We start from the raw sequence: 70,842 nt of genomic DNA on the forward strand, positions 1-70,842 counted from the left end.
TTTTTCTTGGATCTCTGCCTCTCCGTGTCTGTTTTTTTCCCCCCCTGTCTTTCTCCATCTTTGTCTCTATTTCTGTCTGTTTTTCTGCCTCCCCATCTCTCTCTTAGGATGCTTGCCCTTGGAATGCGGCCACCATGCTGTGAGGCAGCACAGGGACTCTCAGGTAGGTGTTCTGACCTACAGCCCCAGCTAGAGTCTCAGCCAGAATCCACCGCTCTCTGTGAGAGATCAAATAACCCTTTACAAGCCCGAGGATGATTCCAACTCCCAGCCTTTGAATTTCCTCAGCTAATGGTGAGTGGAGCAGAGGTGAGCTGTCCCTCCCAAGCCCTGCCCAAGCCATCGTTTCATGAGCAAAATGTTCTTTTAAAACACTACACCTAGGGCAATTTGTTTTGCGGCCATAATAACTGGAGCACGTGGATATTATCACCATCCTCTCTGGGTAGCTAACTAGCCATAGGGAGGCTGGTGACGTCTCTCGAGGTGACACCGTTAGTACGTGACCGCATCAAGATTTAAATCCTGGCCTGCCTGGCTCCTTCATGCATGCTGATTCCAGGCACCTTGCACCGGGTCTAGGAGAGCCGGCGTGAGCCATTTTGTTGAATCCTCCTCTGCTGTCTTTGAACTTTCAGGGGTCCCCAAAGGCAGGAAGGAGGAGACCTCTGGGGAGCTGGGGCTTCAGGATCACCCATTTTGGAGAGAGCAAGGGGAATGCCTACTGCCTAGGCCCATAGTCCAAACTTCCAGAACACACAGTTCCCAGAAAAGAGGTAACAGACTAGGAGAGAGGCAGGGATCTGATCTGATGCCAATCAGCAGGGCAGTGTTAGGTGAATCACTTCATGTCGTGAGCTTCAGTTTCTCCATCTGTAAAGTGGGCAAGGTATGGGATTTAATGTTAGAGGGATGAGCAGTGGGTACTTCCAGTGCACTGAGCAAAGCTATGGAGGTAGATTGCACAGGAGGATCCAGAGACCTGGCTCTGTAGCCGCACCTGATAGGGGGAGCTGAGCAGTGTGCATGGAGAGGAGGCAGACAGGCCAGGCCAGGGACTCAGATGGTTGGGGGATGGAATTAAAATAGTCTGCTACTGCTAAAGTGAGGGAGTCTGTATCGAAGAGGCAGCTTGGACAGTAGGGAGTTTAATCGGTACCGAGTCTGGCATCTTGGATTCAGCTTAGCCACTATTTCCCTGGGTGACACCGAACACGCCTTTCTTCCTTCTTTCCTACACCTCAGGTTCACCCTGTGTGAAATGAATGTAGATGTGTGTCTATGTTCCTCATAGTCCTAATGCTCTAGAGTCCTGGGTCCTGCCCTCAGGTCAGATGGCCTGCCTCCGCTCTGGGATGTTGCTCATTGAGGCGAGAACTCCAGCACGTGGTCTGCCCCAGGAACGCAGGCACCTTGGCTGTCCTGCCTGGGTTTGGTGCACCTTTCTTGTGAGGACATGTTGTGGGAGGTGGCCCTTTTGGAGAGTGCTGATGAAGTGTCACAAACACCTTACTGGTGGAGAGAATGAGCGGTGTGCTTGACAATGCTGGACGACCAAGGAAGAGCAGGGAGTAACAAAGCAGCTGCTCTCTTCTCTCTGTGGCCTTCAGAGGGGTTTTCTGCTCCAGGACCAGGATCTCTGAAAATCTCCCACTTGCCTGCCCAGCCCCATTCAAGCCAGAGCTGGCTGAGGGTGCTTGAGAACACTTGTTGGAAATGCCCTAACTTCTCCATCATGTTGGAGAAAACATTTCCCACAGCAAAGGCAGAGCAGAAGGTGGAGGATGGAGATAAGTTGGTTTGTCATGAGGCTTTTGGGAAGTAGATTCTATACATTGCAAAAATAATCCATGAGCACTATGAAAATAAGAAGATGCAAATAATAAAAACACCCATAACTGTACTGTTGCTGAACCTCAGGAGTTTGTGCTATTAGAAAATGAGACATAGCTGTTGCAAAGTGGTTTTATTTACTTGCATAAGTAAAGGAGACAGAGGATTCACAACCAAGGCTCTGCCTCCCCATGGCCATTGTTTGTTACACTGTCTGGTCAATTGCACATTGATGTCTCCGCTGCTGTTGGCTCCCTTCATCCAGTTCGGTTCCCGTTGGGAACTCACCCTGTTTGTTGCTGAGCCTGCAAAACACTATGCTGTGTTTTAACATTTAGCAAGAAATAACCTTTAGAACTGCCCAGACCTTGAAACCCTCATCTTATCTAACACTACCATCCAGAGATAACTGCTAATCTGTTTATACTCGCTTTTACAGACCAGCCTCCCCTCCACCCCCTTCACCTCCTCCCCTTCCCCACCTTCTCTCTCATACACACACACGCCACCCTTCCATAGCAATTAACACAGAGCCACCCTGTCATTCCCAAGCTGTAGGGAACTTTTCACCTGCTGTGCACAGTAATAGTCCTGTTCCGCTCATCCCTTTTCCTTATTTCCAACAACACTTGATTAACATCTGTATACTTCTCTTTGCTTTTTTGTCCAATTGTTTCCTTAAGTTACACCACTTAGAAGGGTTCATTGCTGTATCAAAAGGTGTCCATGTCTTGAGGCTTTTGGGACACATTGTCCAGTTTTCTCTTAAAGAGACTATTCCAGACTACATTCCCTTTAGTCAGCAAAGCTTCAGAGCGTCAGGTACCTGGGCCCCAGAGGCATTTTCCTTTCTCATTTTCACCATTCTGATAGGTGAAAAATGGCATTTTGCTTGTTGGACTCACTCTTCCATTAGAGCGTGTTAGCCTTTCCTGTACGGCACATACTCATTATTTCTGCTAGTGTTTATTGAGTACCTGCTATGTCCCTGAGCCTCACTGGTACTGAGGATGCTTCATCAGACACTCTGTTTCCTGCTTGCTGCTTCACTGTGTGTGTTTTCCTGCCGAGTCTTAGAGCATGATGGGAAGTGAGAGTTCTGAGGGACCTTAGAGATGGTCTCATTTTAGGGGGAGGAAACTGAGGCCGATCAGGCTTGGGGGCTTGCCCGCGGTCATACAGGGCAGTGAGTTCCTGGTGGAACTGTAACTCTAAATTCAGGCAGAGATTCTGGTCCCTCTGCTTTTCCTGATTTTCTCACCCAGCTTGGGAGGCCTGGTTGGTGGAGTTCAACCTTGGACTTGAGGCCGGAGACAGTCAGAAGTGAGGAAACTCTGGAGGCACCCCAAGACTAGGACAAAGAACCTCAATACAGGACACAGACCCTGTTCTAAGACATGTTGTCCCCTCTTTCTGGAAAAGCACTGAATCATGGTGACTCATGAATGCATCTGGACAGAAGATGCTACACGACCCCTGCTTCATTATAAGAGCATTATAACAAATTAGCATTGTGCTGCCCCCTGACCCCAGGGGCAATCAAGGAAAATCACGGGAGATCGCATGTGCAGTAGCTTAAAATGATATAACTGCTTGTGTGTGTGCAATAGAAACTGGTCAAAACTGGCCAGGAAATATCTGCCCTGTAAGAATAGAATCCCTCCAACCACTGAGGGTTGATCTGTACTTGGAGTTGGCCTGCTCCTATATTCTGTGGAATGTACTATCACTTAATAAATCTGCTCTCTCTTCCTGCTATAAACTCTCTGTGTGTTTGGTTCAATTCTTGTTCACAATCACCAAGAACCTGGTTACCTGTGCTCACCTGTGACAGACTCACACCACTGCCGTTTCATCTGTGATTCAGGGTCACTTCACTGGGCATTTAATAGGTACTTAGAAAATATGTGTTAAATGAATGTTTGTGCATACCAGAGCACAGAAAATGGTACATTTTGTAAAAATGTGGTCAGCATCCTAGGAAGAAAGGCAGACATCTGTTGGTTACCCCTCTGGGAAGAAATGTCTTTTTTCTTTCTTTTTTTTTAAATAGAAAAAGAACAGTGAGTGGGCTGTTGGAATTGACGGAGAAGAGATGGGGCTGCCTGAGGCTTGGGACAATTTTGTATTTAGAGTTGTCAGGTCACTGGAATTTCCCGTGGGTTCCTTCTCCATCCCACCAGAGATGGACTGATAGAAGTAGGCGAGGAGAAGAGAGCTTTGTTTTCTTTGCATGCCCTGTGTGAATCTGGATCTAGACTGACCTCAGGTGATTCCAGGGGCCATCTCAAGTTGTTTCTCTTATTCCCTTTCCTAAGCCCTCACCTTACTTCACCAAAAAGTCTTTTTGGCTTTCATCTCAAGAACCTCCGACGATTCATGACACAGGGGGTGGCTGGGTCCATGGACAAACTAGGGTTGTGGTGTGCTTTCGCTTCTGATGGCAGTGGGACCTTGGACAAGTCCTTGCCCTGTGGGCCCTGGCACCACCCTATTTAAGCTAACTCCAGTCTCAAGAGCCTCTTGACTAATTTGCCTGCTTTCAATCCATGCCCCCCATCCCCGCAATGCAAACACTTATCACTGATCAGAGCTCTCTTGCAGTTAAAACCCCCAAAGCTTGCTGGCACTCAGAGAAAGGGGGGGGGGGAGAGAGAGAGAGAGCGAGAGAGAGCGCGAGAGCACACACAGTCCCCACCATGGCTACCAGACTGGGTGGCCTGGTTGCCCAACCTCTCTCTGTTTGTCTCATGCTCCAAGCCAGCCATACCGGCCTTCTCTAACTGTGTGGCCTTGGGCAAGCTCCTCCCCTCTCTGAACCTCAGTTTCCTCCTTTGTGAAAAAGACGCGAGACTCCAACTATTCTGGTATCTTTTTGAGGAGAACAACCACTTTTAAATGACTCTCTACTCCTCTAGGCCCTATTTCTCCAAAAGAAGTTACAAATTCAGAAGATCCTGATTCTCAATAAACCTTTTCTTCTACAAAAGGACAGCCTGTTATTATTCCAAGGTCTGTTATTTCTGAAAAATGCCCTTCTCGGTAGTTATGTCTTAACCCAGGTCAACAGTGTCTACCCATGGCGAATGCATTTTTATCGCCAATTCCTTAGCCGTTGTGCTGTGGCATCTATGGTCAACGGGCATGTTTGTGGAATTAGAAGCATCGGTTTTATCTCTGCCATCACCTCCTCTCTGGAAGAATGGCACACCTGTATGAATGGCATGCTTTCTTGCCAAGAGCCCTCCTTATCCTGACTTCCGCAGAAACAGTGTTCCAGGAAGCATGGGTCTGCCCCACTCATTAATGTGCTGAGGGGTGTTCTTGAGTAATCCCTCGATCATTTTCTCAACATATTTTTGTTGATACGTAAGTAATACAGGAAAAATGGCGTGTAAATATATAAAGGACTTTTATGTACGAGGCTAATTCTAGGCACTGAGAGCCGAATGGGGGTGAGGCTGAGCACATTCACATAACAAGCGAGATCTGTGCTCATGTGGCAGAGGTTCAGAAAATGGGCACGTCTCAGTGGGCCAGTGTGGGCAGAGCGGGCTCCTCCCTGAAGAGGTAGAGATCGAGAACTCCCATCACACCAGTTTGGGTTCAGAGGAGTTACTTTCCTTGCCTGACACAGTCACATACACACATACACACTTTCTGTCTAACTGAATTCGAAAGACATGAGAACTCCATTTAGAAAGATTAATGAGATGGAGTTGATTGGATGAGGAACCATTTTCACTCAATGGATGGTCCTGGGGTGAGGATTGTCAGCATGAGAACACAGATTCAGTTGTGTAATTCTTAACTGTTTGCAAAGCACTCCTTGTGTGAATGAAATCTTACTTACTCACATGGCCCCATGAGGTTGTCCCTGGGGAAACTGAGCTGCAGAGGGACTTACAGTCCACACAGTTAGTATGTGGGAAGACCCAGATGCTAGAACTTGCTGCTGCAATGTTCAGAGCACTTTCCAGTATGAAGGTATCTTCCTTCTATCTCTTTACCCTCTATGGAACATGGGGATGAAGCATGGGCAGAGAAGTGGCCCCAGATGACATAGGCTAGAAGTAGAATGTGAGAGTTTTAAGTTGGCATCCTGACACAGCCTGGTATAGCCTCACGAACTTCCCAGGCTACTCCACGTGCCCTGATGTTCCTACATCCAGGCAGCATCACTAAATGTAAGAAGGCTGGGGGCCAAGTTTGCTGGCAGGAAGCTTATTGCTAAAATGTGTTCTCAGCCTTCATGCTTGAGAGTGTCTCTGATGCCCACCTGAACTAGAGGTCCCGGCAGAGTCTGAGAGATCACATTTGGCATGGGGGGCGGTGAAGGGGTGTTGAGGGGTGGCACAGGGCGGGAGTGAACTGGACATGTTCATGGCTCATTTCCATCCTGCCTAAAGAGTGGGGCTGTCCGGGTTTGGATCCATGTCTAAATAAATCTACCAGCACTGGACAACACCCAAGACACTAAAACTTGGGACCTGGTTCCAGGACATGAGAGTGGGTTATAGACAGGTCATCACCTGGGCAGGAAACCTTCCTCAGGTGGCATAGTACTGCTCTCAAGAGAACAAAACTGTCCATGGGGACTTTAGTTCTTCTCTCCCTGCATTCCCCCACTCCATCCTTGTATAGTTAATACATGTCTGTAAAGTGCCTTTTCTGCAGTGCCCTGGGTCTTTTGAAATGCATGTATACACAACAATGGCCCTACCTTCAAGAGGCTTGGTCACTGAGGGAAACTGGGAAATTTATAAAGACAGTGATTACTAAGATGTCCTCTATGATGGCTAATTTTGTGTGTCAACTTTGCTGGGCCACAAAGACCAGATATGTAAGGGTGCTCTTGGATGAGAGTAACATTTAAATCCATGGACTTTGAGTGAAGCGGATTGTCCTTTTCAATGTGGTTGGGATCCATCCAGTCGGTGAAGGACTAAGTCGAAGCAAAGGTTGACCTCCTCTGCGGAAGAAAGAATTCTGCAGCAGGTGGTCTTTAACTACAGCACTGGCTGTCCTCTGGGCCTCTGGACCACCAGCCCGTCCTGCAAATTTCAGATTTGTCAGCTTCCATATCATGTGAGCCAATTCCTTAAAATAAGTCTCTCTATGGATAGATAGATAAGCAGACAAACACTCATGTTTATTATTGGTTCTTTTTCTCTGGAACAGAGAAATCACTATTGGTTCCCTGTGCATTTCCCTTCATTTCACTTAGTGTAGCCTTCATTTTTTCATCTAATTTATAATCAAAATCAACCAATTCTGTGAGCATCCTGATCACCAGTGCTTTGAACTGTGCATCTGATAGGTTGGCTATCTCTTGGTTGCTTAGAATTATTTTCTCTGGGACTTTGATCTGTTCTTTTGTTTGGGCCATTTTTTTTTGTCTTGTCATGCCTGTTAGGTATGAGGGGCAGAGCCTTAGGTGTTCACCAGAGTGGGGCAACCCAGTCTCTGGGTTGTGATGCTGTATGTGGGGGGGGGGGTCAGAGAGGAAACAATGGCTCTTGCTCTGCTCTCTCTTGGATTTCAGTCCCATCTGCCACTTTCCCTAAGCAAACTGAGCCTTTCTGGTGCTGGTTTCCAGGTGTGTGGGCTTGTGTACATTCTAGGACCCTGGGGGTCTCTCCAACAAACTCTCCCGTGAGGCTGGGAGTCTCTCCCTGTGCCTCAACCCCCATGGGTGTTTTCAATCGGTGTTTTGAGGCTTTATTTCCCTGTGCTGGGGTCCTGGGTTGCATGGTGTATCTTTCTCCCCAGTTTCGCCTGGTTTATCTGTGCTTGAATATGGGACTGCTCAGTCAGCCAGCTGCCTTGAGCACCTCATTGGGTCTGCCCGCTGCCACCCCATGCCCGGGATCCACAAGCCACTGATTTTTATTTATTTATTTATTTATTTATTTTTGCTGCGACCCCTCTCCACCTGGCCACCTGACTCCACCCTTGGTACCTGTCTGGATGAATGTGTTTATTTTAACTCCTTGGTTGTTGTACTTCCGTCCAGTTCAATTTTCTCTCAGTTCTAGTTGTTTTTTTCTTTCTCAGTTCTGGTGTTTTTTTGCTGGTCACTATGCGAGGAGGCACAGTGTGTCTGTCTACCTACACCTCCATCTTGGCCGGAAGTCCAAGAACTTAGCTTTTGCACGAACCCAAACGGTCCTTCTAATTGTGTCCAGCATTCGGCACAGGACTGGAAGAGCCCAGCCCTGGAGAAACAGCCCAGGCAAGCTGTTTATTGCAGGCAGCTCTCTTCCTGGAGAGTGAGGGGTAGGTTGGGGTCTGCAGGCCCAGTGTTTTTCTTCTATCATTTACCACTCAGGGTGTTTAGGGAAAATCCCTCCTCGTTTGTCCATGAAGTAGGGCAGATGTTTTACCCCCTAGGATTAAGCTCTGAGGTGACATAGATAACAAAACTCCAGAAAACCAGCTCTGGCTGGTGTGGCTCAGTGGATTGAGCACTGGCCTGCGAGCCAAAGGGTTGTGGGTTTGATTCCCAGTCAGGGTACATGCCTGGGTTGTGGGCCAGGTCTCCAGTGAGGGGTGCATGAGAGGCAACCACACACTGATGTTTCTCTCCCACACTTTCTCCCTCCCTTCTCGTCTGTCTAAAAATAAATAAATAAATAAATAAATAAACAATTTTAAGAAAAATTCCAGAAAATCAGAGGGTGTGATCTCAGAGACTAGCTATCCTGACCAGCCATCATTTAACTACATGAAAATGGAGGCCCAGGGTCACTTAATCCTTACCTGGGTGGTCTGTAACTTTAATATGTAATTCATGTGACAGATATTATTAATTAATATTGTTAAAAGCTAGGCAACAGGCCCCAAGTGGAATCACTTTTGCTAAGCCCCACATTGCCAAACCAAGATTTAATTTAATTAGTTTCACCCTCCCAGAGATGGAATCTTAAACTGTTCAGGAATCACCTTATAAGGACTAATTAGGTCATCTGCCTGATAAACCCCTGGCGTCCCCTATAAGGAAAGTAACCTTGTAATAACCAATCTGCTGTCTGCCTAGTGTAACTTCCTTGGTCTTGCCCCCTTCTGCTTATAAAAGTCATTTTGTAACAGTTCCTCTGAGCTGCTTTCTGTTGGCTACATTGGATGCTGCTTGATTCATGAATCATTAAATAAAGCCAATTCAATCTTTAAAATTTATTAACTCATATGAATTAAGAAAATTCTCATCTGAGGGCATGTTTATTGACTTTAGAGAGAGAAGGAGGCAAGGAGTGGGGGTAGACAGAAAAAGAGAGAGAGAAAGGAAGAAAGGGAGAGAGAAACATGGATCGGTTGCCTTCTGTACCCCCCCCGCCCCCCCCCCCACACACACACACAATGGGGATTGAATCTGCAACCTTTTGGTGTACGCACAATGCCCCAACCAACTGAGCCTACTGGGCAGGGCAGACCTTTTTGTTTGTTTGTTTTAAATAATTTTTTGACACAAATCCTAGGGGCAAGAAAAAGACAACTCTTGTCTCTCACCCTTTCACAGTGCTGCAGGAGTTGGAATTCCCATGCCCACCCCAGAAGGCTCAATCAACTAGAACCCGAGGACCAGTGCTGCTGGAGTCTGCACCCAGGGCGTGGTGGCACAGGGCTGTGATTGTGGCGTCAGGAAACAGGGTCTTTGGCCAACTCAACTCTACTCATGTATTAAAAGAAGTGAAATGTCAGGAGGAAACACACATTTAATAAATTTTAAAGAGCTCTGCTCATTTTCTCATCTTCACTTTTTTTTCCTGCCTTAATTCTTGCCACTGTAAATTACGCCAGAAAACAATTTCAGAATAGAAAAGGAGCTAGGAGCCAGAGAAGCGGTCTTTAACATTTAACCTTCCATTGGCACCATTTAGGATTTTAATTTTGAAGCATGACAAGGAAGCAGAAATGATTTAGGGCCTCACATGAGCAGAATCACTTTAAAAAGAAGATAAAATTCCCCCACTTGAGATCTCTTGGTAAAACTACCTAAAGAACGAAGACTTCTCTCCTCACTGATTAGAACAGAAGGCATTTCTGATCCCTCATGAATGGGAATATGAGCAAAAGTATTCCAAAGCAAGGACTCACTTGAATTCATTGCTAAAGCCAGCATTTCAAACTCCTGAGAGAAGTAGAAGGCACTGAAATTAACCTGGTGTTCGCGAAGTATGTTCCATGCATTTGCAACTTCATCACCATATACTCAGGGGAAAACACTGCTATTCAAGCCTCCCATTGCCAGAGAGTCTGGAGCTTCTAAACCAAGAAAGAAACAAACAAACCGGTTATTTACGAGCTCCTTCTCTCCTGCAGTTTTAAGCTGCTGTGAAATAAGCCTGTCTGTTACCACTCAGAGGCCAAAGTTAGGGTGTCTTAACCCTGCTCTGTGGGGGTCGGCACTGTTGGCTCCTGTGCCCCCCAGCGGATTCCTGCGGTGGTGCAGTCCCTGCCACTCGCTGCAGGAGAGCGGAGCACCTGCAGACAACGCTGCATGCTGACGCTATCCGAGCGCACAACCCCCGCTGTGCTCCTAGTTAGCGATCTGTCCCTGTCCAGAGGCCTGCCAGACTGCGGGAGAGGGTATTCCAGTCGAGGATTCAGAGTCCGAGATCTCAGCATAGTGGCAGACAGTGCCAACAGCAGCTACCCCAACCTGGGCTGGAAGCCCACGCTCCTTTGGAGCCGTCCGCGGTGGTGAAACTCAGGGAGCCAACTTCAGGCCCGTCTGTGGACTCCGTGCAGGTAGCTGGGTCCTGCCCACCTGTGGATGGGGTGGCTGGGACTGATAGGGCCATCGGACTCAAGTGGAAGTGGTGGAGTGCCTCACGCTCCTGGTTCCTGTAGGCGCACGGGGTGCTCGGAGAGACTGTAAAGTGACTGCTCGGGATGGAGATGCAGAGCCCTTGATCATCGGGGCCAGGATGCGCTCCGGATTCCTGAACCTTCGAGGCTGCTGGGCTGGGGAGGCTCCCTTTGGGGAAGTGTCTGAGCCCGGGAGGATTCCCGCGGGTGGGATATTGGGGATGGCGGTTGGGCATCCCGGGGGGCGTACTGAGGCAGGAGTTGGACTGGGAAGCCGCTGCTGTGGAAGTTTGGAGTTGGGTGGGGGGCTGATTAGGCGTCTTAGAAACAGGAGGTTGGAGGATGGTCCTGAGCTGGAGTTTTTCAGGCAAGGGCTGCTGGGGATCTACGGAGGAAATAACTGAAGTAAAGTTTACTAGGAAAGGTAGCTGGTTTGGGGGTGTCGAGGGAGGTGGCAGTGCTGAGGGCCGTGGGAGGGTAATTTGGCGACCCCTGGGGAAGGCGGCAGGTTTAATAGCCCTCCCAGTCCTGGAACAAAGTGGCTGATTAGGACTCTGTCCTCTCCTTCAGTCGAAGCGACTGAATAACTCAAGGAACTGGAGGTCCAGTAGATTCGCGCTCATTTCCAGAGGATCAGAGGAGGTATCGCCAACGGGGATTTCTGGGGTGGCGGCTGAGCAATCCCGGGGCAGCCAGTCGTGCCCCGAGTCTCAGATGATTTGGGGTTCCCGGGAAGGGGACACCAGCACTGCATGTGCGTGGGGAGAAGAACGCGGCTTTTAAAGTCCCGGGGGGTTCGTTTCAGGGTCCCACCCAGCAGATCGGTCTGCAGAACTCCAGGAGCAGAAACCGAGCCGCTCCCCCAGGCACGCCGGGACGCCGCGTCGGGCCCTGCCCTGTCGCGCCACACCTTAAAAGGCACCAAGGCCAGGGTCTCACAGCAGTGGCTACAGTCATGGAGGGCGCACTTGAGGCCAACTGGAGCATTGAGGCGGTCAACGGGAGTGCGGCGCCGCTAGCAGCCCAGGGCAACCGCACCCACGGGGTGCAGCGCAACGAGGCCCTGGCGCGAGTGGAGGTGGCGGTGCTGGGCCTCATCCTCTTCCTGGCGCTGAGCGGCAACGCTTGCGTGCTTCTAGCACTGCGCACTACGCGCCACAAGCACTCGCGCCTCTTCTTCTTCATGAAGCACCTGAGCATCGCGGACCTGGTGGTGGCGGTGTTCCAGGTGCTGCCACAGCTGCTGTGGGACATAACCTTCCGCTTCTACGGGCCGGACCTGCTGTGCCGCCTGGTAAAGTACTTGCAGGTGGTGGGCATGTTCGCCTCCACCTACCTGCTGCTGCTCATGTCGCTTGACCGCTGTCTGGCTATCTGCCAGCCTCTGCGAACCCTCCACCGCCGGGCAGACCGCCTGGCTGTGCTCATCACGTGGCTGGGCTGCCTGGTGGCCAGCGCGCCACAGGTGCACATATTCTCGATGCGCGAGGTGACGGACGGCGTTTTCGACTGCTGGGCCAGCTTCATCCAGCCCTGGGGGCCCAAGGCCTACGTCACTTGGATCACGCTAGCCGTCTACATCGTGCCAGTCATCGTGCTCACCACCTGCTACAGCCTCATCTGCTTTAAGATCTGGCAGAACATTCGAATCAAGACGGCGGCAGTGGGGGCGGCCAAGGGACCCGGGGGTGCAGTGGCGGGCAGCAGGGAGCAGGAAGCCCTGGCACGAGTCAGCAGCGTCAAACTCATCTCCAGGGCCAAGATCCGCACAGTCAAGATGACCTTCATCATCGTGCTGGCCTTCATTGTGTGCTGGACGCCATATTTCTTCGTTCAGATGTGGAGCGTCTGGGACACCAAGCCGCCCAACGAAGGTAGCTTGGGGTGGGAGACCGGGAGGAGCAAGCCCAGCTGGGCAGGGCCCTGCTACTGCCACCTCCGCGTGCATCCAGGGTTCTGAGGGCCTCCTGTGGGGAGAATCCTGCAGAGCTGGGTTGGAGTCATGGCTCCGTCCTCCACTGGTAGGGTGATTTGGGGCATAACCTCCTCCAGCCTCTACTTCCTCTGTTGTAAAATGGCAATAATGATAGAAGTACCAGCTCTCTCACCCAGCAGTACAGGAGTGAAATGAGAAAATGCACATAAAGCCCTTAGTGCAGACCTTGGGCTACACATAGGGTGTATGTGGTCTCTGGTTCCTTACTACAGACCAGGAAACTGAGGTTCAAGTAACTTCCTGTTCTGCAGGGTTAGTGAGTGTGGGAGGTAACTTTCAAACCCAGGCCCAAGTTCAATATCCACTCATTTTAAGTTCACTTTGCATTGCACTTCCATTTTCAGTTCAACTGAGCCTGAACCCCCCAGGTCTGGTTTGGATAAGGGGAGTGGGAGATGGGCAATTAGATTTGTCTCATAAAGCGCTGAGAGGATGCTGGATGGGGCATTGTGGGGAGGTGGAGATGAGCTTCTGAACTATGGCTTGGTGGACATAGTAGGAAGGTAGTAACACAGGCTCTGCAGGCAGGCCTGGGAGCTGGGTAATGTGGCTTATGCTAGGGGTTTGGGGGAAGGGAAGGGAGCAGGGATACAATTTTTCTGATTGGACCTGGAGGTTTGAGTGATTTCTACAGGGAGCTTGCCCTCCAGTTGGAGGAGGATGGAGGTCAGGGCTGAGGGTGGCCAGGGGCTGTTGTCCAAGCTTGGCTGGTAGGAGAGGATAGAATGGGGCAATCTGTGGGGAGGGAATTTGGGGGAGCAGAGAGTGTAGCAGGCTCCAGGGGTTGGGGGATTGTAGCTGTCTCTAGGTGGCTAGGAGCTCCAGGCAGTTGCGGCCTCATTGCCCACAGTTTGCAAAGAGCAGGAGGGCAGTTTGCAGAGATCAGTGGTGGTAAATAACTCACATCTTTGTGTTGGAGAGTAAGAGCATAAAACTGCACTGGGATGCCAGGGACTCACATGTTTATAGGACAGACCAAGGGATTTCCTTTCACTAGTCTGCCTTTGAGACAGCAAAAATGTCCCATTTCCTGATGCAGTTGTTACTGCTCCCAACAGTCTCGTACACGATCATCCCGGGCAAGCTGAAGTCTCCCTTCATTCAGCTGGGTAACTTTGCTTTGCTCTCTTCCCCAAACGGTGGGCTCCGGGCTCTCCCAGCTCTCCCAGCTCTCCCAATTAGCCTAGAGTTCACAAACCCAAGTCCATTGTCATGCGATATTTATGGAACAACTGTAGCAGCCCCTCTAGCTGTGAGGGGTGAGGTTGCTGGGAGGACTCAGCGGAGCCAGCCTGGCTTCATCACTCAGTGTCTGGTCACGCCTTACGGAGGGGATTCAGGGATCCAGAGAGGGGACGGCACTTGCTGTAGGTCACACAGCAAGTCGTGGAGGCAGAGCCGAGAGACTAGAGCTGAGGTTTCCTGTCCACCCCGCCCCCATTTCTTTCTGTGCCAGGTTTCTTTTGAGGGGCACACAACAAGGGAGTTAGGTCGGGCAAAAGCCAGCAGTGGGAGGGGGCTTAGAAATAAGATAAGACACTAAGCCATCCTGTTTCGTGGGCAGGCTCCAGAGAGACCAGACCCAGGAGCTCAAACACCAGCCCTCGAGGAAGTGAGGCTGATACTCCCTGAGAGCAGGTGGGGAGGCCTGGGGTCCGCTCCTCCCTCCAGCTGTTACTAGCTATGTATGGGCTTTGGGTGAGGATCCTCTCTCCCCTTGACCCTTAGTGTCTGGCTTTTAGGGTGAGGACGTTTTGGCATCAGCTCATTCACTCAGCAGGTACCGTGACTCTTCTCTCTTTGCAGCCCCTCACCTCTCCCTTTCATTGTTCTCCCCTCGTCCCATGTGACTTCCTGTGGTCCATCCCCTCCCTCTGCTCTCCTCTTTCTCCCTTTCTTCCCCGAAGATTGAGAGCATGGGGCCAACACAAGTTACAATCACTCGAGAACTGGATACCTTTTCTACCCTTTAAAACTACACCAAACAATTTTTTTTGTCTATCTTAAAAACAAGACAAAGGGAAGGAGGAGCTAGAAAGTACTCCGAGGTAAGTGAGGGCCAGAGGCCTTCGGGGTCCCTGTGGTGCCCTGAGGATGTCCTGGGGTGAAGCCTGCGCTGGAGATGGGCTTCCGGTTGGGCTCCAGGAGCAGGGGAAGAAATGGGCTCTATGAACGTCGGGCCTTCTTTCCCTTTGCTCCTTTGCTTTTTCCTTGTTCAGAGAAAAGGGCGGGTCTCGTGAAAAGCCCAGGTCCTTCTGGTCCTCCCAGGCATCCTGTCCTGGGTGCTTTGAGAGGAGTACCAGTGCGGACCACAGGGCATCCATGACTGCACTGCTGGCCACCACTGCCTCCGCCTCCATGCCCGTGTGTTGCCAGGAACAGGTGCCAGTCCACATGTGAGAAGCCCGTGGAGCACAGAGGACTTGGGCTCTGGCCGCCAGCCTGGCCAAGGGATATAGAAGTCTGAGTGGCCGTGGGCTCAGCCAGAATGCATGTCCTGTGCCCACTTGGCATTATTCTGGATAATTGCAGGTAGCAGGCTGGGCCATCAGAAATGATGATGTTTACAGTCACCTTGGAGATATGACTCAATCTGGAAACTATGGGCAAGCTCAGGAGATGTTAATCAGCAAATTGGAATCAATGCACAGCCCCTGCTTTTCTGTTTAAGAGCAAAGTGATTTACAAGAGATGCAAAACATCTAGATCAGGGCACCTTGCTCTGCTAATTTCCTGGGGGTCGGAGGCTGGAAGCTCAGGGAGCTTGTGAACAGTGTGGTGTTCTTCAGGGAAGTACCTGGACAGTAGGCTCAGACCGAGGCAGGAGTGGGGCGGACGTAGGGTCTCTTCCTGCAGATAGCTTCCCCACGAAAATCCCTGGAAAACAGAACCAGGAGCTCTCTAACCACTGGCTGCAGGTCACAGTGGGTGGGGAAATCGCACTAGCCTAGGCAGCTGGTCTCATTGCCTCTTGCGGGATGCCAAGTCCCTGCTTCCGTCGGGGCTCATGCTCTCTGGTGTTCTCTCAAAACCCAGGTGCCCCTTTTTCATTCTCTCCCTCAAATGACTTCTGGTCCCAACCTCCTACACCTTCATTCACACCAAGGGCTGCCTTTACGGGCTTAGAGTTTATCTTACTCCCAAAGTAATTTGCCATGGGGCCCTAACATCCAGGTACTGGGGAACGATTAAGTATATATAAGGAAACTTAGAGAAAGGGGGAAAAGACTAAGATGATTATAATATAATAAGTATAATAATAAAAATAAAGTCTGTATAGAGGTGAGTTTTTGTATACATGGGGCTTCCTTTTCATAAGAGCCAAAACAGAGGAAAAAACCCCAGTTTCAATATTTCTACTGTTTGGAAGAAAAAACAACGAATGATAAGAGTGATAGCTGGCTGCCCCTATTGAACCTGGAGGCACTGGGCAAATCCCCCAACAGGAGAAGGAGCAGGGTAACCTGCTCAGCAGGAGGTGGTAACCCAATCAGCTTCCCTCTTTGAAGCAGCCGGGGTGATTGGAGCCCCGACTTGGTGAGATAGCAGGAGGAGGGCTGAGACCGGACACTCATGCAGCTTTGACAAGCCCCACACGTGTCCTTCAGGATCAAATTCTGGGAATACAAGAAAGAAAACTGTACTTGAACAAGAGTTAAATAAAAATTTAAAAAAAATTCCACAGCCAAAGATTTGGCACTAGTTTTTCCCCTTGAGCTCAACAGAATTTGCTTTGCTGCTGGGCCCGAGAACCCCAGCCCTGGGGTAGTTGTGAAGGAGGACATAGAGGGGGTTGAGTTCGTTTTCCCAGGGCTCAGGGTGGGGGGCAGCTGGTTTTGAGTCTCCGTCTCTAGTTTTCTCCTTCCAGTGTGTCCCTTGTGCAGAGCCCATTCCAGTGGGCAGAGATGGGGGACAGGTTGGCACATGGGGTGGGGTGTGCCGCCCGCACTCACCAAGCAGTCAGTGTGGCTCCTGTCTAATCACCATCCTCAGGTGCTGGGCAGCTAGAGGAGATGCTTTTGAATGAAAAGGAAACCTCACTGACATTTGTAGATGAGCCATATTCATCTTTCAGAATAGTCCCTTCTTCTCCCAAACTCGCCAATTTCCATAGGAGCAAGTGAGTACCCAGAGACAGAGCAGGGACCTCCACAGCCTGGGCCAGGCAGCAGGCAGGCACTGCAGGGCTCCGGGCTCCGCGGCGTGGGCAAAGGGCCACACAGCCGGCCTGTGTTTGGAGGCTGCTCGGCCATTTTCTCCCGCGCGTCCTTGAGCAAGTTGTTCCATGTCTGTGACTCACTGCCTCTTCCTGTGTATCATGAAGACTGCACAGCCTACTCATGGCGTTGTTATGAGGGTGACATGGTGTGGCCTGTGGGGGCCACATGATCAGGGTCGCACTTCTGCTCCCTTTCCCCCCATTCTACGTGCTAAAATTCTGGTTTGCCTTCCTGGGGTTGACTTTGAAACTTTGGCAGTTATTCCCGAGGGAGGAGATGGACATTTTTCTATTGAGAGCCCAGGCGGAGGGAGAAGGGGAAGCAAGCATAGCCTGCTGGACGGCAGGCCCTGTGTCCAGGCAGTTGGTAGGTGGAGAGGCTCTGGGTAAGGCCGGAGAGGTGGACTGGGAGCCTTCGGGGACACCTGACCTGTTCACTGGTGTGTGCCTGGTGCCTAGCATGGCTGGGCACCCACTGGGATCCCAACCAGGGTTTGCTGAACAGAGCAAGTGGGGTATGGGAGGAGGGAAGTGCACGAGAAAAGACAGGGATGAGTGTGTAGAGCGGGACTCACAGGAACAAAGACTTTCTAAGCAGCCCTCCAACCGGCTGCTCTCTACGCAGTAGAACTGGCTACCTAGTGAAGAAATGAGCGCCCCATCACTGGGGGCAACCAGGCATTTGTCAGGGGTGTTGTGCTAGAAGGGAAGTTCAAATGCACAGGAGGCTTGGTTTTAACTTGTTTCCCATTTGAAAATGAGCTTCCCAGCCCCTGCCTGTTTCTGTGGAACTGCAGCCCCTCCGGTGTGCCCTGCCCACTTTACAAGGACACTGCCGGAGATGTGGGGGGGCTGGCAACTTGGAGACGGGTCTGCTTCCAGGTGACCATAGATGTGGAGAGCAGTGGGAGAGGGTGGGCCGGAGGAGAGCGAACAGATCACCCTCGGCTTGGGAGAGCTCTCAGCTTTACTCTTCTGGGCATAAACTGTAATCAGAGGGACAGTTAATAACCATACTCTCGTTTGATTAAGCAATTTTGACTTCTTTTATGTTCTTGGCTAGTGCTAATGTTTTCCCTTTGGGTTTTTGACCCAAGCGACTTTCCTTTTTTAAAAGGTTTGATTAGTAACAGCAAAAATAAAAATCTGGTGGGTGAGTCTTTGCTGCATATTCTTTCCCATTTGATGGGTGTCTGAGTGGGTTGGAGAGAGGGTTGAGGAGGGGGAGCAGGGGGTGCGGGAGAGTCTGTGGGAGGAGATCAGCTCTCTGGAAAGACTGGGCTGGGCCTGGGGTCAGTGGCTGGCCTGTCAGCTGCCTGAGGGGCAGGCTCACCTGATGACCCCATCGCCTTGCCCTGAGCACTGTGGGGAGCAAAGACAAGCCCATAAGGCTCACCCCCAGGGGCTGGACGGGGGCTGACCTCTGCTCTGCCAGACCCCGTGTATCAGTCCCCATCAGCCATAGCCTGTGGACCCCAATGTAGCACTAAGAAGTGACGAGAGTCCCCTTGGGCATGTCTCTGGGTGGTGTGTGGGCCTCTGCTGCTGAGTGACGGAGAGAGTATCTCCTGGTGCAACACGATGCTCTCTCTGGGCATCAGTTTCAGGGAACTGAGGAGTTGGATTTGCTGATATCAGTACCACCCCTTCTTAAGTGCCAGACCCTGTGCTTGGCTTCATCCTTGGTCCTCACCCAAACGCAGCAAGGGACAGGGGCATTACCCCCATTTTACAAATAAGGGGACTGAGACCCGGGGAGGTATGACCTGCTTGAGAGCACACTGAGTAAGTGGTGGGGCTGGGATTTGAACCCACTCACCTCACATCAGACACTGCCAGACTGCACCACCCCTGTCCTCAGGCCAGCATTTTCAAGGACTTCTGTTCCCCTCAGTGTCTGGGCTTCTGGGCAATTGTTAAAACAGCTCATTCCTGGCTCTGTGTCAGAAGCACTGTACCAGAGCCCTGCACCCTCTCTGGGGCCCAGACACCCCAACTCCTGGGCTCTTCCCAGCAACACCCAGCTCCAAGGCTGCTAACGGCACTGCCCTGTCAGCGTGCCGGGCTCTAAGCCTTTGTCACTCGACTCCCCCGCAGCCCAGTGACCACACCGTCTTAGCTGCACACCTCTCCTGTCAGCACTTCTTTTTTTCTTTCATTGCCACCTTCCTGGTTGATAACAGCTGTTTTCAACTTTGGCTGTTGGCATTTTGGGCCAGATAATCTTTATTTTGAGTGTGGCATGGGAGCGGGGGCAGGGCTGCTGGTTGAGGAGCACTGGTTTAGAGCCATGTGGAGGCTTGGCCTGAACTAACATCCAGCAGGCGAGTGCACCCTTGTCACCTCTGCTCTGGGCTCTGGCCAGTTGGCCTTGTGTCCCCTGCTAGGCCTGCCGACGTGATCCTTCCCACAGGTCCTTTTCCACGTGCCCATGCCGACACTGTTCTCCCCACAGGAGTGCCCACCGCAGTCTCTTCCATGGAGACCCATCCTTCAGAGTCCAGGCCCCATGTGTGGCCTGCTTTGTGCACAACTCCAGGGGGTGCCATTTACCTCAGGCTCTGGGAGGAGGGTGCTGTCAGCAGCTATGCGGGGACAAACCCAACACAGGGCCTGACAGGCACTTCCAGTGGCCCTTTCATGAAACTCTCTCTGTCTCCCCCAGCTGGGGGGGGAGGGGGTCTTTCTTCCTCTTCTGAATGCCAATGCATTCGTTCCACAAAGAGTTATTATTCAGCACCTTCCGAGGGTCCTGTCCACACAGCCTCTGCTTGGGTCTGTCCGACCTCCTAATAGCAGTTTGCAGGGAGCCCTCCTCAGGCCTTTGCCTGCCCTCTCGTGGCCAGCAGCTGCCACGTTTGTAAACATGGGACAGACAGGCCAAGGTTGGTCACAGAATTTTGGGCACACCACGGATCTCTGGGAGGGGCACCCCTAGTTGCTGGCAGGCTGGTGTCAGGGTCTTATGCCCCAAAGGGAAGCTGGTTGGAGCTGTGGCAATGACCCTGGGCAGTTGACCAAACCTGCCTGGAGCTCAGTTTTCTGGGGTTAAGAATAGAGTTGAGGGGAGGGTGCAATGTGCCAGTGGCATAGTGCCTGGCATATAGTAAGTGCTCAATAAATTTTTGCTTTAAAGAGAAATTTCAAGACAGGCCAGGGCCTAGGGCAAGTCAGTACAGTTGGGGGGGAGGATTGTTTTGAGCCCAAGAGCAGCGTTCTAGCAGAGGGGCCGCACTCTCAGCTGAGGAGTGGTGGCAAGGAGAGGCTGGGAAGGAGTGTGTTACGAGAGAAGAAAAACGAAAGCCTCTCTGGAGGGGGCAGCAAGCCGTGAGGTGGGGAGGTTCTAGCTCTGGGTTTGAAAATTCGAGGAGACTGCAGTGTGATGGGTGGGCAGGATGGGGTGTAACCAGGTGGTCTTCAGTGTTCCAGCCCCTGGTCCCTGTGACCTGATTCCCGGCCACCAAGGGGCAGCCTCTGCCAGAGCCCCCCTTTTTGCTCTGCCGGAAGCTGTCTGCCCGTTTGCCAGATGTTCCAGTACCAGGTGCCTCTGCTCTCCAGGGCCCATGCTCACACTGCCATGGTCACTCTTTCTCACTGTTTCTTTCTCTCTCTCCCCACCTGACCCTGGTATCTGAGTGTGAACTGAATTTTTCTAGAGGGAATTGCATTTCAGTCCAGTCATCTTGTTAGGAGGCCATCTCCTGTCATCAAGCAGGAAAATTGTCTTTTTGCCTTTCCAATGTGCTAGTGGGGGTAACTGATTGATTTGGACTTCGGTCTGCTAATTTCATGCCTAGCTGAATTCAGTCCCTTATTGAACTCTTTCTACTTTCCAGTCTCTGCTGGCCATGACAGAGCCGCAAATGAGACAGTCTTTAGCCACAGGTTATAAACATAAATAATGACAGTATGAAAGGATAATGCTGTAAGAGAGAGATTTATTTATCAAGTACTGTAAATGCCCTAAGAGGGATTCATTGATTCTCTGTCTGGGGAAAAAAATTAGGAGGGCTTCAGAGAGGAAGCAGCATTTAGAAAGGGTTTTGAAGGACGAGTATGAACTGGCTATACAAAGAAGTAAATGTATATTCCACGTTAAGATCATTGGATAGTTACTTTATTATCTTTACCCCTATTGGAGGGATACTTCTCAGTCTTCAGTGTGCATACAAGTCATGTGGGGGATCTCGTTAAAGTGGAGACTCTGACTCAGAAAGTCTGGTTGGCTTTGCATTCTTAACAAGCATCCAGGCGGTATCTATGCAATGCCCATGCAGCTGGCCCATTGACAACACGTGGAATAGTAGGTAGTCAATATCTTCTCTCTTTTACTAAAACTTGCAGTTTGCCTTTACACATACAGCACAAATTGGCTGCAGGGTCCTGTTGTCCTCGTAGGGTAGAGAAGGGCTGGTTGTTTGCAAAAAGAGCCCTGCTTTTCTGTTTTCAGGGTGTGGTTATTCCTTAGGTTCAGTCCAGTGAACCTAACATGTCCCCTAGGTTTGAGAAGTGACATAATAGAAGCCCATTTAACACTTCAGGCCATACATCTGGCTGTTGATCTTTACGATACAAGGGATGATTACACACTTGTGATTTTTAAAACGATTCATGTGCTATGAAATCATGATCTTTTCTTATCTACTTATTTATTTATTTATATTTTATTGATTATGCTATTACACTTGTCTTGATTTTCCCCCCTTTGCTCCGCTCCACCCAGTAACCCCCCTTTCTCAGGCAACCCTCACACCATTGTTCATGTCCATGGGTCATACGTATAGGCTACTCCATTTCCTATACTGTACTTTACATCCCTAGGGCTATTCTGTAACTGCCAGTTTGTGCTTCTTTTTTTTTTAAAGATTTTATTTATTTATCTTTAGAGGAGAAGGGAAGGAGAGAAATATCAATGTATGGTTGCCTCTCGTGAGTCCCCTGCTGGGAACTGGCCCGCAACCCAGGCATGTGCCCTGACTGGGAATTGAACCACAATCTTGTGGTTCACGGGCCTGCGCTCAATCCACTGAGCTACACCAGCCAGGGCCAGTTTGTGCTTCTTAATACCCTCACCTCTTCACCTATTCCTCCATGCCATCCATACCCATGATTCTGTCTCTGTTCTTGTTTGCTTAGTTTTTTTTTAATTCAATTGTTGATAGACAGGTATTTTTGCCATTTTGTTATTCCTAGTTTTGATTTCTTTTTCTTAAATAAGTCTCTTTAACATTTTATATAATAATAGTTTGGTGATGATGAACTTTTAGTCTTTCCTTGTCTGAGAAGCTCTTCATCTGCCCTTTGATTCTAAATGGTAGCTTTGCTGGGTTGACAATCTTGTCTGTAGGTCCCTGCTTTTCATGACTTTGAATATGTCTTGCCAATTTCTTTTAGCCTGCAAAGTTTCTTTTGAGAAATCAGCTGACAGCCTTATGGGAACTCCCTTGTAGGTAACTTCTTTTCTCTTGTTGCTTTTAAGATTCTTTCTTTATCTTCAACCCTTGGCATTTTAATTATGAAGTGTCTCGGAGTGGGCCTCTTTGCATCCATCTTGTTTGGGACTCTCTGTGCTTCCTGGAACTGCATGTCTATTTCCTTCACCAAATTAGGGAAGTTTTCTTTCATTCTTTTTTCAAGTAGATTTCCAATTTCTTGCTTTTTCTCTTCCTCTTCTGGCATCTCCATAATGTGAATGTTGGAATGCTTGAAGTTGTCCCAGAGCTGCTTAACCTATCCTCATTTTTGGGGATTCTTTTTTCTTCTTGTTCTGATTGGTGGTTTTTTGCTTCCTTGTGTTCCAGATCATTGATTTGACTCTTGGCTTCATCCACTGTACTGTTGTTTGCCTGTAAATTGTTCTTTATTATAATTAGTATATCCTTCATTTTTTAAAAAGATTTTATTTATTTATCTTTAGAGGGGAAGGGAAGGTGAGAGGGATAGAAATATCAATGTATGGTTGCCTCTTGTGCGTCCCCTGCTGGGAACTGGCCTGCAACTCAGGCATGTGCCCTGATTGGGAATCGAACCTCAGTTGTTTAGTTCACAGGCCCACACTCAATTCACAGATCTACACCAGCCAGGGCATAGCCTTCATTTCTGACTGGATCATTTTTTTGCTGTTGAGGTCATCACTAAGTTCCTTGGGCATCCTTGTAAACAGTGTTTTGAGCTCTGCATCTGATAGGTTGCTTATCTCCATGTAGTTTAGCGCTTTTTCTGGAGTTTTGATCTGTTCTTTCACTTGACCCATGTTTCTTTGTCTCCTTGTTTTGGCAGCTGCCCTGTGTTTATTTCTATGTATTAGGTAGAGCTGCTTTGACTCCATGCCTTGGTAGTGTGGGCTAATGTAGTAGGTGTCTTGTAAGGTCCAGTGGCACAGCCTCCCCTATCACCCACGCTGGGTACTCAAGGTGCACCTTTTGTGTGGGCTGAGTACACCCTCCTCTTGTAGTTGAGCCTTGGTTGCTGCTGGCAGTTAGCTGTAAGGATTGGCTGTGACCACTTACCACCAACCTCTGCCCTGCCATCAACTGTTCAGGGTCAGGGTGGTGGTGCTCTGACATGGCCTGTAGCTGTCCACTGGATACATTGGCCCTGGAATTTCCTGGGTTGTGCAGGCCAAGGTCCTCCCCATCCTGTGTTTTGTCCAGTGCCACCCTGCCTGAGCTATAAAGCAATCTGAGATGGCTGATGCTTGTGCTGGGCTTGGAGATTCCCAGGTGAAGCCAAGCCAGGAATCTAGGTTGTTTGCTGCTAGAACCAGGCCTGGGGCTCACTGAGGCCAGCTCTTGCTTGTTTGAGAGGATTTAGGGAGTTGTTCATGAGCCAAGACCAGCCATTCATATGGAAAAGCAGCTTGGGTGGGCCAGTAAGTTGGGTGGGGTGGAGTGTCTGGGGATCTCCAAGGCAGTTTAAACAGTGTTAGCCAGGTTGATGGAGTCTCAGATATGACACTAGTTTGCTGGCTCTGTCGGGGGAGGGTTTAGAAAAGGGACAATGGCCTCTGCTTGCCTTGATGCCAGATACTTCAGTTCCCCCCTGTCTGCCACTGGTGCCTTTCAAGCTGCTACCCCAGTGCTGGAGCTCAGAGGGAGTGAGTCTGAGTAGGTGAGTCTGTGTGTGGGCTCTTTAAGAGGAAGCATCTGGGGCTCTAGCAGTTTCTCCCACTGACTCAATCCCCTCGGGTTTTTGCAGCCAGAAGTTGTGGGGACTTTTCTTCCTGGCACTATAACTTTGGGCTGGGGGCCAGGTGTGGGGCTGGGACTCTTCACTCCTAAGACATCCCTCCTGAATTTTTATTCACCACACATAGGTATGGGACTTGCATCTGCGCCCCTCCTCCCAGTCTAGATGGATGTGGTTTCTTTAATTCTGTAGTTGTCAGACTCCCACTCAACTTGATTTCTGATCATTCTAAATGATGATGGTTCTATATTGTAGTTGTGATTTTGTTGTGGTTGCACGAAGAGGTGAGCCATGTCTGCCTATGCCACCATCTTGACTGGAAGTCCTCAGTGATCTTTTCAAAGAAGGCACTCTGTACCACATATTGGCCTTCAATCTTTATATATATGTACATTAAAAAAAAGTCTTCTTTAAGCCACAACTCCCAAATTCTACACAGCTCCTATAGAAACAAGAGACTCAGCCCTGAATTTCTCATCTGCTGTAGTGGGAGTTGAGGGTAGGAGGGGAAATGCTATTGATTTGGGAGAGGTGAGGAGGCCTTGAACCTACTGATGGTTTCTGGAGTATAAGAGTTGATGAGCTTGGTTTGAATCAGATGAGAGATGCCAAATGAGCTGTGCTTTTGACTCGTATGTGAAATGCCTCTGGAGCAACATAGCCCAGAGAGGCCTTGGGCAGCTGTGTGTCAGCTGTTCTGGGCTAATTTGGGCCCTCACTGGAAATTTCAGTGGAGGGAGTGCCTGGAGACCCAAACTGGGGGGTTCTTGAGGTTTTAATAGAGCTGGGCTGGTAGGCAGATTGAAGGCTCGGGCATACAGCCCTGGGGGGTCCTCAGCTGCCCACCCCTCTGTGAGTCACGGTGCTGAGTGGCCATATAGAGTTGTTTTTGTCTCCTGGGGTATAGTTGCCCAGCATGGGATGTCTGCTTTTGGTGCGTGGCCATTTCTACTCACCTTCCTTGCTTGGAGTTCCCTCTTTGAAGATCACCTGTGGTCCCCAGTCTTGGGCCCACCAGCCCCTCCCCCAGACACTGCAGCTCCCTATTTAATAGAGTGCCTGCCTCATACAGCTCTCTCTTTCCCACAGGTGAGGGCTGGTCCCCAGGGCTGGCTCAGTGGCTGGCACCCAGTAGATGGATGCCAGCTACCTAGAGTAGAGTAGCACGAAAGGATGCACATCTCATAATCTCCCTCCTCCCCCTCCTCCTCTGAGCTTGAGGTCAGGCTGGTATGAGGGCCAATCCCTGATCAGTGCCTCCCACTTGCCCTCCCTTCTAGGCAGGAACCAGAGAGCAGTGTGCAGAGCAGGGCTGGTCCCGGGGTGGGGCATGGGGGGTGTTGTTTTTACGGAGGGTCAGTTGGAGAGCTGTTGCCACCTCCCCTTTTGTGTTTCTTACATCACTGGCAGAGTAAGATTTTTCCAAAGTCTAAAGTTCATTTGGTGGCACTTAACCCAATCCAAGCGCTCTGGGTTTTGATATTTCTTTTTATTTTTTTATTTTATTTTTTGAAGTCATCAAAAAAAGGGCAAAGGGCAGGTTTTTATAAAAAATTGTCCTGGGATCAGGAGTCCCCAGACCCTGGGCTTTAAAAACTTATGTTTTTAATCAGTCTTGGATGGTGCGGCTCAGCTGGATGGACCATTGTTCTGTGTACCAAAAAAAAAAAAAGTCCCAAGGTTTGATTCTTGGTCAGGGCACATGCCTAGGTTGCAGGTAAGATCCCTGGTTGGTCGAATGTGGGAGGCAGCTAACCGATGTTTCTCACATTGATGATGTTTCTTTCTCTCTCTTCCTCTCTCTCTCTCTCCCCTTGCGCCTCTCTCTCCCTCTCCTTCTTCCTATCTCCATCTGAAATAAATTAAAAATATGCAGTTAATCATATCTCATACCCATTAGTAATAATAACGCTAATTACTTGAGCAAACACTTTGCCATTCACAAAGCACTTTTACACCTTTTTTCCCCAATTTTCCCAAAGTGCTTGTGAGTATCCTGTGTTCTATGTCCCACCCTGGGTTGCCTCAGATTCCAAGACATGGTCCAGCCCAGGCAGCAGCTTCCCACACTGTTTCACATGTGCACATTGGCGCTGACCCTGTTACGGATAAGCAAAGTAACAGTTACTGTGCACATACACATACATCCTTGTAGTTAGTAATAGCGACAACAGCTAAGCTTTATTAAGTGCTTACTGGCGTTGAGTGCCAGGAATCATGGGGAGCACTTGGAATCCTGTGGGATTAAACCTGACGATGACTCTGTAAAGAAGTTCTTTTTGTTATTTCCGTTTCACAGGTGGACAACAGGTCATTTGTCTGAGAGCACACAGTTGCGGAGCGGCACAGCTAGGCCTGGGTGGCTTGAGAGCAGCTCTGCTCCTGGCAGTGTGGGGAGAAGTGGGCTGAGTTTGCCGCTCAGGTCTGCCCCTCCCTTTCTGAGCCTTTTTCTGTGCCTTTAAACACCTGTCCCTCCTGGAGGCATCCAGATTGGCTACCTTGGTCTGTAAATGGCCAAACAGTACATATTTAGGGCTTACAGGGTATAAGATCTCTCGACCAGGTACTCAGCCTTGCCCTTCTAGTGCAAACGCTCCATAGACAAGACGTGAATGAATACAAAACTTTATTTACAAAAATCAGCTGCAGGCAGGGCTTGGCCCTCGGACTATATACTTTGCTGGCCCCTGGTCTAGACCAGGAGGTATTTCTTCCAGGAAGGGTGGTGCTCTGATAGAGGCAGTTGTTTCTCTTCCCACTTACACTTGTTTAAAAGACCTTCCTTGGGGAGTGAGCAGTGCCTGGCTTTGGAGGGGGCCCACATCTGTTGTGGGAAGGGGGAAGTTGCTGTCTGACTCTATTCCTCAAATCATACCTTGAGGGTGATTGCCCACCCAGCCTGTTTTTTTGCATTTGGACCAAGAGGATTTGTAACTGGGACTCAGCCTGACATGTGTGAATGCTGACCTAGTTTTAAGAGGAATCTGACTTTGCTACATTCAGGTAGGAACATAGGGTGACTTACTGTGTGTCCTTGGGGAAGTCACTTCCTTTCTCTGAGTTCCCCTTACCCTATCTATAATGTGGGGATAAGAATACTTTGAAAATTGTCCTGTTCTGTGTGAGCTTGAGTGGTAATTAAATGGGCAGCATTGCCACATTGTCATATGTTTCCTGCAAACGTAATTGTGAAATGCAAAGGACAGTGTTTTCCATGCCCTGTTCTGTTTCTGCCTCTCTCCAAGCCTGTGAAGACCCAAGGATTGGGCCAGTGCTGTGAGAGGGCAGTGTTGTGGCCTAAACAAGACACAGTAAGTGCAGAGGGCAGAGGAGGTGCGGTCACTCGTCTGCTTGGAAACTATCAATGGCCCCTCAGTGCCTGTAGATTAACGTCCAGACTCAGCCTGGATTCAGGGTCCTCCTCAGCCTGGCTCTTTCCATTCTCTTCTCTCATGAAACTTCCCTTCCTTTCCTCAACTCTGGCAGTCGCAGAATGCCCTCAGACATCCTCATTTTTGTGTCTTTATTCCTGCTGCCTTTTCCCTTTGAAATGTTCTCCACAGCCCCTTTCTTTATTCCCAATTAGCTCTCTATCCTGAGGATGGTTTGACATTCCAGCACTGTAGACTCCAGTTTTGGGTGATGAGGATATTTGTCACATTAAAAAAAAGTCCAGATGTGTCCATAGCATTGGCAACTTGATGTGAGCAGGTTCGGCTTAGAGAGGGTCATCCGTTCCCCAGGAGCCAGGCCGGGCAGATTATTTGCATCTGTGGCCACCAGGTGGGGGCAGAAGTGCTGGCCATTGTCCCAGCTCCTCCCACTCTGGTTGGCCAGTAGCTCCGGAATCCGTTAACTGTATACTTTTTTGTGGTTGTTTATGTTAAGCTTTTTTTAAAAAGTAGGGTATGTAAATTTCAATGATCCAAATGTAAGGAATGAGGCAAGTAGCTTAAATGAACAACTCAGATTACACCATGTAACTACACAGCTAGGTAAAACCCAGTGCCTTTCTGTCCAAACCTGAACCTCAGTCTATCCCGTTTCATGGCCTTGTATGCCCACATTCTTCCCCTGGTATCTGATCGTTCACTTTTTGATGCCTTTTAAATTTTTGACTTTTATGTGTTGATCTTGCCTCTTTCATTTTATATGTTTAATTATGATGTTAAGACATCCTATTTGTAGACTTGGTGATAATTCACCAGAATTTCTAAGCTTAAATTCATCTTCTTCTTGCCCTGATTCAAATCAGAGCGAAAAAATTTTCATTCTGTTTTATAGAAAGTGAAGAATTCAGTATTATTGGCTTTTTCCCCCTTCACGCTTTCTCTTTTAATTTTTTAAATCATCACCTGAGTGCATTTTGTCATTGCTTTGTAGGGATGGGTGGGGTGGGGGAGAAGGAGAAACATTGATTCGAGAGAGAAACGTTCACTGGTTGCCCCCTGTGCGTGCCCCTGACGGGATCAAACCAAAACCCAGGCATGTGCCCTGCCCAGTAATCGAACCCGCAGCCCTTTGGTGCACCAGATGACACTCCAACCAGCTGAGCCCCACCAGCCAGGCCTCTCTTTTCTTCTAAAAATTATTTTAGTCTAAGGATTCAATTTCTCTTTTTCACTCTCTGAACTTTTATAAGAATGTTTGATCTTTTGCTCTGTTGTAATTTGTTTTGGTCCCAGGTATGTGGAGTGATCAGACCAGTGGTTCTCAAACCTGGATGTGCACCAGAATCCCCTGAAGCGCTGCTTACAACGAATCACTCAGTCATGTCCCTGGGAGTCTGATCCAGTAGTTCTGGGGTGGGGCCTGAGAACCAGCTTTTCTATCAAGGGTCAGGTGATCTGGGGACCCCACTTTGAGAACCACTGAATTCATCTCACAAACAGCTGCCCTCCCTTTGGTGCTGGGGCCCTCGGCAGGCAAACGACTCTGCTCTGCCTTGAGGGTGCTGTCGACCTAAGAAATGTGCAAATCCGGGGAGAATTATTGTGGGTTTATTTGAGCCCGACTGACCACAGTTGCTAGGAAACAAAATCTCAACGGATTGAGAAAATGCTCTGGAGGATGGCAGTTTTGCAGTTCATTTTATACATCAGAATCGAAGGAGGAGACGTACACGAAGCCCACTGTTGGTAGATTAAGGGGATGAGAGAAGGTAAAGGAGGGAAATCTCTAGTTTTGGATAAAAAGCAAAATGGACACATACTTATTTTACATTGGTGGGTACAGGATAGTTAAATTCGCAGCGTTAGAGACGGTATCCAGGGAGCGAGGTGCCAGTGAGGGGTTCCGTGGTCTCCTGCTCTGGTGGAGCGTTGTGTCCTAAGGCATCTGGGAAAGGAGGTGACTCTGACATTCCAAAGGTGGTGCCCTTGGATTCAAAAAGACAGTACATAGGCTCACTTAAGGTAAAGACTGACCTTTGTCAAGGAAGCTCAGGCCGAGGATGTGACTACCCACCAGGACACACTTTCAGCTGGGAATTTCTATGTGTGTTTCCTCTTGGTCTCTGAGTCTGTGAGGCCCACCAGGCAGCCTCCCCCGAGATGGGCAGGTTTAGTGTGTGGCCCCCTTTCACTCACATCTGGCAACCTCAGCGTCCCCATGAAAAGTCTTTTTTTGGATTTGGCTCCAGGATCCTGGAGTTATTTTTTGAGAACTTTTTGCAGAAAACACAGAAGACTGTTGGAGTTTTTGAGCCGTTGCAGCTGCCTGCACCCATAAGGATGTGGTGTGAACAGGATTCTTGGGAACATCGTTTTCCTTGGGTTTCTGGGGCATGTTGCCTCTCCACTGTTGTTGGGGGGTATCTGAAGTTTGTCCAGTCTAAGTCCATTGAGAGATTTTTTTCCCCTTCTACTTAGAAGTATTTAGGGTTAGGGGTTTTCTTTCCCTTTGAAGCTTAAATTTGTGACAGTCAATATTTTGAAGTTGATTTCTGATTATTTCTGCCTGAAACTCAGTGAGTTTTCAGTACAATGGCTTCTACATAGTGCCTCTTAAACTTTAGTGTCACTTAAAAAAGATTTTATTTATTTACTTTTTAGAGATAGGAGAAGGGAGAGAAAGAGAGTGGGAAGGAACATCGACTGTGTGAGAGGAATTATGATCTTGCCTATCATACACAACCCAGCCTGGACCTGGCCCGCAGCCCAGGCATGCACCCTGCCTGGGAATCAAACCGGCCACCTTTTGGTTTGTGGAAGGATGTCCAGCCCACTGAGTGACACCAGTCAGGGCAATGCCACTGTTTTTGTTTATATGAATCCATTGTCATATGGAAGCTGTGTTCTTAGGGGCATCTTCACAGAAACTCCTGCAATGTTCTCAGCTGTGAAGGTAGCATCCACTTTCTGGCCACCGTGCCTGTGCCTGGGCCATTCCCCCTGCCTGGAGCACCCTTCCTCCCTTCTCTGCCTGCCAATTCATGAGCATCCTTCAGGCATCAGCTTCAGTGCTGGTTTCTGAGGGGCTGTCCGTGACTTGCTCTTATAGAGTGACACTCCTCCTTGGTGTGCTCACCCCATGGTGCTACTCATTCTGTGTGTGTGTGTGTGTGTGTGTGTGTGTGTGTGTGTGTTCCCAGCATGTAGCCTTGGTTCCTGGCATGTGGCTGTGATGGCAGCCACCAATGTGTTCGGCATTCACTGTGTTCCAGGCACTCTGTAGGCCTTGGGGCATTCCTGTGAGGCGTGTATACTCTTGTCACCATCTAGAGATTAGGAAACAACAATGTGGGGGAAATTGAAATCACTTGTCCCTGATGGGGCTAGAATATGAATGCGGTCTGCCAGCTGCCAGACTCTGTGCTCTTTGACTCTGAGTGGTAGGCTCTCATGCTTGCCGGGTGAGCTGTGAATGAGTGAGTGGCCGTGAGGAGGACAGCTCTTGTTGCTGGAAGCACACAGTGCGGAAACGTTTGATGAGAGAAAATATCGGGAGCATTCCAGAGCTGGCTAAGCCTGGGTGGGGTTGGGGGCAGGCTGAGTGCACAGCCAGAGCAAGGGTATGGAAGGAAGTCAGACTTGGTCTCTTGTGGCCCAGCTCCTGGTCCTGGAAGGAGGCAACTCTTGGAAACCGTATTAACAGTCCTGATGCCCTGTTCTCCTCCCCCTGCAGCTTCGGCTTTCATCCTCGCTATGCTTCTGGCCAGCCTCAACAGCTGCTGCAACCCCTGGATCTACCTGCTCTTCACCGGCCACCTCTTCCACGAGCTGGTGGAGCGTCTCCTCTGCTGCTCCTGCAGCCTCCTACAGGGCTCCCGGCAGGGAGAGGCAAGCAGAAAGAGCAACTCATCCAGCTTTTTCCCCAGCCGGCACGGCTCCAGCCAGAGGAGTTGCACGCAGCTGTCCTCTGTGTGACCAGCTTCGGGCTGGGCGGCCTCCCTTCGATCAGGCTGCGTGACATGGACAGTCTACCCCTTGGTGGCCTTGTATGAATGTGTGTAAGGTACCTTTCCATTTGTACAGCTCCACACCTTGGAGCAGTTTGCATGGGGGGGGGGTGTTGCTGACACGGGGTGGGGAAGTGGTCTCCATGGGGGAAGATGGTAGGGCGACTCAGCCACCAGATTGTCCTGGGATCTCCCATGAGTTCCTGCAGGTACTTCTGCTCCTCTGACTCCACCGCTGCCCCTGGCTGCTGGATGGGTTGTTTATGTTTCCTGGACTTGTAATTTCACTCCAGTACCTTTTTTCTCCTTTATTCTGTGATTTTGTGAAAGGGTATAGGATTGGTGGCCAATTATGTTTGGAAGCTCAGTGTCCTGAGCTTGGAGTAAGAAGTGGGAATGGAACTTACATCCTCCTGACCCCTCAGAGTGTGTTTGCCTTTGAGTGGATCTATCCCAGCATCATTGGGTACCAGCTTGTCAGAGGATGGTCCTAGGAGCAGAGAATTCTCTTATGAGATGATTTGGCCTAGGAAGTTGATTAAAACTTAGATTAAAAATGTTTAACAAGCTAATATCTAAGTAGCAAGTGGGGAAGAAAGAAAGAAAAAGCATCCAAATTGGAAACGAAGTAAAACTGTTTATAGATGACACAATTTTATGTATGGAAAATACTGTGGAATTCGCACACACACACTCATATTAGAACTAATTAATGAGTCCAGCAAAATTGCAGAGTACAAGGTCAATATGCAAAAATCAATTGTATTTCTTTCTACTGGCAATTAACAATATGTAAGTAAAATGAAGAAATAATTTAATTTAGCCCTGGCTGGGTGGCTCAGTTGGTTGGAGTATCATCCCGCACACCAGAAGGTCACGGGTTCTACTCCTAGTCAGGGCACATACCTAGGGTGTGGGTTTGGTTTGATCCTTGGATGGGACACATGCAGGGAGCAGCTGATTGATGCTTCTCTTTTTCTCCCCCTTCCCCTCTCTCTAAAATCAATATACATATCCATGGGTGAAGATTTTTTTAAAAAGAAATAATTTAATGTAGAATAGTATCAGAAAGAGTAAAATAGGAATAAATTTAGTGGAACAAGTACAAGATTTCTATGCTGAAAACTACAAAATATTATTGAAAGAAATTGAAGAAAACAAGTGAATGGAGAGACATCCTGTGTTCACATGTCAGAGACTTAAATATTAAGATAACAATACTATACAAATTGGTCTACCGACTTACTGTAGCTGCTGTCAGATTCCTAGTTGGCTTCTTTGTGCACATTGATAAGCTGATCCTAAAATTCATATGAAAATGCAAGGGATCCGTGACAGCCAAATAAACCTTGAAAAAGAGGATCCATCCTTCCTGCTTCCAAAACCTACTACAAAGCTACTGTAAGAAGGGCAGCCTGGCACTAGCGTAAGGGTAACCACAGTGACCAATGGACTAGAACACAGAGTACGAGTAGAAATCCTTACACTTATGGCCAGTTGATTTCTGACAAGCGTGGCAAGAGAGTTTAATAGGAAGGCAGTGTTTTCAGCAAGCGGCTCTGGGACGACTCCCTAGGCACGTGTGAGTGAGTGAAATCAGACCCCGGCCTTACACTCTATGTAAAAATTAACTCAAAATGCACCAAAGACCTAGACATCAGAGCTCAAACTACGGAAATGTTAGAAGAAAACACAGGCATAAATCTTTGTGACCTTGGATTAGGGAATGGTTTCTCAGGTGTGCCACCCAAAAGAGAGGGAAAGAAAAAAAGAGATAAACTGGGTCTCATAAAAATGGGGCACAGAACTTTTATGCTTCAAAGGACACTGTCTGAAAAGTGAAAAGACAATTCACAGAATGAAAGAAAATATTTGCAAATCATGTACTTGTATCCAGAATATATCAAGAACTCTTCCAACTTAACAATAAAAAGACAAATAAGTCAGTTTTTAAAGTGAACACAATATGTATTTGAATAAACAAATGAATAGACATATTTTTGAATAGTCATATTTTTATATCTTCCCCAAAGAAGATAATATAACTGGCCAGTAAGCACATAAAAAGGCACTCAGTATTATTATTCACTAGGGAAAAGCAAACCCAGACCATAGTGGAACCCGACTTCATGCACCAGGACGGCCATTGTAAAGGACATGGGCGGCAGCCGGTGCTGGTGAGGGCACGGGGAAGCTGGACGCTTGTACGGTGCCCGTAGGAATGAATGGAAAATAGTGTAGCCACCCCAGAAAACAGTTTGACAATTCCTCACGAAGTCAAAGCACTAGAAATAGTATTTATTTAAGAGAAATTAAAGCAAACATACACATGAAAACTTGTCCATAAATGTCCACAGCACCACAATTTATAATTGCCCCAAAATGCCAATAAACTAAATATCTGTGAACTGTGAATGGACAGATAAAATGTGGTATATCTGTATAGTGGCATGTTATTCAGAATAAGAGGAAATGAAGTACCGATGCATGCTGCAGTATGGATGGACTTTGAAAACATTATACTAAGTGAAAAAGGCCATTGAAAATAGCACATACTTATACAATTCATCTACATGAAATGTCCAGAAGAGGCAAATGTACAAAGAGAGACTATAGTATAGTGGTGGCCAGGAGCTGGAGGCTGGGGCTGAATGGGGGGTGACTGCTAATAGATACAGGGTTTCTTCTTTCAGCGATGCAAGTGTCCTGGCATCAGTGGGGAACAGCACACACTTTTGAGAATGTTCTAAAAACCTGCAGTGAACACTTTAAACAAACACTTTAAAGTGTTTACTGCACTGAACACTTTAAACAAAAAATTTTTTACCAGCCGAATTCAGCCTGAAGGATGAATTCCTTGGAATCTCTCACCTCCCAGCAGTTTTTCTCTACATCACTCACCATTTTGAGGAACCCCGTGGTTTTCTTACCTAGTTTTTCTGCAAGACATGGTGTTTCCAGTTTGGCCCAAAGGACCAGCAGTGATGACACACTGCCCCTGGTCTAGGAGGCACAAGGGATGCCTCGCGGCTGCAAGTGGTATATGTTTTATCTAGAAGAACAAGGCACCAAGGGTCTCAAAGTTTTCACTTACCTGGTAAATATGTTGTCAAATGTCCTCTCAGCCTTGAGGCAGGACATGACTGTGTTAAATGTAGGGCATTATGGATCAGATGTTTTCAGACAGACTGACCAGCTCAGTGGCACCCTGGGGCAGTTTAAAAACCTTAAATTTCTACACGTATTTTCGGACTCATTGCGACACAGTAGGGGCATTTCCCAAAGGCTACTCTCTCCATACGCACTTTCCTCTCCGCCTCCACACTGCGGTGCACACCCGCATGCACACACGCACACACACCCATGTGCACAGGACGATGAGATAGGGTCTCGATGTTCGGGGAGAAGAGAGGCATGCAGTGAGATGCCGATGTTCAAAGTTGCAGTGTTTAATTCAAGATCTGCAGTACTGACTGGAGACTGAAGACAACAAATGTTATCTTTGACCCAGAGGCGTGGTGCAGGGTCGCTGTGATGGGCACTCGCAGTGTCAGCACCAGCCAGCCCTTGCTCTTTGGGAAGCTACCGGAACACTGGTTGGGAATCTCACTGCCCACATCCAGGACCGCGTGGCGCTCTGGTGGCACATGTCACAGTGGTGGGCTCTGTTGGCATTCGAGCCTCTGCTCACCAGCCAGAGATGCCCCTGTCCTGCCATTCCCAGGGAGTTACCATACTAGCAGCCTACAAAAGCCACTGCGGGTCAAGGAGACAGTGGCTCATAGCAGATTTTTCTGACGAGTCACAAGCTTCCTGAGAACCCTGGAGTCGCGAGGTTCCTGGGCACCAGAACTGACTGGGATACTTGACTATCTCTGGGTGGTACCTCAGGTCTCATTATGGCACAGGTGTCTGTGTTCTGTAGCAAATCAGTGACATTTGATTTCAGCACCACACCTGGACATACAGCCCTCCTGTTCCAGGCTCCTCCAGTAGAATATTTTTCACTGTCTCTTAGTCTTTCTTCAACAAAAGCCTGAAAGAAAGAGTGTGGGGCCCTGGAGCTCAGCTGATTCCATCCTCCAGTTTATAAACCCACTGTGTGGCTGGAGGTGCCAGTGGGTTGGAGCATACTGATTTTCATCTGGAATGTTTTATTGTTCTGGTGGTCAAAAGTGAGATGTAAATACTTGAAGACTCTGAGCCATATTTCTTTTGGTCCTGAAAAAAATCTGTTATACAAGCTGGTGTCCTTTTGGGATGGGCCTATGGACTGAGACTGTAGGAGGCTGCCTTTAAGAAGATCCTGGGTTCAAACTGCTTAACTTTTTTGGATTTAATTGCAATGAAACACCACCTAGTGCAAAATGTGAATTCCTTGATTTTGTTCTCCTGTGGTGACTTTATGTGGTACCCTAGTTCACTGTGCCCATTGGTGAATAGTGTGGCCAGTAACGAGATGTCTGCTTCATTAGCTGCTTTTTAAAAGGTGCACTGAATAAACTTGTCTTTTTTGCATAAATTGTTTTGCCTGTGTTCTCCCTCCCAAGAACAGAGACCTATCTGCTGTTGGCAGACTTGAATTCCCTCGTGGGGTTGCAGAGGTCTCCGCCCAATTCCTAGAGAGGTGCATTTGGGCTGCGGCAGGGGACAGTGGACGCAGCGGGGGCGGTAGGGGTCCCGGTCCTGTTGTTTTTGGGCACAAGTACTCTCATTGATCAGCATCCTGTCAGAAAACGGTCTGAATCCCAGGAACAAACCTCTCATATGATGCCGCCGTATCCCCAGTGCCCCACGGCCTTAACTCTGGAGTGAACAGGATTCTAGATTGTCACCTCGAACAGACCCCAACGAGTGTTTCCTCAGGTGGGGTAGGGGGGCTGCCTGTGAAATCGCGAAGGGGTTTGTGTTCATCCCTGGGCACTGCTGCTGAAGCACACACACTCTGGAGCTGGGGCCCGAACCTTCCTTTTAAGCAGGAGCCCCTCACGACCTGGGTGCAGCGTACAGAGGGAGTGGGACTCCACCTCCCTCTTCTGGCCCCTGCCGTGCAGTTCTGTGTTGTACTTCTCAAGGGGATTCCTGGAAGGAGCAGAACTCCTCAGGTACATGTGTCTGAGTGTGTGTCCTTTCTCCAGTTCTGTGAACTTTACTGGTAATTGAGAACCTGCCACACTCCACTCCCAGAGAGCAAGGTTGAAGAATTGAAGTCATAGTCAAATCAGGTTTCAGCAAATGCCAAGGTGATAAAAAAAAATCTCTGCGTAACCCAAGAGTCCATGCCTGAAACTGATGGCCTCATGATTTCAAGAGGCGTTTGGAAGGAGCAGCCCTTTGAGGAGGATGTCGGTAATATTGGCTTCAGTCCTTTTCAGCAGGGGCAGCCTGGGCTCCTGAGTCTGAGTCCACTTGTGAATGCACAGAGCCCCTCCCTGGGCAGAGCAAAGAGTGTGGGCTGGGAGCAGACGCTGGCTAGCTGTGCACCTTGCGGCAAGTCTGCTGGCCTCTCTGGGCTGCAACTTTGTCCTCTGGGAAAAATCTAAGGGATTGATTATGAAGTGTTCAGGAGCAAAATATACTGACACGGGCAGCTTATTCTAAAATGCACAGAGAAAGATGAGCTCGGCGGATAGAGCTGTGACAGAACAGGAGCTGTAAACGTGCATCGTGGAGCCTAAGTGGTGCGTGCGCAGGCGACACCACAAGGCTTTCCAAATGTCCTCTGTGTTTGAAAATTTCACACGATATTAGGAAAAACAAAAGTGGGAAAAATTTGAGAGCTGAGATGGACATTAGAGGTCGTTCTATGGATGACAAAACTGGGGCCGGAGAAAGCAGCTGAGGGAGAGGCAGGGCTGGAACCAGGCTGCCCGCGCCCCTGTTCTGTCCACGCGGGTCCATCTGCCACGCTGCCCCATGGCCCCTTGGGTTCGTGGCCATGCACCCAAAAGGTGATGTCTCTGAAAATGTGAAAAGTGCTGTGGGATCCTAATTTTATGAGACCTCGATGGGCATTGCTTTAAAAAAAAGTCAAATAGGATTGGGAGATACTGGCCTAAGCAAGGTTCTTTACTGCAGGCAACCTCCGAGCCTGCAGTTACCGTGCTGATAACATGCTGCTGTCTACTGAAAATCTTTAAGAGAAATACATAGCGTTTTTTAAGCAAATTTAACCAGAAAAGCCATCCCCTCCCTGTTCTGAGGACTAACTTCTGGTAACACAGCTGGGAAAAGCATCCCTGAAGAATATCAGATTGCTGAGTGGTTTTTTTTCCTGTTGGGGGCTGGGGAGGAGGTGAGACATGCCCTTTCTATTGCTGCTCATTGGCATTGCGAGTCCATGCACACACACATTGGGCATGATGCCCTCGTTATACCTGGCAATGCCAGGGGTTTGTCGAGGAGCCACGAGGGGGGTTACTAGAGGTTTGAACCCAGGCCCTCACCTCAGTGGTGCCAGGGAGGGTCTCCTACCCCTTTGGGCTCAGAGGCTATTTTCCTCTATTGTTGACCGCTAGCTAGTCCTGGGGCAACAGAAGTCAGCAGGAAGTAATCTCCTAAGGAACACAGGGGAGTAGATGCCCAGCTAACAAGAAGAACCCCAGTAGAAACCAAACTCTGTTCTGGTTGTTGGATTTGGCCAATAAAAGGGCTAACCAACTTGTCCTGCATCTGTTTCTCAGGGCAGCGAAATATATTCTTGGAACCAATCAGGACAGGCACCCTCCTTATGGACACCCACAAAACACAGCATTCTCTGAATGCAGCCAAAACCCTTTATTGGAGCCACCGTCTCAACGCCTACAGTCACTGGTGGGTTTCCTGGGTGGCACACATGGACAGGTCGAGCCCGGCTGGGAACTGAGTGCTGGTTTGTGCTGTTACAGTCCACGTGAGCACAAAGACTTGCAGTAGCTGCCTTTTAGCAAATGATCTTCCCACGTGCCTGGTCGTGGGGGTATCGTGGTGGGCCACTGGGCTTCTGCGGCAGGGCTGTCTTGTCTTTCCGGATTCCCAAAGCGCTGTGCTCCTGTCTTGGGGGAAAATAGCAGGCCCCACAGAGAAAGAGCTCGCCAGCAGTTCCCGTGCAGCGGTACCGTGAGCCAGCCTGGCCTGACTCCCCCTGCCTGGCCACCACCCCCTGCCTCGCTCCACATGGCTTTATACTTCCTTCCGCAGCATCACCTTGATGCTGCTGCACATCTGGCCCAGGGCGGCGAAGAGCGGGTTGCAGAAGGTGCGGATGCAGAGCGAGTAGATGTGGCTGATGCACTGGATCTCGATCAGGTAGCTCTTAATGCATGGCACCACTGCCCAGATGTGGCAGAAGGAGATGCAGGCAAACAGGAAACCCCAGAGGAGGGCCAGCGGGACACCCAGCAGCGTGGTCAGCAGGCGATAGCACCAGTACTTGGAGACAGTGAAGGTGGTGTAGCTTACTTTCCACACGCCGTCGAAGCTGTAAGTGCCCACGGGCTCCGCAATCACATCCTCGAAATCCACCTGCAGGGGCGGGAAGGGGATCTTCAATCACGGTACCCACCCACTTCTCAAGCTTTGGTGTGTGAGCATCAGAATCCCTGGGAGGGTTCCTGACCCAGTGGGTCCCTATGGAGACTGGGGCCCTCACCTCACGGGTCTGGGTAGGCAGGCATGAGGAGCCGAGGGACATGCTTCATGCCAAAGCTAAGCCAGTGGCAGGCCCAGAGGCACGACTCTCCAATGCTATTATTTTATGGTCCTAGGAAGTTGGACAGTCACAGTCACACCGAAAAGATTCACTGGATGCCTGCTGATAAGACGATGGGTGGGCAAAGGTTCCTGCTGTCCTAGAGCTCACGGCTGGTAGTTGTGCCACGCTGATAAGCGCTTCGGTAAAGGAAGGGCAGGGGGCTGTGCGCATCCACAGGAGGACGTTGAACTCAGCCTGGGGAAAGGGAAGTCTTCCTGGGGGAAGAGACATCTAGCTAAGCTGATACCTGAAGTAGTCAGGTAGAGGGAACGATTGTGGGCTGAAAAGAGTGTTTTGGGCAGGAGGAGAGTAATCGCTAGGAGCCAGGAGCTGGTGGGACAGTGTGTGCTCTTGGGGAGGTGCACGCGTTTCCAGGAAGCTGAGTGCCAGCCGAGGCCACTGGAGTGAGGCTGGAGAGGCAGCAGGACAAGCATCCATACAGTGAGCAGCCTCTGAAGGCTTTGTGTGGAGATTGTTTGTTCTGGCCGCTGAGGTGGGGCAGCGGTGAGGATGGACGTAGAGTCCAGCCGGGAGCTGTTGCAACAGTCTGGGCAGGACCGGTGGTGGCCTGGGTGGGAGTGGTGCTGGTGAGTGAGAGAGCTGCATGGGTCCCAGAGCTATTTTGGGGTCTGGCATGTGGCGACATGAGGGCCGCACTGTCCTGGCTAGTGAGGGAGGCTGGCATCTGAGTGTGGCCAAGCGGGCCTTGTGGAGAAGGCAGAATTGTTTTCCTTGACCTAGTTCTGCAGGGGCCTCAGATTTCCTCTTCCCACTGCCCACAACGTCCCTCCTCTTTGCAGCTGGAAGGAACACGGGTGCTCAGGGAATCTGATTCACACATCCTGCTAAAGTGGTGACTAAGACCTCATTTGGGAAGTGGCAGCATAATCAGTGGACTTAAAAAAAAAGATGACTTCCAGCTAACATGTCTTGAGCCCCTGCTGTGCACTAAGCACTGTTCTAGGTGCTTCCTCGTGTGCGATGTCACTTAGTGTCACTACGCCGTAGCTGTCTTGTCTGTAAAATGGGGGTCTGACCATCTTCAGTGTTCTCAGGCCGATTTAATAACAGTGGGTTGCATGAATGCATAGGCTAACGGGAGGGGCCCCCATGGGGGCTGGTGGGGCCTGAGCTCAAACTTCAGTCTTCCAGGGTAGGTCCCTGTCCCCACATTTTTTGGGGGGGGGAGGCAATTGTCTCCTCCATGCACAATAGTATCATTACAATTACTTTTCATTACGAAATAACAGCCACATTGCAGAAAACTAGGGGAATAGCAAAAAGAAAACAAAAGCATCTCCAATTTGTATTTCTCTGGTACTAAAAATGTTACTGCTTGGGTGTTTTTCTTTCCAGTGTAACTTTTTTGGGGGGAAGGGAGTGGACATAATCATGTTGTACATACAAGTTTGGTGCCTGATTTTCTCACATGACTAGATTCTGGGCTCCTGCCTTAGATCCCTGGAACCCCTGGGGACAGCGCTGGTTGAGGCCTCACCTAGGGTGGCATCTTAACAGGGAGCAAAGTTTAAAGGGTTAGTTTTCAGGCTGCAGGCAAAGTGAAAAGCTGACTCAGGGAGTCAGTAAGGCCTGCCAGGACCCCCTGGTAAGTCTCAGCCTCATACGGCCCCCTGGATGGAAGGGGAAGCATATGCATATGGTCCTCATCTTATGGGAAGGATGGCACTTATTCCTGGAGGGCTTCCAGGAGGTAATGGCTGGCTGGGAATGGGGGGGCTATGGGGTTGGGAAGTAGAGATGAAAAAGTGGTGTGTTGGATATTTGGGGAAAAAAGCCCAAGTAGGTTGGGGAATGTCTCATGGCTTTGAAGAGTGGACAGAAAGTGCTAGCATCTTACATCTGGTTACATGTGGTAAAAATCCCATTACTGCTTTTTAGGGGAGCTGGGGACTATGGACCTGGGACCATTCCAGCCTTGACTTGGGTACACCCACCATGATTATTGAGGTTCAGTCAAACTCCTGGGGCCAGGAACCTGATGATGAAGGTGCTCTGCTCTCTGCTGCCTGCCCCTCCTCCACTGTGGCCAATCCCCAGCCTGTGCCTCATGCCTCTTAGCACCCAGGCTGGCTTCTGGAGCAGGCTGTGGCCGCAGGGACTTTGCCAGCAGGGGGCAGCACTTGGGCAGACACACCTTCCTGCTTGTGTCCCAGCCGACACTCCTTCCTTCTCTCTTCCACTGAACACCTTTGACCCCTCCTGCCTTTCTTGTGGCTGTTTCGGAGGAGGGTGCATCCCCACTCACAGATTACGCAGCCACACCTCCTTACTTTATGGGCAGGCAGACTAGCCCAGAGGATTAAATCTTGGTCTCCTGATTCTAATCGAAGTGCCTCACACAGCTCCAGCTAGGGTCAGACCCTGAGGTAGATGCTGGCTGTCAGGGAGGGCAACCACCCCCTCTGGGGTCTGGTCCTTGTCAGCCAGAGACCTGCCCCAGCACGGCTCCCTGACCCCTTCTTCCCAGCTACATGCCCTGCTCCCGGCAGTCAGCAACGTCCCCAGCCTGCTTTGTTCATTTATCCCAGTACATTTCTCCATCCAACACATTTGAGTGTTTGCGCCTGTCCTCTAAGAGGCTACAGAATGGAAAAGAGCCCCACTCAAGCCACACTACTCAGGTTTGAAGGCAGCTCTGCTACTTATTGGCTCTGTTACCTTCAGCAAGTGGCTGAAGTTTTCTATGCCTCGTTCTCCTAGACTTAAAAAGTTTGTCAGAAGACCCAATAAGTTAAGCTATGTGCATACCCAGAGCACTGCCTGGCACAGAACACCTGGTTAAGAACTGTCAGCCGCTGTTGGTGGTGGTTGTTACAGAGGGCTTGCTGCAGCAGAAAGCTAGAGTCCCCAACCTAGGTTTGCACGCCAGGGCAGTTGCTGAGCTGATGAATGGCTTTGGCAAATAATTTAACCTCTTTAAGCTTCATTTTTGCATCTGTAAAATGGGTTTACTACTTCTTACAACCTTGCTATGAGGAATCAAAATAACTTTTCATCCACTCATCCATCCATCCATCCAACAAATACTCGTTCAGCATCCACCGCGTGCCGGGCACTCCACTTCTTGGGCGGTGCTTAGAACAACACTTGGCCTATGCTGGGTGCTCAGTGATACTCATTTTTTGCTCAATTGCTCTGCAGTTCCTATGAAAACATATTTCAGAAAATCTGTGGGTACCCGAGATCCTAAGTACAATTCCTCAGCCTACTTAGTCATAAATGTGTGTGTGCACAAGTACCTCGGCCTGCAGTGATTATGGGTGAGTCCTCTTTCCCCCAATTTTCTGCTTATGGTAATAATTCTATCCCCAGTGAGCTCTCTGTTGTGCCTTTCGATTATCATTTTATTGCAGAAGCCATTGGTGCTGGTATTTGAATTATTTCCAACAAGTGCCTTTGGGCCTGATGCATGGGACAGCTAACCTGTTTTCTGTGACTCAGAAAACATGCCCTCGGAGGCGTGGGCTGCGTTGGGAGCAGACAGTTGTCCCCCTAACTGGGATTAGGCATGGAGACGGCGTTGGTCACAGTGGGCTTGTTTGGGGAGGTATTTATAAGGCCTGGCTCTGGCAGCCCAAGGCAGTCGTGCCAGTGTATCAGAAGCACCCAGTGACTTCATTTCTTAATTTGTGTTCAGAAGCAGATGGGGAGATGGCTGTTTTGGGGAGGGTGGTGGGATGGGGGGCTGGATCCATCAGCATAGCCCCAGGGCTCAGATGGAGGGAGGGGACGGGGGTGGGGGGGTGGGAATGTGACTGCTCATTCAGTTGGTGTCCCCTTCTCTGGCTTATTTATTTTGGGAACGGTGAGAGAGCCAGTTGATTCATCAGAGCCAGCCAGCACAGCCCCCGCAGTCTCTACGAGGGCAAGGGTGGTGCAGGACAGCAGGGCCCGATGTGCTGGAGGATGCGGCGGAGGGGGGGGGGCGGGGGGCAGCAGCCACCCCCTGTCAAAAATACCTCCCCCACATTCCCACATGACTCAGCCTTGGGCATCCAGGGCCCTGGACAATTCGGCTGGGGTATCTGTGTTGGGGAAACAGCTCCTGGCAGGAGGGTAGACCTCTGGTTCCAGTCTGCACTCGACCACTGAGTTACTACTGTGAGGTTTGGGGCATGGGGCTTTCCCTTTCTGGGCCTCTCGGATTTTTTATTTTTGTTCTGGTTTTTAACTCTGCATGTAGAGGATTGGGCCAACAGTCTTTGTGACACAGAGTTAGTTTTGGAGTCAGAAGACCCAGGAGGGTGGCTTAGCTTTGCTAGGTCTTAGTTTTCTCACTCATTGCCCTGCTGCCTACAGGGTGGTCCTTAGCCAGTCACCTCTCCACGACAGGGCAGGTGCAGAAGTTGATGGTAAGCAATTAGAAATATTCACAGCAATTGGACCCAGTAATTTTGTCTGCTGACTCTAATAAAACTAAACATTGAAACTTACCCTGTGGATGCTTTTTTCATTTAATTTGTCTAGTAATTAACTTTTATGAAATTTTACAAAAGTATTGGTGTATAAACAGATTGTAACAACTGTAATAAAGCTAGCCCTCACTGAGACAGTTTGAGGAACACTGGACTAGAAAGTAGGAAGCTAAAATGAGGGGAATATAGTAGCCAAACAGCTGAAAAATGGCAAAGCTTTGCTTCTTGTGTTAAAATTGGTATTAAAAACAATAGAATTCTGTACAATCTGGGATAACCATAGCAACAACCACAGTTTGGCCCTTGTAGTGAGTATTTCGCCCAGCATGGAAGGGACGGGCCGGGGTGGAGCCTGAGTTGGCCTGACATCACATCCCGGACTTCCTCTGCCATCTCCCCAACCACAGTCACCGCAGGACGAGGCACAGCAGTAGGAAGGGGCTGAGGCACGGAGAGCAGCCAGGCTAGCTCTGAGGGCAGGAGGAGGGACTAGGGAGTCACTGGAGCTTGAGGTCCAGAGCACCCTACAGGGGGTCCTGGGGCACGTGGGCTGGGTGGTAAAGAGACATGGGCTCCAGTGAAAAGGCTGTCAGGAGACTGAGATGACAGAGGGCTTCGGGGCAAGAGAAAGGAGGGCTCATCAGATCTGCTGAGCCCTGTCCTCCCCCTCCTGCCCGTCTCTTCCTATTGTCTCTCCTTCCCTCTCGGTCTCTGCCTGCAGGAGAGTTGGTGCAGGTAGAGTGGAGAGCAAGGAGAAACAGCCCTGGGTTGAGTTCTAGGCTTGGCTGTGCTCCAGTTTTTTGTGGCTGATTAGCTAGTCTCCAAGGATGAGACCTCCAATCGGTCACGACTGAGCATGTATGTTCTCGCACAGCTTCGTCCTTATCGAGTGTGGCCTTGCACTTTGACATGCTTTAACCACCGGAACAAAAGAGAGGGGAGGCTGTGCCATTTCCAGAATGAAGCCTTAAGACAGTCTGGCAGCTTCTGCTTTGGGGAGCGCTAGGCCATTATATTAGAAGTTCATTCTTTACACCCTACTCTAGATATCAGTGGGGTTACAAGTCCATGGCTATACCCTGCTCCAGAGGCTGGTGGAGAGGCCATGTTAAGCGAGAGGCCACAAACCACACACAGATAAAGGCCTAGCCATCCCAGCATCAGAGCGGAGCCCTGTCTCCCAGCCGTACTCACCAAGGCTCCAGGCACAGGAGAGAGCTATCCTGGGCATCTCAGCTCAGTGGAGGCCCCGAGTGCTTGCAGCTCCAGCCAGTATCTGACTGCAGCTGCGGGAGCTGCTGCCAGGAAGACCCGCAGACTGCCCAGCTGCGTGTGGTCAACCCACAGAACTGTGATAGATCATCAGACGATGATTACTTTCCACCATCAGGCTTTGGGGGCAATCCATTACACAGCAATAGATAACCGATACAGTGTATCTTTAGGGAAAACTACTGATGACTCTGGACTCCATGTTTATCTTCTGTAGGATAAGGGGAACTTGTTTGCACTTGAAAATGCAAACCATTGACCAGTTCTGTTGAACAAGAATTTCTGGTGGCAGGTACCAGAAAGCCGCACTTTAACAAGCTCCCCAAGAAAGGTGGACCATATCTTGGAGAACTCCAGACTAGTCGATACCCAGAACTCCCCATGACACTAGGTTATAAATACCTCAGTGCGAGTTAGTCCAATGTAGCCCTTCCTAGAGGTACTTGACAGAAGGCAAGATGTTTCTGAAAAGAAAGAATTGCCAACATGGAATGACCGGAAGTTTGGGTGAACTTCCATAATTCAACTTCAACCTGACCCTTCTGCCTTCTCTTCCACAAATTCCCTTTCAGATGCTTTGCCTTAGTCTCCTTGTTCTCCTGCAGACAGGGTAGCAAAGAGGTTTGATCTGTGTGCGAACTCTGCTTAGCTGATGGTCCATGGCTTCCTGGAAAAGTGCTGTGATCCATTAGTCATGTCTGCTATGGACACATGCTGGGGAGGAGCAATACCCACCTCTCACATGTGCTGACTCTACCCACCTTTTCAATGATGTGGCCTTTGCTTATTTTGTTTCCTCTTCTGGGAAAGCCTTATTCCCCGATTCTACATTAAAAATTTTCCCATTTTTTAATGCATCTGGATAACATTCCTACCCTCCTCTCACTTCATGAAGCTGGTTCCTGGTTTTCTCAGATGAAAGTAATGTCTTCCTCCTTTAGCCTTCCGTGACACTTCAGCTGGCACTAATTTATGGTGGTTAGCACCTCCTCTGTGTTTTCATTAGTTCAGTCTCATCTCAGCTACTGGGTTGGATTCTTCTCAGGAAAAAGGAGGAAGTACAGGTCAGTTTGGTCTTTCTGGAACAAGACGTCCAGATGGGCCCATACTGGGAGCAGAGCTGGTAGAAACGGTGGGCTGCTGGGTCCTCTGGGTGTTTGCAGCAAAGGCTGTTGCTTGTGTTTTTCCTGCAGGAGGGGGGTGTTTGGCGGCAAGTGGGAGTTGCAGGTGGGCTGGTAACCGGTCTGTCCCTGCCCCTGTTGGAAGGGCTGACTTTGAGTGACTCAGGAGAAAGAGGTTGGAACTACAAACTGAAGGGCCTGCGTGACCCTCTGGGCTCAAGCATCACTGCGATAGCACCTGGGAGCCAGTGTGTGAGGTAGGCAGAGAGCATGGTGCTGCTGAGACAACTCTGAGCCTTCTTAGAAATAGCTCCGAACTTTAGGGTGAGGCTGGGGTCCTGTGGCAATTCGTGGAAAAGAGGCCTAGAGGCTTTACAACTTAGATCTGAAAGGAAAGGTGTCTTCACTGGTGAGCTGGAGGACCACTGGCACACATTCACCCCCACCAGAGCCTGGCAGGGGGGCTTTCCTGCCTCTCTCTCTCTTCTGAGACAGCACAGTGCCTGGCACGCAGCAGGCACTCAGTAACCAACGGTGGATCAATGTTCCATGAATGGTGGTGACGGTGGGTGGCGAAGGGAATGGGGTGTGCTTTCCCACCCCTGCAGCTCTAGTCCTCGATCAGCCTACCCTCTGCCCTAGGCCTAGCTCGCCCTGAACCCTGGAGACTGCAGTTCAAGTCTGTTGGGCTGTACAGGGCTCCCCTCTGTCTTTAGCGCTTGTTTTTCAACCTGGCTCAAGGGCAGCACCAGGCCTTGCTTGGGGAAATTTGGGGAGGTTTCAACTCTGGAAACTCAAAGGGGAGCACCTCCCATCTGCTGGGGAACAAATCCGTGGACACATTGGGTTTCTCCCTACTTTTCATTGTTGGCTTTTCTGTATGAAACCTCAGAAGCTGGTAGAGAGGATGGGTCTCCTTCTTTTCCACCCAGCCTCTATCTACACCAGGGACTCAGGCCCAGAGAGGGAAAGGAGTTTGCCCAGAATCACACAGCATTATAATTATAAGAGATCAGAACCTGGGGCTTGGTAGCCCAGTCTTATTTCAGCATCTTACTGTATCGCTCATTGTAGGCCACGCGGAGCCTGTCACCACTCATGAAACCACCCCTGAAAGGTGCTTCCCTAGCCTTCATCTCCGCCTGTCTCCCTCACCCCTCCCTCCTTTTTCCTTTCTCCTCCTCCAGGTTGCCTTTTCCTAGTTGATGAAACACACCCAGGTGACCCACGCTCTGCTCTCTCCCCCTTTCCTCCCTGGATTCTTTCACAGACCACTGCACCGCCCTGAAGAGTGATTGAGCCTGTGTGTGGTATTTATCTAACTTTGTTTCAAGATACCCGTCCTAAATTTCAAAACATTTTCATTTCTAATTAAGAACGAAAGAAAATGTTAAATAACTACCCAAACCAGGGAATGTATAACTATACCAAATAATAACTATACCAAATAATATTGACAAGATTATTTGTGGGGCCTCTTTCTTCACCTGTCTGAAACATATTTCTGGGGCTCACCCCCAGGGGTGGTGCATGAGCAGCTGCATCTGTGGGCTCCCCCATCCCTCCTCCCTCAGCTTATAATCTAGGCCTAGTGCCTGGTGCGGGCTCACTCCTGGCTCAGCAGGACCCGAGAGCTTCTCTCCACTCGTCACCTATTGTGGGTCTTTTTGGGAAACCACATTTTCCCCCGGGGTCCTCTTCTCCATTCCCAGCAGCTGGCTGGGACCACCAGAGGACAGTCTGGGTGTAAATGCTGGTTCTGGCCTAGTTCTCTTATCCTGCAAACTCCTCCAGGCGCCCACTCAGCTCACATTGATCTCATTTTTGCTTTGAGCTGGGGACTGTGTCAGGCTCTTTCAAATTCCTTATTTCATTTAGTCCTCACAGTATATTTCTAGTGCACAGTGCTAATCTGAGTTCATTTATCTGGTAGAGGCAAATGCTGTTATGCTAATTTTACAGAGGCAACCAAGACTCAGAAAACCTAGATATCTTGCCCAGGGTCATTGTTTTTTATGTAGAAGAGCCTAGATTTGAAATGAGATCATAAGTCAAGTTTAGGACTATTCCTTCTAGGCCACACTGTGCAAACCATGACAAACACTGTTTTCCATTTATATGGCGCTTTTCAGCTTGCAACGTTCACTCCCTAATCTTCCCCTTTGTAGCACCTTTCACACTGTGCTGTAATTATCCTATCTCCACCATTAAGGATTTTATACACACACACACACACATACACACACACGTACAATAATAGCATTGTATGAGCTGTTCTAGAGAAATGCCCTGAGTTAAAGGGGGGGCACAGAGAAGCCAGCTACCAAATGCCTGGAAGAGTTGGGGAGGGCCCCCTGGAGGAGGTGACAGTGGACTTGGGTCTTGAAGGCTGAGCAGGGCCTTTACCACGTGGGGGTGAGGAGGCGGGTGCGCTGGGCATGGACACAGGAGTGTGTTCTGGTTGGTGTGGCCGACTCCTGGCCTGGGGGCTGGGAGGTGGGAGAAGGTTTGCGCCAAGATCGCGCTGAGGTCCGAAAGCCATGGGAGAAGTCAGGCTTCCTCCAGCATGCGAGGTGTCCTGCTGAAAGGGCAATGCAGGGCCGCCCTGGGACAGGTCCTCAGCTACGCCAAGGAGTCAATGGCCACGTGAAAGCTGATATGCAGTTCTAGGACTGGCAAACTTTTAAGAAAGTTCGGAACATTTTGGGCAAGTGACTCAATATGGGCATCTCAACTGTACATTCTATGCAATTAAATATAAAACAAGAATCCCCAACAAAAATTTAGACTCTGAACTGAGCTGTACCCTAAGTCTAAGATACAAACTGGATTTTGAAGATGAAGCAAGAGTGGGCAGTTGTTCATTGATAATTGTTTTATATCGATCACATGTTGACATGATACTATTTTGGATGTATTGGGTTAAATGAAAAATATGAAAATGAATGTCACCTGTTTGGTTTTCCTTGTTTAAAATCATGGCTGCTAGAAAACATACGACTGCACTGGATGAGTGTGCAATGGGTCGCATTGTGTTTCTACCGCAGAGCGTTCAGACAACCCATTCAGTGGGACTCAGGAGGCTCCAGGCACCTGTCCTTCTAACGGCCCTTCCAGTGACTCCAATGCTGTGGTGGGCACCCTGCTGCCAGCAATTCTGCGTTAGGAAGATCCTGTGGGTACCGAGTGGAGGGTAGAGCGAGGGTGCAGGCCTGGAGACAGCCCGGTGAGGAAAGGGGCCTGACTCGGGCAGTGGCTGTAGGCCGGGGGACTCCCTGAAGGCTGCCCACCCAGCCCTCATCTAAGCATTTCCTTCCAGGGGGATGGGTGCCCTCTGAGAGGCCTCTGCCTTGGCCTGGCCACTGGACCAGTGGTCAGGCAGGGAGCTGGCCTGAGCCCTGGGCATGGCCCCCACACCAGGGGGCTAGACATTGGGCAGTGCTATAGGGAGCAGAGGTGGTGCATGCCCCTGGGAGGGCCACCAGCCCTGCCAGAGGCTGGCCTCCAGGGATTAACCCGGTGCCCACTGGGGAGACCACAGAAATGCCCCGTGGCACGGAAAAGAGCCCAAGTTGGCTGCCTCGGCTTCATCCTGGGACAAGAGCCAGGAGCTAATGGGAAGAGCTTCAGAGTAGTACGGACCCTGTGACATGCCTTCCCTGCCCCAGGCATTGACTGGGGCACGCATGTGCAGCTAACTCTTTGGTCTTGTTTATGTACAGGTTCTTTGGGGTTGTGCAAGCTGGATTTTCAGGGAGGGATTGGAAAAGACAGAGGAAGCTGATTGTGTGTGGAGCAGAGCCCTCCCTCATCCAGTGCCCAAAGCTCTGCAAACCCGATCCAGTGAGGGCAGGCGGCGCCTGGGCAGGCCCGCTGAGCCTACCTTCACTATGTCCTCATTAATGTTCTTGGGGTCTCGGTTCACCAGGTCGATCTCCTTGCAGTGAATGTCCTTGACGATCTGGGCCTCCAGGTCTGTGTGTTCTTCGGGCACCATCATGGAGCTGGGAGACCCACGAGAGATGTGAGCCGTGCGGCTGGCCGGGTGGGAAAGACTCGGGGCAGGGACACCGGTTCAGTGTCCCCAGACTTGTGCCCCTGCGGGCTAAATAGGCCCCACCCAGCATGCCAGCTGACAGCTGTCCCACATAACTTCAGCCTGCCTCTCACTAAAGCCTCTGTGGCAGGCCTCCAAGCTAAAATTAAGACTGGAGCTCTGCTGGATGGCCCAGCAGCCTTAAAGGGGGCTGTTGTGGGCACTGGGCCTCACGCGAGGAGCAGAAAGCCTGGCCTCCCCTGCTGCCTGCCACCAGGCAGCATAGCTCGCCTGTTCATGTGAGGTCCTGGAATTTGTCCCACTGCATCAGCATTTGTGCTCCTGGGGGTGGGGGTGAGGGTGCGGCCCACGCTTTGTCTCTTGCTGGCTGTCTGAGCTGGACACACGTCCCCTCTCTGAGCCACCATGTTCCCACACCTGTAAAAGGGGGCCCTAACAATAATGATCGGGGCTCTGCTTACCCTTGTGGAGAGGAGGAGACAAGCTCACGTGTGAGAAAGCACTTCACAGAGGGCCTGAAGTGTCGCCTGGGAGGGACTTGTGCTAGAGCAGGGTGCCCCTGGCCCTGCTGTTTGGTAGCCTGGAGCAGGGTCGAGATTCTCCCACTTACAGGTTTTTTCCCTGGACAGAGGTGATGGGCTGTGGCATGGGGTGGGGCTAGGGGTGAGACAGGGAAGGAGACCACTGATGGGGTGGCCCACCCTCTTCTAGCTTCTTCACGCCATATGGAAAGGATGCGAAGCCCATGTTTATGCTGCCCTTTGTGCTGCCCCTAGTGATGGCTCCCAGGGCACTCCCAGACCGTGGGCACCACTGGGGTGCGCCTCTCTCAGGTGTCTGCTCAGTGTTTCTGTATCCTCTTCTGACTCAGCCATCACTCAAAGCCTCCATGGCATGAAGAGTAAAGACCCCAAGTCCCTAGTTGCCATCCACCCACCTACTCATTCATTCAGGATTTGCTAACAGCTGGAGCTAAGCAGACCCATCAGACTCTGTCCCTGCCTTAAGGAACTCATAGTCCAGCAGGGGTGTCCAACCTGCAGCCCATGGGCCACATGCAGCCCTGGATGACTGTGAATGTGACCCAACACAAAATTGTAAATGTACTTAAAACATTACGAGATTGTTTTTGTGATTACATGTTGCAGTGTATTTAATGTGTGGCCTAAGACAACTCTTCTTCTTCCAGTGTGGCCCAGAGATGCCAAAAGGTTGGACACCCCTGGTAGGGGGACAGACGGATCAAAAATAAGTAATTATAGTACAGAGCAGTAAGTGCTACAGATAAGAGGCATTTTACAAAGAACTTGCCTGAGAAATCCATAGAAGGCAATGGCTGACACTGAAGTCATAAGGGAAAGCTTCCTAGAGGAGGTGACTTTAGAATTAGATGTGAAGAACAAGCAGGAGTTCATCACATAGAACATTTCACACAGGAAGACTATAGATATCAGAGGGCTGGTGTGAACTAGAGCGCTGATTCGTGTGTGGCGGCTGGAGCGTGGGTTGACTGGGGGCAGGGCCGGAGGCATGGCTCCGCTGGGGCCTGGGTGTGAAGGATCCTGAATGTCCTGCTGAAGAGTATGGATTGGATCTCGAGGTGCTGGGAAGCCACTGAAGACGTCGGAGCAGCAGAAGGTCTTTATCAGATGGGTGTGCGAGGAACATCGCTGGCCACTGAAAGTGGGTGAGTTCTGAAGCAGGAAGACTAATCAAAATCTGGAGGCAGTAAGTACTCTACCAGTGATTGTGCTTGGCTACTTACTCACAATAAAGATGCGAAATAATAGTGGCTTATACGAGGTACCTTCTCTCTCTCAGTACAAATAGGTAGTTCGGAACTTTTATGGTGGTTCAGTGATGCCATTTGGCACCCAACCTCCACCCTTTGCATCACGCTATTCTCAAAGCCACCTCATAGGCAGAGATAACTGCTGCCCTCCCAGCCATCACCTCTGAGTCTAGACAAGAACAGAGGACAGGGCAGGGGAAGGAAAAGGCATCTGTCAGCTGAGTCAGCTCCGTTAGGAAACCTTTTCCCGAAGTNAGTACTCTACCAGTGATTGTGCTTGGCTACTTACTCACAATAAAGATGCGAAATAATAGTGGCTTATACGAGGTACCTTCTCTCTCTCAGTACAAATAGGTAGTTTGGAACTTTTATGGTGGTTCAGTGATGCCATTTGGCACCCAACCTCCACCCTTTGCATCACGCTATTCTCAAAGTCACCTCATAGGCAGAGATAACTGCTGTCCTCCCAGCCATCACCTCTGAGTCTAGACAAGAACAGAGGACAGGGCAGGGGAAGGAAAAGGCATCTGTCAGCTGAGTCAGCTCCGTTAGGAAACCTTTTCCCCGAAGTCCCCGTGACAACTTCTGTTTATTTCTCACTGGTCCCCCGTCTTGGTAAAGGAGACTAGAGATGTAGGTTTTTGACTAAACACATTGTCAGTCCCCACAGTGTCACTGGAGATAAATTATTGGCAAGTAGAGAACTCTGTTGCCAAATCTCTTAGCAGTTGCCTGTTTGTTTGTTTTCCACCCGTCTGTCTGGGCCCTGTCCTAGGGCTGCGCGCACTTCCTCCTGCAAAGCAATTGGGACCCAGAAAGCATCACTGCTTGGGTCCAGGTGGAACGTAGCAGGGATCTGCCTGAGCTTGAGCTTTGTCTGCTGCTGGGCCAGACATGGGAAAATCCGGGGCAGCCAAATCTGGGGCTGCTGCTGAGCCAACAGTATTGTCACAAGGGGTGGGGAGCCACCTGGAAGAGGCTCACCCTAAAGGGGAAGTGATGATAGCTGATAATAGTAATGATTACAGAAGATTGTATTTTTCCAAGATGGCTGCATCTAAGCCCTTACAGTGGGACTGACACTCCTTCCCCCAAGAGGTGGGCCTGCGTCCTCCCCTTCAACCTGGGCAGGGGTGCAGATCACTCTGACTCCCAGAGTGCAGCCGAACTGACACGGTGTGACTTTGGGCCAGGCTGCAGAAGGATACAGCTTCCTGCTCTGTCCTCTCAGGAGTCTCGCCCTTGGAACTCAGCTGCCACATCGTGAGAAAGCCCAAACTAGCCCACGCAGGGAGGCCACAGCTCTCAGCCAGCGTCAACCTTCAAACGTGTGAGTGAATGAGGCTTTGGAGGACTCCAGTCCTATGTTCAGGTCACCCCTAAACCTTCACATTTTCTAGCTGCAGCCCAGGTATCATGGAACATAGACAAGCTGTTTTTCCCCTGTGCCTTTAAAAATATATAGACCACAGTGTCCATGGGCATTAGAGTTTTTTTTAAATGTCATTAAATCTGAAGGTAGCTTGTTTCACAGTCATAATAGTGATGGGGACCAAGAGTGACACTAACGGTCAAAGCTACTACTGTCTGATGAGGTTCCCTGAGTGCTGGTGTCATGCTCACACCCCATGGTGTGTGGGAGTTGGTTCATTTGTCACGTGAAAGTGTTGCAGCTCTAAGCTGAGGATCGGTGATGAGGGCCACGGTGGTGGGGCAGCTCATACAGGTTTTGAATTTCTGAGGAAGGAACTGCTGTGGCCTGAGGTGACCAGGGAGGGCTTCCTGAAGGAGGTGGCACTTCAGCTGGGCCAGGAGGATGACTGGAATCAGAGAGGCAGAGTGGACAGAGGAAGACCCCACAGGCAGAGCTGTCTCTCATTTCGTTATGACAATCTAAAGATGATGTAATGGGAAGTGCACTTAACCCAGGAACTGTTAGTCCTGAGGTCTTTCCTTGGCTTCATCACTAACCAGCTTGTGCCCTCGGTCAGGTGTTTACCTTCTCTGTGCCTAGTGTTCTCGCCTGTCAGGTGTGGATGGTGAACCTGCCTCATTTCTCACACCCAGGGAACAAACCTAACAGGGCACAGGCAGGCCCATGTGCCTGTGGACAAAATGATGTGAAGTCCACCCTGAAAGAGGGAGCTCTCAAGTCCACCCTGGGGTGATGCTCCTGACACGGGGAACACTGTAAAGGAGGGGGAGGGACTTTCCAAAGCCCACTTTGTACCTGTGGTTTTGTGGAGGACTCAGCTGCTTATTTTAAAGGCATTTGTTGTTGTTTGGGAGGGAGAGAAAAATCTTTAAAAATAGGATGTGCAAATCTGTGAAGTGTGAAAAGAGGAAATGATAGGAAAGATGATAGAGACCAAACCACGAGAAAGTCGTAGCCCTTTGATCTAGAGTCTCAATTAACTGTCAGATTTAGAGCTGCCATTAGCCAGCAAGATATGTCACTTATGAAAAGATAAAGCTAGGGTGAGCAGTAGAAAAGGAAATTTTTCTTTTTCCCCTAGGAGTTTTAGATCTAGGCAGAGAGCTTCTATTTTCTGTTCACTATTTGGCTTTCAGAGCTTGCATTGAGGAGACAAGCCACAGCATTACAGAGCTGGAAGAGACACATTTTCTGCATTTACAGATGAAGAAACTGACTGTTAAAGTGACTTGGTTGGTGGAGGCGAGAGCTGGGGATTTGGAGAGAACCTGGAGCAATCGGCCACATGCCAGTCAGCAGGTCATTCTCCCCCAGGCTTTGCTTTACTCATCTATGTAAGGAGGATAAGAAAATCATCTATTCGTTCCAGATTTTAGTAACCGATTCCTACCAGATATTTTGGAGATTTTTAGAATACTTCACAAGAGGACAATGTGATGTCAGGATGCTTTAACAGAGATATATATCACCTGGAATGAGGGAGGTGGCTGTTTCACTCAAATCGGCACTGGCCAGACCAGGCTTGGAGCCTTGTTTGAGCTCCGTGGTTTAAGAGGCCCCTGGCCTTCCAGTTGGGAAACTAGATCCTAATGAAAGAGGGAAAGATGGGGCAGGAGCTTGAAGCATCTTAGGAGAAGCAACAGTTTGGGGCTGCAAAGAGAAGATTCAGGGAGGAGGGACAAAGAACTTAACTCAAATCCCTGAAGGTTTAAGGGATGAGATTTATTCTGAATGGTTCCAAGGACTGGTGATTAAATGGAAGTCTTTGGCTTCGCTCACTAATGCCTGAATCATTGTAGGCCCCCTCGATGATAGCTGGTAGGATTACTGTTTGGGGTACCAGAGAAACCGACTGTCGGTGTTCCAGAGGTGTAACAGGTTGCTTCAGAAAGGGGTGAGCTTCCTGAGGCCAGATTTATTAAGGCAGAGAATGAAAGTTTGTTTCCTTGACCAGAAAAGTCAAGGAACAGGCAAACTTTCATGTCAGATCTGCCTAAATATCTGGCTCCACCATTTACAGGATCTGGTGAAAAACAAAAATGCAGGGCCCCGGTTAAAAACGATTAAGAATTCAAGACGGCAGCGGCAGAGCATTAAACCAAGCTTGTGGGCGTCTTCTAAGCGGTGGATTGCGTGCCTACGCAGCTGACCCAGGTTTCAGGCTCTGCGGGCCATGCCATCTCCGTCCCACTATTCGGCTCTTCCACTGCAACACACGAGCAGGCGCAGAAGTCAAGGGGCGTGGATTGGGGCCTGGGAGACCAACTGAGGGAGCAAAGAGATTCGTGGTGGGGACTTGGGGGCGAGTGACGTCTGCTGTGCAGCGTGGCTGCTCCCTGTGACCAACCCCTCATCCTCTTCATAAAGCTTCATGTGTTCCAATGTGCCTGTGGTCGTGGGGAAGAAGGGACCAATACAATGACAGGGGCTAAAACAGCTAGTGTAAGAAGAACAGTTGACTTCCTGAGAACAAAAAGGCCAATACTTTTGTGAAATTGCTTCGTTGTGGTTGTTCTTTCGTGGGGAATGGCATATCCTTTTCAGAACTCAGATGAGAAGAGTCACAAATGTATATTTACAATGAGAAGGAAGGCTGACAGACTGGAAACGAGGGGATGGCCTTCGGGAGTCACCGAGGCTGGTGTCAGGATGAGAAGTGCAGGGTTAGCTGCCGAGGGGCAGGAGGAAATAAAATGTCCCGGCCATCACTAGTTTATATTTTACCCCAGCTCAAAGGAAATGAAGATAATAGGGTGTGTAGGAAATCACTGCCAGAAGGTTAGTAGAGTGTTTTAGGAAAACACAGTCCTTGCCCAGCCGGGAGGAAACATTATGAGATACTCGATAGTATCATTAAACTGAGGCAGCAAAGGAGACTGATTAGATGGCATTTATCCGAGGGACTTGGCACCTCTGCCCAACACAGAAAAGCCATTCTTTTTGAAAGAGAATTTTTGTGGTTTGCAGTTGGTCATTATTTTATTCGGATATCTAGGAAGTCTTTGTTTTGCTCAGATATATGAGGATGACACTGTAATATTTGGTTTTAATGTGCAGCAGAGATGATGCCATTAAGTTGTTTTGTCACCAACATGCCTGCATATACCTGCTGTTTGTGTGCTTTCACATAGGAGGAATTAACTTTATTAGGGGAAATAGGATACCCTTTGGACAGACCTTGGTTTTATCCCCATTTAGTGGGCTGGCAAAGAGTGGTCCAGTTGGATGGTTCTCATGGAAAATGGGAGAAAGAAGAGTGTGTTAGGGATGTGGGAAAGGGGAAGTGTGATACTGTGATTTATAATAATACGTAATTTGGTCTATGTACCCTCTTCTGTCACAGTCCCACACCCCGACCTCCTGGACAGTGAGTTCTGTCACCAGTGGCCAGTGACTTAATCAACCTGCTTATGTAACGAAGCCTCCATTAAAACCCCAAAGGACAAAGATCTGAGACCATCCTGGCTGGTTAGGGTGTGGACATTCAGGGAGGGCGGTGTACTTGGAGAGACCGAGGTCGCTGCGTTCCCTTCCTCCATACCCTGCTCAGTGCATCTTTTCCGTCGGGCTGTTCCTAAGTTACCTCCTTTCATAATAAACTGGTGATCTAGTAAGTAAACTGCTTCTCTGAGTTCTGTGAGCTGCTCTGGCAAACTACGGGAACCCAATGAAGGGGTTGTGGTGATCTCCAATCTCTAGTCAATTGGTGAGAAGCCCAGGTGACAACCCAGATTTGTGATCAGCATCTGAAATGTATGTGGGGGGACGGTCTTGTGGGACTGAGCCCTTACCCTGTGGGGTCCGAGGCTAACTCCAGGCAGGTAGTGTCAGAATTAAGTTGAATGATAGGACACTCAGCCGGTGTCACAGAATTGCTTGGTGGTGTGGGGAAAAACACACTGGAGGTAGGGAGTAGGCACCTTGCCTACAGGAGCGGTACTGATGAGAAAGCAGCGTTGGAGTTGAGGCAAGGAAACCAAGGGAGGTGGGAGGAAGTCAGCCTGCAAACCAAGAAAGGAGGACGGAAGCATCGAAGGAGAGGACATGTGGAGGGGAGACCAGTAGCCGGGGGTGCTGCCCCAGGGCAAGCTTGGTGGATGGGGGTGGATTTATCTCAAGGGGTCTGAACAGGAGAGTCTTTCCTTTTTAAAAAGTTAAATCACTTGGGAGTTACTCAGCCTTTTAAGGTTTCTGACAGTATGTTCTGGGGAATTAACTGTACTGACCCTTTCAGAGACCGAAAGAGACTTTGGGAAGGAATTGATTCAGGGAAAATGAATAAGAGGTGGGAATAAGTTGTTCCTTTGAATTTAGCTTTTTGGAATTAGTATCTGGCACCCTTAGGGGCACTCTAGATATTTGTTGAGTGAATAAATTACCCTGCACAATTGGGAGGTAATACCATATTGATTTGTATCTGGGAAGAATGTAAGAGTAGAAACACTCAGCCAGAAAATTCCACGAATGGGAATTTGGAGAGAAGATGGCAGAGGAGTGAACGGAGGTCACACTAACCTCCTTCCAGGACCAATCTGGCATTACAATGAAATTGTGGAGAAATCACCTGAAACAAACAATTGAACAATAGTGAGAGAGAAGCCTTATAACCTCAGACAGACAGAATAATTAGCTTTGGCACAATCTCACTGGTAGGGAGTATGGTGGGGATACGAGAGGGCTGGCTGGGTACCCACAGTCAGCAGTGCTGGTGGGATGATTAAGCAACCGGTCGCATCCCACTGAGAAGTGAGGGATCTAAGCCCTAACAACAAACAGCCCAGAGTGAGTAGAAGGAAGGAAATAATCAAGATCAGAGCAGAATTAAATGACATGGAGACTAAAAGAACAATTCAAAGGATCAATAAATCCAGGAGCTGGTTCTTTGAAAAGATAAACAAAATTGACAAGCCTTTAACCAGACTTATCAAGAAAAAAAGGGAGAGGACCCAAATAAATGAAATCAGAAATGAGAGAGGAGATATTACAACTGATACCACAGAAATGCAAAGGATTGTAAGAAATTGCTATGAACAACTATATGCCANAGCTGGGATGCCCAGCCTAGAACACCAGAACCCAAAAAGTACACAGATAATATCCAGTGGTGAAAAGCATCAGGGTTGCTCTCTGCCAGAGATGGAGGGCTGGAGATATGAAGAGCCATTTAAAGGGCCAATGTACAAATTTTCATTTGCAGCCACTTACCCAGGGCTCTGTGTTAGCCTGTTTTTTCTCTTTTCTTTCTTCTTTTTGTCTTTCATTGCGCCCTTTTGTGGGGGTGACTTCTCTCCCGAGGCCCCCCATGTGCCATGGATGTAAGTGAATATGGCTGAGACATGAATCGATCGATCTGCTTAGTGAGGCGAAGTGCGCTGTGGCCAGTTTCTCAGGAAAGACAAAGGCCAGCAGCGGCCAGTTTCTCTGAGGAGAAAAAGGCCCCGAGCACCTTCCTCCATAGCCTTTTATTGGGTTGTAATACACAGGAATACAGGATGGCAAGGATCAAACAGTAGATAATATTTCAAAGATATCTGAGGGCTTCAGAGTCTGAGTCAGTGTCTGTCAGGAAGAGAATTGCAGAAACTTTGGGAGACATACTCATTTCCTTTCGGACCCTTATCATATGAATGAAAGCACTCTTAGCAGAGCAGATTTCACAGGTTTATCAGCAAGTCTTTGTGATGCCAGATTTTCCCACAGGACACACTCTAGCAAGGCAAGGAGCTGCACCTCTCCCCATCAGGTATTCAGGCTTAAGGGGATTAGAGCCAGGAAGTGCTTCTCCCAGAGAACATGGGACTCAGGCTTTGACAAAGGAGAGAGGGAGAGAAACATCAATGTATGGTTGCCTTTTGTGCATCCCCTGCTGGTAGTTAGCCTGCAAGGAACCGGCCTGCAACCCAAGCATGTGCCCTGACTGGGAATAGAACCACGATCGTCTGGTTCGCAGGCCCGCGCTCAATCCACTGAGCTACGCCAGCCAGGGCCTCTAGACATCTCTTATGATTTCCTTCCTTCCTTTCTTTCTTTCTTTCTTTCTTCCCTCTTATTCCCATCCCACCTATATTAATTTTAGCTCATATGTTGTTAATAGTGCTGTGGTGGATCTTTCTCTCCAATTTTGCTCCTATTTTTATTATTTATTTGTCTTCTTATTTAGTTATTTTGTTTTATTGTGTTTAAACCTAATACTATATGTTTCTCTTCTCTTACTCCATCCCATCTTCTTTATACCCGTTTTCTTTTATGAAGTAGATTTTACTTTCTCTCTTTGCATTGTTCCAGTTCCCAACTCTTATTGGTGCTCCTTCCTCCACTCTCTCAAAATCATTCTTCTTTCAGTAGGTCATTTCAGATTCACTCTCTTCTCTTATAATAGTCTTGATTTCTTTCACACTTTTATTAATAATGGTTTCTTTGCTGTTGAGAGTGGGATTTCTGGGCCAGGAAGTTATTATTGTGGGTATGGGTTTGTTTCCTGGGCTTTGTGGTTTTGTTCTGGCAGCACGTGCACAACAGCATACAGGGTGTGGTGGGCGGGGTGACCCTCAGTCAACCAGCTGGTGGGAAGGACCCACACTGGCTCACCAAAGAACGACCCAACAACAATCAAAACCTAATTACATTGAGAGAGCCAACATAAATGGCATAAAGGGCATCCCAAGGGCATCAAGTTCAGAAGATCAAGGAGACTGTACCACTGAATCTCACTGATTTCCTACCATGGATGTTCACACCACAAAGACAGGGAGTCAAAAATGGATCATTTTAGTAGAAGAAGCAAACAAGAAGAGTCTCTCCAAAAATGGGAAGACAAAAAACATCCACCAACTGAAAGGAAAGAAGGAATCCCCTGAAAGAAAGCTAAATTAAATAGAGGAAAGGGAAAGTAAACTATCAGCTATTGAGTTCAAAACAATGGTTATAAGGCAGCTCAATGAGCTTAGTGAGATTACCAAAAACTACAGGAAAGCTACAAGGAACTTACTGCAAATTATGTCAGCATGAAAAAGGACATAGAAACTATCAACAAGAGCCAAGAGGAAATGAAGAATACAATTTCTGAATTAAAGAGCATAGTAGCAGGAATCAAAAGCAGGCTAGATGAAGCAGAGCATTGAATCAGTGAACTGGAGGACAAGGTAGAAAAAAACTTCCAGAAAAAGCAACAAAAGGAAAGAAGACTCAGAAAGAATGAAGAGGGGTTAAGGGAACTGCAGGACAACATGAAACATAATAATATCCATACACGAGGGATAGCAGAAGGAGAAGAAGAGCAGCAAGGGATAGAAAACCTGTTTGAAAAAGTAACAATGGAAAACTTCCCTAATGTGATGAGAGAAAAAGTTGCAAAAGTCCAGGAAGACTAGAGGGTCCCAATCAAGATTACCCCAAAGAGGCCCACTCCAAGACACATCATAATTAAAATGACAAAAATCAAAGACAAAAAGAGAATCTTAAGGGCAGCAAGGGAGAAACAGAAAGTAACATACAAGGGAGCTCCAATAAGGCTAGCAGCTAACTTCTCAACAGAAACACTACAAGCCGGGAGGAAATGGCAAGAAATATTCCAAGTAGTGAAAAGCAGAGGCCTGTAACCAAGACTACTCTATTCAGCAACGCTATCAGTTAAAATAGAAGGCAAAATAAAGAGTTTCCCAGACAGAAAAAGGCTGAAAAAATACACTTCCACCAAACCAGCAATGCAAGACATACTAAAAGATTGCTTTAAGAAGATGAAGAAAAAGAATGGGAGAGGAACAGAAGTACAAACGGGAAAATGTCAATGAATAAATACCTATAAATAGTAACCTTAAGTGCAAATAGATTGAGTGCTCCAATCAAAAGAGACAGGGTACTGAATGGATAAGAAAACATGACCTGCACATATGCTGCCTATAAGAGACCCACCTCAGAACAAAAGACCGATACAGACTGAAAGTGAAGGAAATATTTTTTTTGCTTGAAAAAAAAAATATTCCAAGCAAATGGACAAGAAAAAAAAAGCTGGGGTAGAAATACTCATATCAGAAAAAACAGACTTCAAGAAAAGGGTCATAAAAAGAGACCCAGAAGATCACTTCATAATACTCAAGGGAGGAATCCATCAAGAAGACATAAACATTATAAACATATATGTACCCAACATAGGAGCACCCAAATATATAGGAAAATCTTGGAGGACTTCAAGAAGGATATAGACAGTAACACAATTATAGTAGGGGATTTTAACACCCCACTGTCAAAAATGGATAGACCTGCCAAACAAAATATTAATGAGGTTATTGTGGAACTGAATGATGCATTAGAATAAATGGACTTAACTGATATATATATAGAACCTTTCAGCCCAAAGAAGCAAAATACATATTCTTTTCAAATGCACATGGAACATTTTCAAAGATAGACCATATGATAGGACACAAAGCAAGCCTCGACAAATTCAAGAAAATCAAAATTGTATCTGATGCAAACTCCGGCCCACAGAGTCTATGTGTTGTGGGTGCAGTGAACAAATTCACACAGACTGCAGAAGTCCTGTGGAGAAAAGGGGACGGCATGGTCACTCTCTGAGAGACAAGGTGTTTTGACCCTTGCCTGGACAGGCTTTTATTGCTTTCTGGTTGCATTATATCAAAGAAGGTTTTCGTTCATTGTCCTTGGGTTTACTTTAAGTGATTACTTCTTACAGCTAACAAAAAAAGAAAAAAAGTTGCAAATGCAAGGGAATAATAAAAATGATTGATTTGGTTACATTTCATCCTTGGGATGGCTTAGCACAGACTTTAGAAAATTGCTTCAGAGATATACATTGAACATCTGCAGATTCAACTCAGGGTGAGGGAGTTTTAGCAAAAGCAAGCCTTAAAGCCTTAATGCCAGCCAGTTCCCCATGGGAAAGCTGACCTGCACGCCTGGGTCCTGTGTGCTGCCTTGCATTCAATCAGTTTTCTGGTTCGATGCTGGGCTACATTCCCCATTGCCATGCTGATCAGTTCCCTATACATATCAAGCATTTTCTCAGACCATAAGGGCTTGAAACTAGAAACCAACCCCAAGGGAAAACCCCCCACAAAATATCCAATCTCATGGAGACTGAATAGCATGATATTAAACAATGAATGGGTTAATGATGAGATCAAGGAGGAAGCAAAAAGTTTCTGGAAACAAATGAAAATGAATATACAACTGTCTAAAACATATGGGACACAGCAAAAACAGTCCTGAGAGGGAAGTTCATAGCAATACAGGCCTACCTAAAAAAGATAGAAACATTTCAAATGAACAATTTAACCCTACATCTACAAGAACTGGAGGAACAACAACAAACAGTCCAGAGTGAGTAGAAGGAAGGAAATAATCAAGATCAGAGCAGAATTAAATGTCGTGGAGACTAAAAGAACAATTCAAAGGATCAATAAATCCAGGAGCTGGTTCTTTGAAAAGATAAACAAAATTGACAAGCCTTTAACCAGACTTATCAAGAAAAAAAGGGAGAGGACCCAAATAAATGAAATCAGAAATGAGAGAGGAGATATTACAACTGATACCACAGAAATGCAAAGGATTGTAAGAAATTGCTATGAACAACTATATGCCAAGAAATTTGAAAACCTGGGTAAATGGATAAATTTCTAGAAAAATATAATCTCCAAAAACTGAATTAAGGAGCAGAAAGCCTGAACAGATGGATAACAGCTGGTGAAATAAAAAGCAGTAATCAAAAAACTCCGAGCACACAAAAGCTCTGGACTGGATGGTTTCACAGGAGAATTTTACAAAACATTTGAGGAAGAGCTAACCTGTATTCTTCTCAGACTATTCCAGAAAATCAAAAAAAGAGGGAAGTCTCCCAAACTCCTTTTATGAGGCTAGCATTATCCTAATCGCCAAACCAGGTAAAGACACAACAAAGAAAAAACTATAAGCTAATATTGCTGATGAACATAGATGCTAAAATCCTCAACAAAATATTAGCTAACAATATCCAGTAACACATTAAAAAGACCATACACCATAATCAAGTGGTATTCATCCCAGGGATGCAAGGACAGTAGAAGATTTGCAAATCAATAAACCTAATACATAAACAACAGGAAAGACAAAAATCACACAATCGTATCAATAGATGTGGAAAAGCATTTGATGAGGTAAAGCACCCATTTATGATAAAAACAGCAAAGTGGGAGTAGAGGGAGCATACCTGAACATAATAAAGGCCATTTACAAGAAACCTATAGCCAACATCATACTCAACAGGCAAAAACTAAGATCAAGAACAAGAGAAAGATATCTGCTTTCACCACTTCTATTCAGCATAGTATAGGAAGTCCTAGTCACGGCAATCAGACAAGAAAAATAAGGCATGCAAATTGGAAAGGAGGAGGTAAAATTGTCATTGTTTGTAGATGACATGATAGTATGCATAGAAAATCCTGTAGACTCAACCAAAAAATTACCTGATCTAATAAGTGAATTTGGCAAAATAGCAAGATACAAGGTCAATATTCAGAAATTGAAGGCATTTTTTTGTAGATGAACAACAAAATATGAGAAACAGAAACCAGGAAAAAAAATCCCATTTGCTACAGCAACAAGAAATATAGAGTACCTAGGAATAAACCTAACCAAGGAGGCAAAAGACGGGTGCTCAGAAAAGTACACAACACTGAAAAAAGAAAATAAGGAAGATACAAATAAATGGAAGAATATACTATGTTCATAGATTGGGAGAATTAATATAATCAAAATGGTTATACTACCCAAAGCAATTTACAGATTCAACGCAATCCCTATTAAAATACCAGTGACATATTTCACAGACATAGAACAAATATTTCAAAAATTTACATAGAATCATAAATTACCCAAATTGGCCTCAGCAATTTTGAGAAAGAACAAAGTAGGAGGGATCACAATACCTGATGTTAAACTATATTACAAAGCCAGTGTAATCAAAATAGTCTGGTACTGGCAAAAGGCCTGACACATAGATCAATGGAACAGAATAGAGAGCCCAGAGATAAACTCATGTCTCTATGGTCAATTAATATTTGACAAAGGGGGGAAGAGGCATAAAATGAAGTAAAAATAACCTTCTATAAATGGTGTTGGGAGAGCTGGACAGCTACATGCAAAAAAATGAAACTTGACCAACAACTTATACCATACACCAAAATAAACTCAAGATGGATGAAAGACTTAGATAGAAGTCATGACACCATAAAAGTCCTGGAGTAGAACATAAGCAGGAAAATTTCAGATATTCCATGTAGCAATATTTTCACTGATGTGTCCCCTAGAGGAAGGGACAGAAAGGAAAGGACAAACAAATGGCACTTCATCAAATTAAAGAGCTTCTGCAAGGCTAAAGAAAACATCAGCAAAATGAAAAGAGAACCAATCATATGGGAAAGTAAATTTTTTAATGACACCTTGGACAAAGGTTTGATCTCCAAAATATATAAAGAACTCACATGACTCCACATCAAGAAGGCAAGCAATCCAATTAAAAAATGGGAGAGGACCTGAACTGACACTTCTCCAAGGAAGACATACAGAATGCACACAGACATATGACAAGGATGCTCAGCATCACTAGCCATCAGAGAGGTGCAAATTAAAACCACAATGAGATACCACTTCACACCGGTCAGAATGGCCATCATAAACAAACCAACAAACAAGTGTTGGACAGGTTGTGGAGAAAAGGGAATCCTAGTACACTGTTGGTGGGAATGCAGACTGGTGCATCCCCTGTGGAAAACATTATAGAATTTCCTCAAAGAACTAAAAATGGAACTACCTTTAGACCTGGCAATTCTATTGCTTGGATTATGCCCTAAGAATCCTGGAACACCAATTCAAAAGTACCTATGTACCTCAATGTTCATAGAAGCTCAATTTACCATAGTCAAGTGCTGGAAATAGCCTAAGTGCCCATGAGTAAATGAATGGATCAAAAAACTGTGGTACATTTACACAATGGAATACTATGCAGCAGAAAGAAAGAAGGAACTCCAACCCTTCGCATCAGCATGGATGGAACTAGAGCATTATTCTATGTAAAATAAGCCAGGCAGTGAAAGAGAAAGACTGTGTGATCTCACCTAAAAGTGGAACTTAATCAACAAAACAAACAAGTGAACAAAATAGAACCACAGACATGGAAATATAGAACAAACTCACAGTAACCAGAGGGCAGTGGGGAAGAGGATAACAGGGGAAAGCAGGGGAAGGTTGTCAAGGAACATGTATAAAGGACACGTGGACAAAGCCAAAGTGGAGTAGGATTGAGGGTGAAAGGTGGAGATGGGTGGGGCTGGGGAGAGCAATGGAGGTAAATGTAGACAACTGTAATTGAACAACAATAAAAATAATTTCCAATAAATGGTTGATTGAATAAATAAATAAAAATAAATTCTGTGAATGAAGAGCGAGAGAAAAAAGTTGTGCTTTATTATATAGAGTCTAGCACAAATAATGCCCCCTTTTTATTACAAAATCATAAGTACATGATTGTGTAATATAATAATGTCACATTTGCACATATCATATGACATTTTAGGTGAAATGTTCAATTTAAAACTGTAAATTATGACACCCATATTATTACCCTACTAACCACCCTCAAGCAGGTGTTACTTCTGCAGGGCCCTGTATAAGGTCCCCATGAGCTATATAGGTTTGGGCTGCTGGCATCTCTGGGCTCGCTTCCCATAGGGACAAGGAAAGGATTGTGAATGTGGGTCCAGCTCCAGTCAAGTTGAATGTCTGCTCCACCAGGAGGGAGACAGCTGACAGCATCTGCTCGCCCTTGGCTTTTGGACATGATTAGGAGTGGCTGTCGTAGTGCACAAGAAAGACTCATGTCAGAGCTGAGCCAAGAAACCGGGCAGATTGCAGCTGGAGTTCCAGTGCTTTTGAATTGACACCGAAGGCTCATATATTTCTATTAAACACAAGAAACCTTGGTATGTGTGTTTCTGAGACAATGAGTTATAATTTGGGCTGCATAAATTCAGATTCATCCTGGCTCTGCCGCATACCCACCCAGTGTGACTTCAGGCAAGTGACTTAATCTCTCCATGTCTCAGTTTCCTCCTCTATTAAGTGGATAACGATGTTTTCTCACTCCTAGGACAAGTGAGTGAACATATGAATTAATGCAGAGAAAGCATAACAGTGCCCCACACATGGCGAGAGCTCAATGCGTTAGTTGTTGTTGTTAATCAATGATAGTAATGTTTTTCCAAATGGAGGGAGGGTGACATTTGTTAGTTTTATGTTGATTGAGTGGGCTCTGAGGATTTGATACTAGACACAGTGATAACCACACTGTATCCACTCTCGTTGGATCTCCATTATAACTATCAGAGGAAGGTGGGAGCTACTTGAGGTTAAAGAGTTATGCTACTGTGCTAGAGGTCACACAGCTGCTGGCGGTTGTGCTTTGGAGTCAGTGATGCCATAGCCTCCCTTCTGGCCACAGGGTAGTTCTGAAAGAGAAGAGGATGACCTATGGTTTGCAGCTGAAGATGGCCTTTTTAAAAATTTATTTATTTTTAAATAGGGGAAGGGAGGGAGAGAAGGAGAGAAACATCAGTGTGTGGTTGCCTCCGGAGCACCCCCTAGTGGTGACCTGGCCAGCAAACCAGGCAAGTGCCCTGCCTGGGAATGGAGCCAGTAACCCTTTGGTTTGCAGGTTGGCACTCAATCCACTGAGCCATACCAGCCATGGCTGAAGGCGGTCTTTTGATGAAGAGGGCAGAGATGCTACACAGGGACTCTGGGGCTATTTTTGCAGAGGGGATTGGAGGTCCTTGGGTGGAGTGTGAGATAGAAGATCCTGCATCTTGATCGTGTGAGCAGACTCTACCCCAGGGGTGTAGAACTCATTTTCACATCAACCTCGCAGTTGCCTTCAGAGGGTCAGATGTAATTTCAACTCCTTAACAGTTGAGGAGAAGTTACATTTATACAGTCCTAAAAGTATTTGAAGGTAACCACGAGGCTGATGTGTTCCCCGGTGAAAATGAGTTTGACACCCCTGCTCTAGACTTTCTCATTATGAAAGTGGCATCCTAGGGGATACTTTGGGGTACAGTTGGGGTAGAAGGCACTGGGGAGAGGTCCTGGTGAGTGAGAGTAGACAGCAAATGCTAATTGACAGGAAGTGGTGTCTAAATGCCCCAGCTTCTTCAACCTGTGTAGTAGGGGGAAGAGAGGACTGGGAGGAGTGTGTCAACATTGCCTCCTATAGGTCCCCAGCAGAATTACACTCCAGTTACCCACAGTGGTAGATAGCGTGATAACACACCCTCTACTGGCATAATTTTTTTGTTATATAACTTCCCTACTCTCCTATTGGCTTTTCTTGCATCTCCCACATAGACTCCTTGTGCTGAAATCCTTGTCTCTGGGTTTTCTTCTAGGGAACCCAAACTGAACAACACTACTTGGCATTGGGTCGACAGAGGCAAGAATGCTGCTGAACATCCTACAATGCACAAGAAAGCCCCCCAACAATGGACTATGTGGTCCAAAGGGTAAAGTCAGTAGGGCAAACATTGACAAACCCTGTTTCAGGTGATGGCAGCTGGTCACCCTGGCATTATTATTCGTCAGGAGGGAGTCCCATCTCCCACGACAAACCCTCCAGAGCAAACGCAGCCCTGGAGACTCACCTGACGGCACATAGCCAGGCCACTGGGTACAGAGGAGATTGGTGTTTTTTGAGGATCTGCTAGCATTTGTTAATGAATCAGCCGGAAGAGAAGTCGCATCCAATGGCTAAATCCTGGCTGCTTGATCGCACAGGTGAGGGTGGCAAACTCAAGAAACTGCAAGGTGTGGAAAGAAAGCAGCATGTTCTTGTCTGGAATGGAGAGAGAACCATGGGTATGAGAGACTCCACAGCCGTAATACTCCACCATCCAGATGCTCCCACCCCAAGAGGCCCACCCTCTGCATTTTCATGAATCTGGAGTCCAGGTAAACCAGAACACCAGGTCAGGTGTGCAGGATGCAGGTGGAGCCGGGGGCAGGGGGAGGTGGCCCAAGGGTGCTGCCTTTTGAAGGAGCCAGATGGGCCCGGTGCACTCTGGAGCTGGTCCCTTCAGACAGCTCTGCTGAGCTGCCCCTCCCCTCCTGCTGCCATCCTGGGCAGAGCCTCCAGGCTTTGGTTTTCTTTGGGGAACTAGCCTGCTGGGGCGCTGGATTGATGATACATGTCTGGGTGAGTGTGCCCATATGTAAACATTTCCTGAGCTGGGTCCCCCCACCAGAGTTTCTTAAACCTCTACAGGTATGTGACTCAGCTGAGGGCCTTGTTAAATTGCAGACTCTGACCCAGCTGGCCTGGGGTGGGGGCTGAGACTCTGCATTTCTGACAGGCTTCCAGGTGATGCCCATGTCTTATCTAGTGCTATGTTTAGCTGTCCCTTCTGGGAGGACAAATGGCAGACCCCCTAACCCATTTCTCTCTGGAGAATGCTCTGTGGGGACCTGTGCCCTGGCCTTCCCAACTGCGCTCTGCCTGACCTTGGATCCTGCCCCCATGCACAGCTCTGGGGATCCCTTGCTCTAGCAGACAGCCCCCCAGAGTGCCCTGGTGCCCGGGGACATGCAGGCATCCTGGGGGTCTTAGCTTGGGCTGCCATAAAAAAATGGCCATGGACCAGTTACTTAAACTGTGTCCTCAAAAGGCGGAGAAGGAGAGTGATCTCTCTGGCATCTCCTCTTATAAGGACATGACCCTATTAGATCAGGGCCCCAGCCCGATGACCACATTTAACCTTTATTACTTCCTCACTCCAGATAGTCCCACGTGGGCTAGGGTTTCCACCTGTGACTTTGGGGCGGCCAAGATTCAGTGGGAGCCCGGGGCCCACCGTTTGTGCAGGCTGCTCTCCCTGCTCTGGCACTGTAGGCTGTTCCCACCAGCTGCTCCCTCGAGCTTCTTGGAAGGGCCGGGCCCTAGGCCTATCCTTGCATACCCCTGAACTCCTGGGACCTGCTTAAGATGATATCAAAACTCCATTGACTATAGCTCAGCAAAGATCCAGCCTGGGATGAGTCACCCATGTCATCTTGCAAGTCCTCCCCAGCCTACCCAGGGCCTCTCCTGAGCTTGCCTACCCCCTGTTGATTTGGGAGGCACAGCCCTTCCCTCACCCACAGGGAAATGCTGTGGTACCGGCACCTGCAGTAAATTCACTCTAAAAACCACCACCCTTACCTTACATAGGCAGTGGCAGATGATTGGTTTGACAATTAAATATCCCACTTGGTCACCTTTTAAATAAATAAACACTTATGTAGCACTTGCTAAATGCCAGAAGTTGTTCTAGATGCTTCAAACATATTATCCTGTTCAATTCTTACAAGGAATCCTGTCAGATAGAAATGAATATTAGCCTCATTTTACAGATGAAGAAACTGAGGCACAGAGAGGTTAGTTAACCTGCCAAAAGTCACACAGCTTATCTGTGGCAGAGCCAGGATTTGGTTCCCAGCAGTCAGGCCTCAGAGTCATGGCCTCTAATTGCTTCTCTCCACAGCCTCTCAGAGGCGAGGATTTTGGTGTTAGCGCCTCTTTCATAAGTAAGGAAATGACTTTGCTGAGTTTGCACAGCCATTAGGCAGCAGAGCCCAGATTCTAACTTGGGGCTTGTGACTCCAGGTCTAGCCCTCTTCCTGCAGGGTAATTAATAGCTTGGGCCATTTGTTAAAGAGCTTTCTTCACCCCCCTCTGCTGCCATTTGGGCTTCTGAAAACTTTCTAGCACAACGAGACATACAGAGCCACTCTCAAACTGACTGCAAACACGCTTTCCTTAACAATGAGACCTCTGGGATGTCTGGGGTGGGCTTCCAGAAGCACCAGCCCTAACTCCTCACCACCCCCTTGGAGTCCTTAAGCAGGACCACCAGGGGTTCGTCCTTCTCTGCATTGCCTGTCAGAGTGAGCATTTTCAGAACACCCAGGCTGCCCAAGTCCTCATCTTTCCTGTGTCCCCTGCTGTCTCTCCCCTTCCCCCAAGTTCACACCACTAATAATGCCAAGTTCACACCTTTGACACTTGGCATGAGGACTCTGGCTCTCAAGAGTCACATTGCCCATGGACAGCTCTGGGCCATGCTGGCCTCTCTGACAAGTACCCCCACCCATCATAACAGCTCTAGCCTGCTAACAACTAGAATGAAACCCCCAATCCATCAAGTTACAATTCAGCTCTCTGCTTCTTCACTCTGTTGGCCATTTTAAATTAAAACAAGATGGGCCATCTGCCAATTAAAACCCACTAAAGCATTAGTTCATGACTGGCAAAGGTTTTATATTACTTGGTTGATGCTTTGTGGATATTTGTTGAGCTCGTGGGTAAATCAGCTTTCTGAGGACATTTTAACAGAGGGCTCTGGAAGATGCTAAAGCTCTCCCTGAAGGAATCTGTCTCCTGTGGTGGGATCTCGGGCACCATCACACCAGCCACTGGGGCTCAGGGTGCTGGCCCAGGTCTGCACGTCCCCTCTCTGTGTTCAGAGGACAG

The 70,842-nt window shown here is 48.4% G+C and overlaps 2 protein-coding genes across 2 annotated transcripts; one reads left to right on the top strand and one right to left on the bottom strand.

Moving 5' to 3' along the window:
• The first annotated feature begins 10,300 nt into the window (after positions 1-10,300).
• On the top strand, positions 10,301-32,264 carry OXTR (oxytocin receptor). The gene is made up of 3 exons (XM_037055705.1): positions 10,301-10,584; positions 11,450-12,518; positions 31,173-32,264. The coding sequence occupies exons 2-3, from the start codon at positions 11,600-11,602 to the stop codon at positions 31,412-31,414; spliced, it is 1,161 nt and encodes a 386-aa protein (XP_036911600.1). The 5' UTR covers positions 10,301-10,584; positions 11,450-11,599; the 3' UTR covers positions 31,415-32,264.
• A 5,940-nt stretch (positions 32,265-38,204) lies between these two features.
• Positions 38,205-50,143, bottom strand: CAV3 (caveolin 3). Its single transcript, XM_037055707.1, has 2 exons — positions 49,891-50,143; positions 38,205-38,949 (listed from the first exon to the last, which is right to left on the bottom strand). The coding sequence occupies exons 1-2, from the start codon at positions 50,005-50,007 to the stop codon at positions 38,608-38,610; spliced, it is 459 nt and encodes a 152-aa protein (XP_036911602.1). The 5' UTR covers positions 50,008-50,143; the 3' UTR covers positions 38,205-38,607.
• Between the last annotated feature and the right edge of the window lie 20,699 nt (positions 50,144-70,842).

The sequence above is a fragment of the Sturnira hondurensis genome, unplaced genomic scaffold (genome assembly GCF_014824575.4).
Source record: "Sturnira hondurensis isolate 20B ecotype Veracruz unplaced genomic scaffold, ASM1482457v3 Scaffold0008723, whole genome shotgun sequence".
Lineage (NCBI taxonomy): Eukaryota > Metazoa > Chordata > Mammalia > Chiroptera > Phyllostomidae > Sturnira > Sturnira hondurensis.

Bases quoted from the DNA above. Each gene is read 5' to 3' on its own strand.
- OXTR (XM_037055705.1), top strand. From the start codon at position 11,600: ATGGAGGGCGCACTTGAGGCCAACTGGAGCATTGAGGCGGTCAACGGG. The intron at 12,519-31,172 runs GTAGCTTGGGGT...CTCCCCCTGCAG, and splicing joins CACCAAGCCGCCCAACGAAG to CTTCGGCTTTCATCCTCGCT.
- CAV3 (XM_037055707.1), bottom strand. From the start codon at position 50,007: ATGATGGTGCCCGAAGAACACACAGACCTGGAGGCCCAGATCGTCAAG. The intron at 38,950-49,890 runs GTAGGCTCAGCG...CCGCCCCTGCAG, and splicing joins TTAATGAGGACATAGTGAAG to GTGGATTTCGAGGATGTGAT.